General features: G+C 40.1%; 1 protein-coding gene and 3 long non-coding RNA genes across 5 annotated transcripts; all 4 read right to left on the bottom strand.

Annotated features, from left to right (window-relative positions):
• Positions 1 to 23,280: 23,280 nt before the first annotated feature.
• LOC131251423 (uncharacterized) lies at positions 23,281 to 24,782 on the bottom strand. Its single transcript, XR_009173850.1, has 3 exons — positions 24,641 to 24,782; positions 24,175 to 24,315; positions 23,281 to 23,444 (listed from the first exon to the last, which is right to left on the bottom strand). It is a non-coding gene; the product is annotated as an uncharacterized LOC131251423 (long non-coding RNA).
• Positions 24,783 to 26,317: 1,535 nt separating this feature from the next.
• LOC131251424 (uncharacterized) lies at positions 26,318 to 30,467 on the bottom strand. The gene is made up of 3 exons (XR_009173851.1): positions 30,345 to 30,467; positions 27,658 to 27,808; positions 26,318 to 26,818 (listed from the first exon to the last, which is right to left on the bottom strand). It is a non-coding gene; the product is annotated as an uncharacterized LOC131251424 (long non-coding RNA).
• Positions 30,468 to 31,241: 774 nt separating this feature from the next.
• LOC131251425 (uncharacterized) lies at positions 31,242 to 31,782 on the bottom strand. Its single transcript, XR_009173852.1, has 3 exons — positions 31,656 to 31,782; positions 31,430 to 31,516; positions 31,242 to 31,345 (listed from the first exon to the last, which is right to left on the bottom strand). It is a non-coding gene; the product is annotated as an uncharacterized LOC131251425 (long non-coding RNA).
• A 13,321-nt stretch (positions 31,783 to 45,103) lies between these two features.
• Positions 45,104 to 56,697, bottom strand: LOC131251422 (leucoanthocyanidin reductase-like). 2 transcript variants are annotated; one of them, XM_058252111.1, is made up of 5 exons: positions 56,433 to 56,696; positions 56,208 to 56,348; positions 53,265 to 53,502; positions 46,503 to 46,706; positions 45,104 to 45,676 (listed from the first exon to the last, which is right to left on the bottom strand). In XM_058252111.1, exons 1-5 carry the CDS (start codon positions 56,613 to 56,615, stop codon positions 45,240 to 45,242), a joined length of 1,203 nt encoding a protein of 400 aa, XP_058108094.1. In that variant the 5' UTR covers positions 56,616 to 56,696; the 3' UTR covers positions 45,104 to 45,239. The 2 variants fall into 2 exon arrangements, with proteins under 2 accessions (XP_058108094.1, XP_058108095.1); XM_058252112.1 differs by lacking the exon at positions 46,503 to 46,706 and having other exon boundaries at positions 56,433 to 56,697.
• Positions 56,698 to 72,089: the final 15,392 nt, after the last annotated feature.

The following is a 72,089-nucleotide window of genomic DNA, read 5'->3' as shown; positions in this document are numbered from 1 at the left end:
CTCAAGTCCGGACACATAGACTCGACCGGGATCGACCCAAATTTAGTGTCAATGCAACCGCAACGTCACCGCGGTTCCAACGCCGCATCTCGTGCGTTCATCCGAATTCTAGTTCATGAGATATGAGGCATACACCATGATGGACCATTTAGTATGATTGTGGGACCCACCTAGGGTGGTGTGCACGTTCCCCAAGGTGGCCAACTCTATTGCACATTTTTCCATAAAGGCTACCTAGCTAGCCTAGCTACCTACCCTACCTACCCTATAGCTCTAGACCCAAGGGCCTAACCTAGCAACTATGGGTTTTCTTCCCTAGCAAACCATCATTACACTCTCTATACCAAAAACCCATCTGGCCTTTTTATTTGCTAGGCCTTACAACCCATCATTTCCTTACACTTCCATCATTACTTCTTTATAACTCTCCTTTCTCTTCTTTCTCTTTTATTTCATTCCTCTCTTTCCCATTGCAAGAGGTTGGGACGTCCCATCATTTTCACCATTTTTTAGCCCCTTTTCTCCTGCATTTCTCCTCCATCTCACCTTTGAAATACCATCTTGACCATTGATCTTTGACCCTTGAACCTTGAGGAGCATAGTATTTGTAGAAGTTTGAAGATCTAAGTAGTGGGTGCTCCCCTAGGTTAAAAATATGATTTTCATTACTTAGATCATCTTCTTTTCTTCATGAAGGAGGTGTAGGACCCACCAATCAATGGTGGAGATCCTACACAATCCCATGGGCGTGGCCAACGGCCCACCATGTGCATGCATGATCCATGCATGAGGCCTTTCTCTATAAGCCCCATCATGGTAGTTTTCTTAGTATCATCGCATGATTGAGTCATCTGGACCTTAGAACCTTGGTGGGGGTGGCATCCCCACCATAGATTTTGATCCTAGGCCCATGCATGTTTAAGATCTATGATGTACTTGTAAATTATGCATGATGTATGGTTGTGATTGATCTTGAAGGGATCATAGTGGCAAAGCCCTTCCTATGGCCGGATTATCTTTCTCTCTCTTTTTCCCTTATTTATTCCCTGTTACGTGTGACCCATTTGGAGGGCCCGGGATGTCCAAAATATTTCAGCAAGGTGGGACGCCTATGCTGTCCATTCCCTGGATGTGGGTGTCCTACTTGCTGCCAAATTGATGCATGCAAGGTGTTGTGGCTTGAGATTTTGGTCTAGATATTTGTGGGGCCCACTAAGGTGGACCATGGAACCAAGTTTGTAAGGTAATCTCCTTTTTATTTGACTCATATACTCACATCATTTTATATATATGTTGCTGTCTAGAAATTTTCTGGACAGTTTCTGGTTGTTTTTGGACCAGATTTTGGGATTGATTGGGGGACCTTTCCTACCCATCAAATATACTTTTCTGGAATGTGGGAATCCTACCTAGATATCCCCCAAATTTCAGCCCTATCTGACCTTGATTGAGGTCCCAAAGGTGTGGCCCAAGTGGGGTGGACAGTCCAGATTTTTTTGGACTGTCCAGCAACATTACAGTTTGGAAAACTTAAAATATAAAATAGTTTTTGAATAGGTGAGCCACTTTGGTGGACCTTACCTTGTACTATACATATGTGGGGATGTTAAAATCATTTTTTTTTTCCAATTTTTAGAGACCTTGGGCCCACCCCATTGGGTACTCAAAACAGGGTCAGCCATAATTATTCACTAACTAGATTTTTGGATAGCCTGTTTTCTTTTAATTCATAAAAATGCTTTCCTATTTCAGAAATATCTAAAATTTTTCCAGAAGGTGGCCCACCTATGATAGGACCCACCTATAAATTTTTGGGCCCAACATACCTCTGTGTGATTTATGGCAAGGGTTAGACCAGCCCACCTGGCTGGACGCCCAATGCTGGGACGTCTAGCATGGGCTGGCCATCCACCCCTTTTTGTGGCCCACCATGATGTGTGTTTTCTTCCCCCTGGCCTTCCTTTGTGTGGCCTACTTATGTATGGTTCATCTGAGTATGGAGTACATGTGGTAGGGCCCGCCTCTTGCTAGCACATGGGCTGGGAGTCCAACCCATTGGGACGCCCAGGCCCATGTGGGGCACCCCTTGTGGACTACCTACTGGACTTTGGTCCAGCAGTGTGGCCCACTTAATTCTCAGTTTAATGTAATGTAATCCTATGTGGTGGGGCCATCTGACTTGATGACTGGACTACTTGGATTAATGTCCTAACCAAATGGATCTTCTTTTGGGCTCCAACAGGCCCATAAACCTGTTGGGTTAAAAATCCAGTAATATATTATTAAAATGCTTAGCCTTTGGGCTGATATTTTGAAGAATGGAGCCCACCACATTGTGGCTACTTAAAAGGAACAAATCACAAATCACCTAATTATTGGGCTTAATTAATGCATTTCTCAGCCCCACCATAGTTGGATGTTAATGGACCCATGTATGTAGCTAGTTGTTAGATTCTTTATGCCCATAAAGGGCTGGAACTCTCTTGATAGGCCCATTGGACCTTTGGGCCACTTTTTCATATTATTGTGTTCGGTTTATGGGCCGGATTACACAAGTGGTCGGGCCCTTGGTTGCCCAACAAATCAACTTTGTACTTGGGCCGGGTTGTAGGCCCAACTCACTTAGTCTAAACATGAAAATTGCCCATGGGGTTTGAGTAATGCGCTGCCCACTAGGCCCACCACAATATGTGGATTAATGACCCTTATGATTGGGCCCAAACCTTGCTTATGAGCCCACAATATTGCTTATAGGTTGGGTTATGTGTGTTGCTCACTAAACCCATGTATGGGAATGGGCCTTGGACCTTGATTCGCGATTGATTAGAGGTGGACCACTTCTTGGGGACCAGTTGTGGTTGGATGTCCACATTGGTTGCCCTAAGGTAGGCCCATGGGTTTCTATGGGTGGTTAAAGGCCCATCATAGACCCTTGCTAGGACCGTTCATCTATGTAGGCCCATGTTATTATTCTCCTTAGCCTTGTGGGCTACCTCAAACTATTGGGCTCCCACTAGAGGATGACTCCTTAGAGGATTGTCTAAGTACCTAGACTTAGTCCCTCCTTATAAAGAAGGTGTATGCTTTGATCGCCATATGGCGCACCTAGTTCATCCTCATAACCCATATGCATCATTGTGTAATTGGATTTGCATTGTGCGTGGTCATTGGGCAGATGTAGTAGAGGAATGGAGTTTCCCCTCCTGTGCACGTTGAGTGCTTGGAGCTGGTGCATGATTTTCATGAATCTGGCATCGCATCGCAAGGATATTATTACAGTTGCTTCATCAGGGCCGATTCCTCTACAGGTATATCATGGATGGTCATGTATGGATACTGGAAATGTTACTTGAGCATTGGGGTGCATATGATATCCCTGAGCGAAAGCCCCTAAACTTCCACGGTACTGAGGGAACGCCCCACCGCCGAAACCGAGTGGAAAACATGAGAGCACGAGAGCATTATACCATTAGGCCACGACTCCCACTGCAACGTGGTTAGTTGGGATGGGGTGTGGCCTTACCTACCTGAGAGAGAAAGCAATAGCTAGGTTGAGTCTGAATAGCTCATGAATGGGTCCGCTATCGTCGAGCCTCGTTAGTGATTGACTGTCCACGGGCGGGTAGTGAAGTCTTCTACGCTCGTTTGACTGTGCAGGTCTGTAAAGCGGTAGTCATCCTATAATGTACTTGACCCCGGTGGATTCCTTACTATGGAACTATACTTAATATGTGGATTGGATATAAGGACTGGCATTACTTCGAATTGCATTGGCATTGGCTCTATAAGCCTCATGTTGCATCGCCTTGGCATGGTATCCAGTACTCATGTATTACATTGCATAGCCTTAGTACGGCTTACTACATTCATAGCTTTGCCTCGATATGGCTAGTGGCATTGGTATCATTCATGTTCTCTTCTGCATTCTCCCTTATCTTCTTCTGAGTACCATCATTACACACCTTCACCGCCCTCTAAGCTTTCTATAAGCTTATGCATGATTGATGTGTACAAGAGATCCTAGGTCGGCACAGTAGCAGAGGAGCTGTGGATTGTATTAGCGCGAGCTGAGGATCCGTTGCAGACCTTTCCTTTCCCTTCTTTCTATATTATGTATTTTCTTTTGAGCCTCGTACCTGTAAAGTTTAAATTCTTCGTTGATTTTGTAGTGTGTTCCTTGGTTTATTTCTGAGATATACTTGCTATGATCTTGGTTATGCTCGATTTGGTTTAGATTTGAATGATGGAAATCCGCCTTGTAGGATCCTAGGATTGAAACCTGTCTCAGGGGCCGAGCATAGGGTACTATGGAAGCTGTTGCGGCCGGAACCGGCTATCAGGTTCCTTGTGAGTCCAATCACCGAGTCTGGGGCTTGACATAAAATACCTGAGATCCAACAGTGTGAGGAGAGCATTGCATTGGTTGAACTAGACTATTTAATTGATTATGAAAATCAACCATATGTTCTCCAGTGCTGGATAAAATGTTCTGGCACACGTTGATTTGCTTGTTCATCCTGTTAGCCATTTGTTGTTTGAATTCATTCATTGATTCTTTAACCTCAACAATTTCTCTCTTTCCTTCTCTAATTTCTATAATGTAAGGGGTTGAAGCAATAATAGTAGTTTTTGAATTATGACCCAACCCCCTAACATGGAAATATTTTACGCTTTCCTAAATTTCCACTAGTTCTTGTTCATTCCAATCCAAACACCCCCAATGGAAACTATAGGCTCATGAAGTGCAAAATGAAATCTGATGGGCTGTCCGAATTCAGTACTTAATTTTCAGGCTTCAGCCATAATTATCAAACAAGTTTTTTTTTTTTACTTCAGATTTCAGATTCAGGCTTCAAATAACAGTCTTTAGACTTCAGATCTAACAAACAGGGTCTAAAATTACCTACACAATGCTTACCACAACTAGAAGTGAAATAAAATCCAGGAGATGGAAAAGAAAAGAAATGAAAGCAAAAAAAAAAAAAACTATTCTCCAGTAACCCTAAGGGCTGGTTTGGATGGCAGTCCTAAAATGATTCTTTTAAATACAAGTTTCTATGTGAATGATAATTTTGAATATTAGTTTCTGAAAATTGATTTTATTTGAAATTGATATAGTTGTTCTTCTCTGAAACCATATGTATATGTAGCAAGGAAGGTTTCTAAAATCATATTGGGCACATTGTAGATGGACCATGCACATGGCATAGATTTGTGGCCATATATTTTGCGGCCATTTTTAAAATGGGGATAACTTTGCTACAAGTCCCATGTAGATGGCCATAGCATATTGTAATCCAAACCATTTAAGTCGCTAAACCAAATGTGGACAAAATAAAACCAAAAAATTACTACATTTAATTTTGTCCTTGGAATTGAGATTGCTCACTATCTTAATTTCAAGCACAGCTTTGATAGTCATCAATTAGACGGCTAGAATGTTCTGATCAGTGTGATTTTAGAGATGACCCATCCAATGTGCCCCACAATTTGAATGGTCTAGAATGTCAAACATGAGTGCCACATGCGAGGAGGATGAGTCACCAAACATTTGAAAATGGCAGTGCACTATCACAAGATCTAGCCCAAGATGTTTCAGTTTGAATAATCAAGCTTAGGTATGCCAAAGTGAAGGATATTTGACTATTGAAAAGAATCTCTCCCAATCATATTACGCATTCATCTATTTTCATGCATTTTAGGCCACCTGATTAGCGGACTAGCTTAAACTTTGGGTCAGACCATCTAGAAGGTGGGATGCAACTGACGGATGGGTTGGACCTTTGACACGTGCGATAGTAGCACGCGTATTGGTATGAACAAGCGCTGCCTTGTGACACGGGATTGTCACAACCGAATTAGCCAGAGAGAGCTGTGAAAGGGAGACAATTGCCTCTCTTTTTTTCAATTGTAAAAATACAGACAAACCAATCCATTGATGGGTTTGTTTTTCAGTAGTAAGAATACAGACAAACCAATCCATTGATGAGTGATTTCCATGGTGAGCATTCAATCCCTGCCGTTTCGTGTGGGTGCTATGGCCCACAAGTTTTAGATCTACCTCATTTTTTGGGTTGACGTCTAAATGTGGCCCATAGAGCTTACGCCAAGGTACTCCTAGGCAGGAAATCGAACTCCTAGAAAAAATCAAATCCACCTTAAAATTCGAAAAACCCTAAATCGGCATTGAGATTGAGAGAGAGAGAGAGAGAGAGAGAGAGAGAGAGAGAGAGACCTCAATGTTCCTGGATATTTAAGCCTTCAACCACAGATTTAGAGAGAGCGAGAGGGCGTGCGTGGGTAGGGCGGTCGGCAACAGGATCTTGGGTGGGTATAGAGAGAGAAAGTGGGAAGAGAGATCGAGCAAGGAAGAGAGAGAGGAGGGAGAGAGATCGACAGGAAGAGAGAGGAGTGAGAGATCTGTAGGAAGGGAGAGAGGAGAGAGGAGAGAGGAGAGAGTTGAGCGTATGAGAGGGGTTGAAACAGAGGCTGGTTAGGGCCGGCGCCCTAACCAGTCTGCCGGCCCTAACCAGTCTCAAAACTCAAAACGTTTGAGAGGGGGCTGGGTGACGTCAGCAAGTTCTGTGGGTCCTATCATGAGGTATGTATTATATCCAAACCGTCCATCCATATGGCCAGCTCGTCTTAAGGCTTGTGACAACAAATAAGACAGATCTAACTATCAAGTGGACCACACGATTAAAAACATGTGGGGGATTGAACGTCTACCATTGAAACCCTTTTGGGGGTCATAGAAGTTTTGGATCAATATGAAATTTGTTTTCCTCTTCATCCAGGTCTTTGTGACCTTATGAATAGATTGGATGGAAAATAAACATTATGGCGGGCCTTACAAATTTTTTAACGATGAAAATCATCACCCCTGCCGTTATTTGTGGCGTAGTCCATTTAATCTTTGGATATGATTCATTTTTTGGATAATTCTCTAAAATGATCTTGAAAAATGGATGAACGGTGTGGGTTGATCCCAAATTTTTAGTAAATCCAAAGCTCAAGTGGACCATGCCACACGAAATAATGTGAAATAATGATTTCCACCGTTGATACCTTCCTAGGGCCCACAGTAATGTTTATTCGCCATCCAACCTGTTCATAATATAAAAAAGATATGGATGAAGAGAAACATAAACATCAACTTGATCCAAAACTAAAATAACGGTGGACCCCACAGAGTTTTCTCTGTATGCTAAGGGTACTGAGTAACTCACCTAAATGTAGTGGAGAGGGGTTTCCTTAAAACATTCGTAATCATATATTGGGCCCACCTAAATGTGATTCACATATCCAGCCCACTCATTATGTGTGTCCCACTTGGATGAGGGATCAAACCAAGTTTCAGCCGCATCCAAAACTCATGTAGGCCCCACTAAGTGCTTTTATATTTTTTAGGATGTCTTCACATAGTTTTAGATGGAATGGCCCGTCTGAGTTTCGTGTACGGATGATTTTTGAGATATCTCATAACCTAAAGGGGACACATCAAATGCACAGTATTAATGTTCGACACACATCATGATGGGGCCCACAAAACTTACTAACATCAATTCTTAGGTTCTCACGAGGTTAGTTAGGTCGTAATTTTGACCAGAATATTTGGCCCATTTTACATGTCTAGTCGATTCACTCTATTTTACTGATCAATACCCTCAATTTGGCTAATTACACGCCTCGATCAGGCTTCATATGAGAAAGATATTGGGCATACAAGATTGATCAACAATTTGAGTGAAATTTGATTTAAACATCTGAAGTTATTTGCTCTTCAATCTGGACTGATTAGATTGTCCAAAAATGGTTAAAGGTTCAATTAGTGGATTTGCCTAATAATTTAGTAAAAAATGTTTTTTTCTTTCACAGGTAAATCTCAATTTCCATTTAAAAATCACATTTTTGTTTCAAAATGAATATTTTCTCTTAATTTTTCTTTGAAAACTTTTAACAAAATATCATTTTTATTATCAAATATTTCAAAAAAAAAAAAAAAAAACTACAAATTCTGAATATTTATTTTCAAAATCTCAAAAATTTTCTCAAAATTTATTCTCTCTTAAAAATTTCAAAACATTGATTTTTTTTCCTTCAAAAGCACCATTTAGTTTTCAACTTTTCAAATTTCTTTTTAAAAATGATATATATATATATATATATATATATATATATATATATATATATATATATATATATATATATATATATATATTCAAAATCTTAGTGTTTTTGGAATAACTTTTTCTTTTAATTTCAATTTTCAAACATTTTCAATATCACAAATTTTTTAACTTCTTTATTTTCCTTTTCAAAATGTCTATTTTTTGTTGAAGTATTGATTTTTTAATATCGTTTTATCTTAAAATTTTCAATTCTTTCAAACTTCTCCATTTTTTTCGAACATGTCAATTTTTATTGAACTTCTCAATAAGATTTTACTTTTCAAAATACAAACTCTCATTTTCTTTTTCAAAATTTTTTTATTTTTCAAAGTTGTTAAATTTTTCACAGTTTTTTAAAAAATATTTTTAATTTTCTTTTTTAGGATTTTTTTTTTTCAAGAAATCAATTTCTTTTTTTCAAAATTATCAACTTTATTCAATATTCTTTTTTTTCCCCAAAAAATAGATTTTTATTAAATCATGATTTTTCTTTTTCAAAATCTCAATTTTTCTCAAACATTGTTAAATTTTTTTAAACTTCTCGATATTCTTTTTCATGTGATATTACAAATCATTTAATTATTAGTTGTAAATAAAAAAAATATAATAATAATTTCCACTCATTTGATATAAAAACAAAATAAAAAATTCTTTGCATTCAATCAATTGTTAAAAAATACTCCTAGATACAAATATGTATAATTAAACCAATGAAATTCTATTAAAAAATAATTCTTAGACAACAAAAAAAATTAAAAAAAATAAAAACAAATTTCCACCATATTCTAAAAAAAAAAAAGAAAAAAAAAATGTTTCAACGCAAGTCCTTTTACGACAGACCATGCTCCATCGCAAAAGCAACTAAAAACCGTTACTCAGTGCTATTTTGGGCAGTAATTTGCAACTGATCATATTCCGTCGCAAAATCAAAATCTGCGACGGATTTACGACGGATTAAATCCGTCGCAAATTGGTCATAAATATGTCATAAATAAGAGTTTAGCGACAGATTTTGGTACGTGAAATTCCGTCTTTTAACGGATTTTAGAGAAAAATGGTATTGGCGACGGACATTTTCCATTAGTGACGGATTAAATCCATAGTTAACCTAAGCGGTTTTTGCGACGGACCAAATACGTCACAACAGCTGTCGCGAATTTGCCATTTCGTCATAGTGACTTTCGACTGCACGTCATCCGTCAAGTACATATGATGCTTGCTCTTGCCCCAGTGCTAGACTCTTAGGAGTTTCAACACCTGGTAAAGGGTTCGAGCACCCATAGGTGGTGAAATCCCACTAGGCTTGAGTGTGTGGTGGTGTGTGCGCATGTTAAAAAAAGAAAAAAAGGTACATACGATGCTTTTTTTATTGACAGAACATCATTATTGCATGGGGTCTGCATCTATGTTACATGGATGGTGATGAATTGCTTATAAGCCTTGATTATGGCCATGGTCCTCTTATAATAACCCTTGGTGTGGTTGAATGAAAAGCGTCATATGCATGTAAATGTGAAGCCCTTGGTAAAAGCAAATATTGCCCGCGTGAAATGACAATGTTTCCTTTTCATTGTCGGAGCTTTTTCATTGAGCCATATCATGGGTTATTTTCATTGAGCCATATCATGGGTTACAAGCAACTCGCATCCCATTCAAACATGACAAAGCACTGCATCTTTGGTGGGCCTTGTAGACTAACTCATTTTATTATGACATGATAGACAACGGTGAATCGTACTCACACTTATGGATGCATGTCTCATTCTATCTAACAATTTCTTTCCCAATACTCCATAAATATGCAACCATACACTCTGGCCTGTGCTCTTTAATACATCGGGCTCCACCTTGTCTTCTCTAAGGGTGTCAATGTTTCAAGTTCACCCAAATGGGCACCCGAACTCTGCTTGACTGGTCTAAGTGTGGGTTGGATAATTTTTTGAGCTCAATTAATAAATAGGTCGAGTGTGAAAATACCCCTAACCACCAATACCCAAGCCCCACCCAAACCCTATTATATATAAACAAATCCCCACCCAAACCCTATTATATATAAACAAATATAAAAATAATGAATAATATAGATTTCATGTATTAAAAAAGTGGACCATCTAGATTAAACTTACCAATTATCCATTTGGATATGGACATGTGGCCGGCCTAAGGTGTAAAACCACCGATGGTGCAAAGTACCTCCTTATTTAATCCGCGTGGAGTTTATGTATCAAATCCAAAGTCTCTGTAGAATTTACGTTCCAAATCAAGGTTCGTAATAAAATTTTATTTTTTAAGTTAAAGATATATATTTTCAAAAAAATAATAATCATAAATGGGTACCACTTTAGAGGGTATAAGTATGGGTATGCATTTCAGGCACACTGTGCAATGCAGGTATGGGTGTAGTATCTGTTGATGGATATGGTCATGGGTACCCCTATATCTAGGGCTGTAACGGGCTAGACCTGGGGTAGGTCTCGGCCCAGATTTTGAACTGTTTGAGGTTGGGCCGTCGCATGGCCTATTCGAATTTTAATTTTCAGGCCCAAGTCTGGCCCATTGACACCGGCTATACCTGGGCTGGACCTGGCCTATTGACACCCTTTTAGTCTTCTTGACTCATAGCTGGTGGGGCTTACATGTGAGTTGGATTTGGACATGGTAAATCTCCACTACCCTTGTACTTGCTTTTCTTGAGGTGAGTACACCGCTCTAATTGTCGGTAGCACAATCTCAAGGGACGAAAGTAGATTAGATCTTTCATATGTGTGCCTGGCTGCATGAGTAAGTGGTGACCAAAGAAGCAACACTCACACCTATGCAAACTACCTAACCGAACTATTTTACATTTCTCCAGATCAATTTATAGCATGAGCGCAAAAATGCATCAGATCCAAACCTCAGGGGGACCACACCACAGGAAGCCATGGTGATTGAACACCCACCATTAAAATTTCTTGGTTGCCACCGGGATGTTTATTTGCCATCCATCCCGTTGATAAGGTCACACAGCTATAGATGAAGGGACCACACAAATATCAGCTTGATCCAAAACTTTTATGGCCCGTAAAAAGTTTTTAATGGTCAATCACCACTGTTTCTTGTGGTGTAGTCCACCTGAGATTTGGATCTGTTGCATTTTTGGTATTATGTGCTAAAATGATCTAGTGAAACATATGGACGGCATGGATATAAGATACATACATCACGGTGGGCCCCACTATGAGGTCTTGGGAATCATGGGCCCCCTTAGACTGTCAATGTTTGTACCTCAAAATCCATATTAGGAAAAGAAAAATGATCACAACGCAACTTGTTATGTGAACTTGACATCCATTGGATTTTATTTTCTATTGATGTGTCACTAGTACATAACATCAAAGCCATGAAAAAGGTGGGCCACATCTTAAACACAACCTGGAAAATCCAGAATGGTAAACTAGAAAAACACCTCCATATATTGGAAGGTAGTTTAGATGGAAGCATAAACGACTCAAAAAAAGAACTAGCTAAAATCTCAGAATAAATAGAAAGAGGCTACTGAAAGCTTCTTAAGGCCCATGAAGAAGTTGATCAAGCACATGTTGCTGTGATGGCTACTCTCTCCACCATAGAATTTGGTGGGTTAATCCCATCATCCATCAGCTGATCCTTTGGCTGATCTTTGATCTTAACAATGCAACCATTAGGTGCATTGGTCCATTCATCGCATGGCAGATCTTTGATCTTAACAACATGATTTTTTGGAGTGTTGATCGCGTCATTGATTCTCTGATCGTGGATCTTAACAACATGATTGGTTGGTGCGTCGATCCCGTCATTGGTAATCTGATCTTGGATCTTAACAATGTAGTCATCGAAGCACTGGTCAATGGTTTGAAAAGGGATGTCTGGGTAGAGAGAGCTTGCTTCGATGTCGTTTGTGTTGTCCAAACAGTAATTGATTTGACAGCCCTTTATAAAAATGTCATGGGTGAACGCCGCTACAATGCTCTGCGGAATACAATTCTCTACAAACAAATGTATAAATGACTAATATTTAGAAATGAGTGGGAGATATACCTAAACCATGTAGTACTGTAAAAGGGTGCTGAGACCAACTAAAGTACTCCATGCATACTCTTAAAAACACTTCTTAAAGAAAACTGCACCACTTAGAATAGTATATGTAAAGTCTTGAGAGATTTTGGACATCACTCCCATCTCTGGTTGTAATAGGCTATTATGGTAGTAGCGGCAATCATGTGATAGATATGAGATGCATAGTGAAAAGGTTAAAATTTTCATGTATAAATGATAATGTCACTATTTCATTGTGCGTCCCATGTCTGTCAAGCGCACATTATAATTTTTTATTGGTGATAATACCATCACGTGGTATTATATCATTACCTGAAGAAAATTTAATCCATATGTATGGTTGTCAATGGATTATCCCCCAACAATTCAAAATTAAAATTTTGAATGTTGGGTTTGAATTGGCCCATCATGACTTGATTAAAATCCATGCTAAAGCCAAACCCAGGTTATCCATTGGAAATGCTGAGACAATTCCCACTAGAGGGTCCAAGAGGTAATCCATGCATGTGTACCAACATGACGCACTTGCCCTATATCAGAGCCATTCATCAGGTGGGCCACATTGTGAATGTTCTTGGCCTAAAAATCAACCTGTTCCGTTGTGTTCATCTGTCCAACCTTATCAATGGCCCAATATCACACCAGTGCTGCACTAACATGTGTTTAGGAATGCATGTGCAATCTCTCATGTGAATTGCTGTAGTATTTCTCTAAGAAAAAACTCAGGAGGTACTTAGAGGAGTCCCTGTGGACCTTGGGCTGATGCAAGTAGATCATCTTCGGTGACGGTGACTCGCGGGAGCATTCTTCGAATCTTTTTCTCCCAAATGGAGGCAAGCTTGTTAATGTTGTGCAAATTGGACGATGGACAGAAATGGATGTTTTTATTAAGCGTGCGATCGTCGCCAATTGCTTTCATGGTAAATTTTCCAATATCAGTTCCGGCGACAAAGTAAGCCGCGACACAAACACCATGACATGGATTATTTTCTATTTAGAAAAAAAATATATTTATTTTCTTTTATTTCACACTTATGCTGAAAAAATACGGCAATTTGAACATGGTTTTATTGGTCTGCTGGCTTGGACCGACTCAATTCGGTTGTGAGCCAAGTCACAACTATGTAGAGTCTAAGTCTGAATCAGATGAGTTGTGCGGGACTCATCAAATTATTAAAACCTTTATGTGAATCACACTAGATTTGTTTAAACAAAACAATATTTTTTTAAAAAAAAGAAAAAGGAAAAAGGAACTTTTGATCACTTAGGGCCCATTTGGATCGTAAGTTGCTTAAGATAAGCTACTTTTTCCACAAGTAGCTTATCTTAGTTTCTACTTATTAAGAAGATAAGTATGTTTGGCAAACAACATACTTATCAGCTTCCCTTTTTCGTCTCTCCTAATGTCTCTCTTCAACAACTAATGAAAAGTTGAAAAGCTAAAAAAATTAACTGAAGTGATTATGTAATTTTAAGTAAAAACGTTACTTGTAACTAATCATAAACCAAACTTATTTATCTGAAATAAGTCACTTACTACTGCTCTCAGTAGCAAAAGTAACTTATTTGGTGGTATCCAAATGGGCCCTTAGTTACACACACGATGGGTGATTTGCTTCTTGAGGCATTAAATATTCGTGCATCCATATCAATTCTAAAGTGTGGCATAAACGGAAGAAAAAAGATTCAACAGCTTCACTTGAGTGAAAAAAATAAAATAAAATGTTCATTTATTAGATGGTTACTACTTATTAAGCTAAGCTGAAGTGTTTAAGTTCATATAAGTAAAAAAAGTTATTTATAATTGATCTTAAACCAAACTTACTTATCTCAAATAAGTTATTTATTGTTGTAAGTAGAAAAAGTAACTTATTTGGTGGTATCCAATCAGCCCTTCGTGATAAGTGAGCAGCTGTCCAACTTAGCTCCAATCATGTGTTTATCAAGTAAATAAAACATTTTGAAGTCGACTATTATTTTGTTCACGAAAGGCTTATTGTGAGTCTCATTTCTCTTTCTCATATTTCTTCTTCGAAGGATCACTTAGTTGTTCTTAGCAAGGCGGTTATCTCTTCTCATTTTTGTGATATTGTATTTAAGTTGGGCATGTACATATTTATACTCCAGCTTGAAGGGAAGTGTTGAAGTAAGTTGAGTCTTTTGGCACCTGTTGTCATGCCTCAGTAGTAGACTATCTGGAGTTTCAACACGAGGTCACAAGTTCAAGCACCCCTTGTAGTACAAGTGCACGAGAGTGTGTGTGTGGGGGAGGGGTGAGTGTGTGTTAAAAAAAAAGTTGAGCCTCTTCAACTTTGGACTTTTGGTCCATTGAGCCACTTCATTAGGGTTTATTGGTCATAAATAGTTTGTGTGGGAGATAGCTCTCTCTAACTCTAAAATTTCTCCAATCATGGATCCTAACACTTTCATTAGTTCCATTAGCAGTCCTCTACAAAAAACACACGACCACAACCCACAAAAAAACTGTATAAAAACATAGAGCACGCTAAGAAAACATACATCCATGAAAAATCAGATATTGGATGAATATCTTCCATCTAGAAGTTTCATGATACGCCCCTCATCAGTAGTGGGCCCCATCAAGTCAGTTTTTAGGATCATCTAACCATCTGGGCGATCAGGACATCTATTCACACTCGGATGCATCAGGACACAATTTCTAGTTCCACGTGTAAGGACTACTTCCGTTCATGTTCACCGTGGAGTTGTGTATATGGTGGATGGTTTAAACATTTATGAAGGTTACAGCTAATTAGTAGATCAACCTAGCATTAGAACAAATCATCCTCATCATTTATGAATATAGTGGATGATTTTCTGCCATTCCACACTATTAAGGGCCACAAAAAGTGGTCCTTGATGGAGCGGTCCACCAAATTTATTGTACGTTTGTGCTTATTAAAACTCAAGTGCCCAGGTTCACTGATTTTGTGGAGTTATTTTCTCTATGAACCATACTGCATGTACCAATGTATGCGATCCAAGCCACTTATCTGGATCATCCAATGTTAATGGGCCCAAAATCAGGCTTTCGGCCTATTTGGTGCACTGCTATACGTGTACAAAAAAGATGCACTATAAAAAAAGATTGACCAATGGTTTGGATTCAAGCTGATGGAATGGTTCACGGAGTAAGAAGTCTCATTAGATTTGCTCTCCAGTCACCATAAAAGGTAAGGCCCAAGCTGTGAGCAGGATTTTCCATACTCTACTGATAAGATGGGATCCGTTTTGTGAATTCAACCAAGGATGGACATGAGTTGTGTGTAACCCTTGATTACACAGCCGGAGCCCATGTAACCCAAAGCTATGTAGGGTCCACTAGAGCTGGGCATGGGATGACTCAACTCCTCTGACTCGATCCAAACCAAGTGGGTGAGTCGATCCAAATCAAGTTGACTTCGTCCAATCCGAACTCAAACCAACTCGTTATTGACTCGACTCGATCTGAAACTCGACTCATACATGTATATTAAAAAAAAAAAAAAAAAACTCAGATTTGACGTTTCAGATCTGAGATGCCGTGCAGCTGATGGAGAGGCTGCAATTATGGCAAGTGAATCTAGATTTTGAGTTGTGATTTCAGCTAGTGGATACCCGCTACACCCAACCCGACTCAGTACTTGTGACCAGATCGGACTCAATCCGAATTAGTCCAAGGCATACCTGAACTCAAATCGGGTCAGGCATGCTGGACTCGGTAACGAGTCGGGTCGGCCTATTTCAAAACCGGATCGAGTCGGGTTAGCCCTAAGTTAGTCCGACTCGTCTTGATGCCCAGCTCTAGGGTCCACTAAGATGTTTGTGTGACATTCACTTTTTGCATACATTTTGATAGATAATTCAACATGTGAACCTAAAAATAAATTAGATCCAAAACTCAAGTTGGTCACACCAGAAGAAATGATGAGGACTAAACATCCACCTTAAAACCTCAATGGGGCCAACATAAGTTTTGGATGAGCATGATATTTGTATTTTCCCTTAATCATGGTGTGAATCACCTCATGAACTAGTTGGATGGCTTATTAAAGATCAGGGTGAGTATCGGTAAGGTTTTAATGGTCATCATCCCCATCCCCAGCCCCACTAGTTTGTGGAGTAGCTCACTTTGAATTTTGAGCCTGCCTTATTTTTGGGATCACACCCTAACATGATATTAGAAAATGAATCCAGCTTAATTTCACATAAATGTCATTGCACTACACCAAAATTGCCATTCTTCAGGAACGGCTTAAAACCGTTCCTGAATGAGGCGTCGTAGAAAAACAGGAATGGTTCAGAACCGTTTTAGGCACTTCCAAATTTCAGGGATGGTACTTTAGGAACGGTTTTAAACCGTTCCGTTTCCAACGGTCAGATTTGAAAAGCGATTTTAAACCCTGCTTTATTTATTTATTTATTTAAAACCTAGAGAAACTTCATTGATGGAGATCCAATGATAACATCTATTGTATTCTTTTGCTGAAGCACATACATCTAAACCTCGACAGTAAGATTATTTACAAAATATAGAAAAAGAAAAGAAAGCAATAAAGACCATCCCAACACCAAAACCAAAATTAAAAATTTAAATTTTTTTTTCCAAAAAATGCATTAAATTACAAAGTGAGGCCCAAGCATTCATCCCAACCCAATCAATCCTTTTTTGGAGATTTTGAAGCTTCCTCAAACTTCTTAGGCAAGAGAACAGAGTTTATGTTTGGCAAAACACCACCACTTGAAATTGTCACACCAGCCAGCAATTTCCCAAGCTGCTCATCATTTCTGACAGCCAAAAGAACACGCTTTGGAATGATGCGGGGCTTCTATTGTCTCTAGCAGCATTCCTAACCAGCTCCAAAACCTCAGCTACCAACTACTCAATAACAGTAGCCAAATAGACAGGAGATTCATGCAAGCTTGTGCCATCAGCCTGTAGTAGTTGAAAGATCATTAGATAAAATACAAAATCGCAGCTGCCGAAAAGTATTATTCTCATAGTACAAAAGGATTTATGCATACCGAGGCAGGTATGATGTTTCTGTCAACAATCTTCTAAGCATTGTAAGCATAAGATCTGGACATCTAAGTAAACATTAATCAGTGCATGCTAGAGATGCAAAGACATGACTCTTTCAGGTACGCCATAAGTTATGTATAGGAACGCTTACAGCCAGCTTGAAGATGCAACTAACAGGACATTTTTGTTTTTCAGCTGATGGCGAGAGACAATCATGCAATGCACCTCTAATCAAAGGGGTCAATTTGAGGATCATGCTTGCTTGCCATTGCCATCCCCGAGTAAAGGCATGTAGGACACATGACCTGCAACAAACGAAAACCAACAACATCATGAATTATGACAAAGCAATCCCAGCTGTGTAAAACATAATGAAGAAGAAACATGTGGACTGAATGTTAAAGATCAGTAGAATGAAGCAATGACCCAATATAAAACCTGTGCTTGAACAGCACTCCATACATCTAAAAATTGTCATGTTATGTTGGGTGCACATGTCAAAATCCACATTGGCAAACAATAAATGGACATTAGAACCAAAAAAATTTGATGTTTGCGGCATGTTGGATTTTGATGTTTGCCCGTTTGGGAACACAGGTTTCTGGGGGTGGGTGGTTGCATTAAAGACCATGGTGGAAATAGCTTGATAGAATTCTCTGCAGCAGCTGGAGTACAAGACTCCCAAATTTGCAGAGGCTGCTACACTTCTCCAAGTGACTAGATTAGTGATGTCATATTGGTACAACTATAAATCGCAAAGAAAAGATTGAGACTCAAATGGTTTTGATTCAATTTGAACCTCCAAAAAAAGACAAAAAGAAAGCTTAAGTATAGCAAGAAGAGCTTATAAAACAAACTGAATTCCATGATGGGTTTGATTTTATATGAACTTCTAAAAAGAAAGAGAGCTATGATGAAAGAAACAAAAAATATAAATATAAATATAAAAAGCATTCAGCTATGTATTTGTGCAATGGTAAGTTTGTTTTGGCGTCATTTAGCTATGTATTTGTCTTTGACATCTTGTTTCTGCTGATGTTTGGCAAGTCTTCATTTGTCTTAATCCTCTATATGATATTTCCTGGATCTTTGGTTTATCATAATGCCTGTTGTTTGTTGGTACAGGCTGGCAGGTCCACCAACTCAGATGAAGGCTGTTGAAGGTGGCTTTGTTGGAAGGGTATGCAATTTTTTCTTTTTTGGGTGGTGTGGGCTGGATCAATGGTAACCCTTGGATTGGAGGTCTTTTAGGGGGAAAAAGGACAGACACATGAACTTTGATGGATCTTATTTAATTCATTTTCCCTTCTATAAGAATCATCCTATAGAATGGTTAGGAGCATTTAATCAGTGTGATTTCCAATCATCCAAAGTAGAGTCACATGTTCTCAAATAAAGATACTTGCAACTTGTAGATGAAAATCTGTCACGCCCCAGACTCGATAACCGAACTCACAAGGAACCCGATCGCCGGTTCTGGCCGCAACAACCTCCTTAGTACCCCATTTTCGGCTCCTGAGGCAGGTTCCGATCCTGGGATCCTACAAGGAGGATTTTCATAATCATATAATCATTCCCAATGCGAGCATACCCAAGATCATAACAAGTATATCTGAGAATAACAAAGGCACACATCACAAAATCTATTATGAATTTGAACTTTTACAAGTTTTCATAAGGTCCAAAAGGACATACATAAGATAATAGAAGGAGAGAAAAGTTTGCAACATCGGAGTCCTCAAGCTTAACTCTAATCCAAGCTCTACCGTTATGACGCTTGCTTAGGGTCTCCTGCATTCATCAATCATGCATGAGCTTATAGAAGCTTAGAGGGTGCTGAAAGTGTGTGACAATAGTGCGCAGAAGAATAATAGGAGGTACAAGAAGGGAAACATGTTCAATGATAATATCACCAGCCTTACCAAGGCTTATCATGAATACGATGTAATGAGTACTGGCGCCTTACCAAGGCGATGCATAAGGGACTTATACAGCCGATGGGGGTGCGATGCAAAGTAATGCCAGTGCTCATAACCAATTCACATATCAAGTACATTTCCAATCATCAGGAAATCACCGGGGTCCAGTACACTGCTGAATGATTGCCGCTCTACAGACCCGCGCAGTCAAATGAGCGTAAGAGACCTCACTACCCTACCTGCGGACAGCCAATCACCAGCAAGGCCTAAAGGTAGTGGACCCATTTACGAGCTAGTCAGACTCAGCCTAGTAATGCATCTTTACATCAGGCAAGTAAGGCCACACCCCTACCCAACCGACTACACGACAGTGGGAGTCGCGGCCTAATAGTATAAGGCCCTTGTGCGCTCATATTTTCCACTCAGTCACGGCATTGCGGCAGATCCTTGGTACCATGGAAGTTTTGAGAATTTCACCCATGGGCATCCTATGCACCCGGTATGCTCAAGTAATATTTCCGGTGTCCCCTCATACGGCCATCCACGAACGTTCCTGTGGAGGCAAGGCCCTGGTGAAGCAAGGGCGGTATCATCATGAAATGCGATGCCAATGCATGAGTTACACATACAGATCATGCACAAGCTTCCGGTACTCAATGTGCACAAGGGGAGAAACTTCATCCCACTATGACTACTACACAATGCAATCAATTCACATAAATGATGCATATGGGTCATAATGATGTAAGTGCGCTACTTGTAGAATATATTTCTCCTTCATAAGGAGGGACAAGGTCTAGACACATAGACAGATACTCTAAGGATAAGTGAAGTCCTCTAGTGGGGTCCAATACTTTGGGATGACCTACAAGCTAAGAGAGTCATAAAGTCTTAAGGAGGAAATGGTCTTAACAAGGTCCAAGGTGGGCCTTCAACCACCTATGAGGACCCTATGGGCCTACTTTAGGGCCACCAAGGAGGACATCCAACTTCAACTAGGTCTCAAAAGGTAGCCCACTACGCATATAAAGTCCAAGGCCCAAGCAATCCATGGCCTGATGGGCCATGTACTAGGCCTAATATTTTAGTATCATGGTGGGCCCTTAAACAAGGTTTGGGCCCAACCATAAAGATCATGAGTCTACTCATTGTGGTGGGTCTAATGGGCAGCCCATTATTCTAACATATGGGTGATTCTTATATTTAGAACAAGTTGGGCCTCACATCTCGGCCCAAGTATGAGTTTATTTTAATGGGCAAGTAAGGGCCCAACTATTTGAATATTTTGGCCCATAAAACCCATCACAATGGCAAGATAAATATAGGCCCCAAGGGTCCAATGGGCCTATCAAAAGTTTCAAGACAATGGGCTTAGGAAAACCTAACAAATAACCAAGAAGACTAGCCCAATAAAAATCCAATTGGAATGGGCCTTAAGTATGCACTAATTAAGCTCAAAATCTAATTAAAAATAGGGCAAGATATGTGTAACAATATCCCTAAATTTAGTGGACCATGCTACCCCAAAACATCCATTTATGGGGAGCAACCATGGACCTATTACTGAAATTTTAGCCTACCCACAATCTGGCATTGCTGGAAATTCAAAAATTAATTAAATTATATGTTTATTTTAGTTCTTGGTGACCCATACATGTCACAGGGGGGTCCACCAAATGAAGGGAGTGGATTAAACACATAAATCAGATGGGCCATGCTGCTGGATTGGACGTCCAGCAACAGCTCAATGGGCTGGGCGTCCCATGTCTAGGCAGCTCTATGGGCCTGGGTACTTGGCCCAAAAACTCACCCAAATGGGCCCCAATTGGATGCTACTGAAGGGGAGGATGATCAAGTTCCCTATGGATCCCACATAGATGAACGGTGGGATATAAAATACACTAAGGTGGGCCCACAAGGTGGCCTGAATGGCCAACCAAGGCTAGACACCCCAGCCTGGGCGTCCCAGCCCGATGGGCCACTCCAGGCCACACCACAAACGGTACAGGGGCCCGTTGGACCTAAAATTTTGTAGATTGGTACTTACATGGGTGGGCCACACCTCCAAAAAATTTTACAATTTTTGGATAACTAAAAGTATTTTGATTAATTTAAAGAAAACAGACTATCTAGAAAATCTGTCTGACCTGGATGTCCTAACGTGGTGGGCCGGTGCAGCCCTTGCCATGGTGTGAACAGGGGTCCGTTGGCCCCAAAAATTGGTAGGTGGGTCTTACCATGGGTGAGCTCCATCTCCACAAAATTTTATAATTTTTGGATACTCAGAAGCATTTTATTTTAATTCAGGATTACAATCTGTCCAGAAAACTGGTTGTTGCTGGAATTCTGACTGTTCCCATGTTTGGGACCACATGGAATGGGCCTGGACACACCCAAACCCTTGGAAAATTGGGGAAGAAGGTGGCCCTACATCTGAACGACAAGTGGGGTCCACTGGGGTGGCCCACTTCTTCCAGAAAGTCAGGTGAATATAGTGTTTTCTGCCATACTGCATTGCTGAACTGTCCAGAAATTTCTGCACAGTTAGCCATCTTTGGCCCAACCCATGGGCCTCAATCATGGGAGGTAGGGTGTGGGCCCCATACCACATCAAAGTGGGGTCCACACACTACAAAAATCCTAAAGAAATTTAGAATAAAAAGGCCTGAAAATAGGTCTAAACAGTAGCTCAAAACACATGCTTCAACTGGGCCTGAAATCTAGATAGCAACATAGGTTGTCCATATTTCAGCCCATACAAATAAATCAAAGGATCCATAGCCCTGATTCCTCATGTGGGGTCCACCTTAATAAGTTCACAAAATTCTAAACCCATCAGAGCTCTCAAGCCTCCATGAAATCCATTTTAGAGGCCATCCAAACCATGCATGCATGATTGGGCCTGGACGTCCAATCAAGGTGGGCTTGGACATCCCATCTTGCTAAGGGCCTGGGATGTTGCTGACCTACTTTGGTGGGCCACACATCATCAGAGAATGTATAGAAGAAGATAAGGGAAAGGAGGGAGATAAGGAGCAAGATCGGCCATAGGTGGGAGGTCCAGCCACTAATGGACCACCCACACACAAATCCACACTATCACTATATCATACACTTACATGCAAGCCAAGATACATCAAAATAAGTTGCTGGATGGTAGGGATCCCTTCTCTACATGCATGAAAAGGCCTAGGTGGCCCATGAGATGCAAGAAATAAGAGGAGATTATCATGGTGGGTCCATGGAAAATGGCCCTCCATAGAATGGATTGCGAAGGATCTAAGCCATTGGCCTTCATCCTAGGAACCATATAAGGCCTCCACCATAGATTGGTGGGCCCTACATGCTTCCATGCATGTAGCAAAAGAGAAAGGAAGAAGGGAAGAAGAAGGAGAGATGAAGCTAAGAAGAGTACCCACCTCTTGGATTTTCAAGCTTCTACCATCACCATGAACCTCAAGCTTCAAGGGTCATGAATCAATGGCCAAGATGGGATTGCAATGGTGAGATTGAGAAGAAATAAGAAAGAAAAGGGGCTGGAATGGAGGGAAGATGGGCTAGAATAATGGAGGGAAGTTACTAGGGAAGAAGAGGAGAGAGAGAAATGAGAGGGAAAGAGAGGGAAAAAGGCTTTTAAGGGAAGTAATCATTACCTCTCTTACCTAGGGTAGAGAAAGTGATGATTGTAGTAGGGAGATACAAACAAGGTTGTAGGGTAGTAGCCTTTTAGAAATTTTAGCCTAGAGTGACATCATGTGCATGAGATAATGTGTAAACCATGGTGGGGTCCACCAATCATGCAATCAATGGCCCATATCGATTGATGCTCATAACTTGAGATGTACATATCGGATTAACGCACGGGACGTGGCGCTGGAACCGCGGCGCCAATACGGACAAGATGGCATGGGTCTCAAGCCGATCCAAGTCGGGTCAATGTGACCGAACTCGAGGAAGACCGCAAACGCTAACCGAAAGTCACGGGTCACCGGAATTCGACCGGTTGGACCGCAGGACCAAGATGAATGGAATGCATACTCACACGCACACATGCACACATAAGAAATCTCGGGTCGGGTCTTACAAAATCTTCCATGATTTCTAATCAAGAAAAAGCCTACAACAACATCTCAACAACGACTCAACATTATGGCCTCTCTAATAGTTTTCTGTCTTCAAATGAAGATATACTTCCACACCCATCTTCATTGCCTCCTTGAAAGAGGAAGCTCCTATGGGAAGGATCATGAACCCCTTATAAACAACAAATTGATTAGAATGCAATTAAGACAAAAGCGGTTTCAAATAAAAACAAGGCCCAATTGAAAGGACTAATCAACATCAAAAGGCAAAAGAAGATGAACTGTATTTGATACACTAGGCATATAGACATATCCAAACAGCTTTAGTGGGCCCTGCTTTATACGGTGTACAAACAAAAAAGAGTAATTCTTTGATATCATGGCAGGATGTGATGGTTCATATGCATGCACTTGAAGATTGTACATGTGGCTTACAGTTAATTAAAATTAAACAATACAAATCATGGGTCCCACCTTAGATGGGTCTAAACAAAATATTAGACTAATCCAATGATTATACCAAATATCCACTAAATTAAAGGTTAGGATCATTCAATCAATCTGATTGGGAGTTTGTCCAAAGTGGGCCTACTGATTTGGACGATTCAAATTGAATTATAAAATGGAAGGTTTAAATAAAAAAGGGGGTCAACGGTCAACAAACGTCTATCAGTGATTTTCCAACGGATCTCATCTTGTGGTTATGCCCCATCTGAAGTGTGGCCACGATTTAGAGCATTGATTTGGAATACGTGTAGATCAAGTGATAGTGGCCATGTGATTTTCCACGTGCTTCTTTATTACTATAAAAACACTCGACAAGTACCATTCATGATTTCTACCAAAATGAAAAGAAAGGAACAAAAATCAAAAACAAAAAACAAAGAGTTACTGGAGCTAACCTTTGGGTTTGTGACCAAGAGGTCATCCCCCATTATCTGTACTTTGTCTCCAATCTCAGAGGTTAACTTGGAGTAATGCTCCCAGTCACAATTCTGGTCATGTCTATCTTGCTCACATCAATGAGTATGCGAGGACAGAACCTATTTCACAATCAAACCATCATATTCAGAAAAGGGGTACAGCCACAGAATATTCTGCAACCCGAGCACCATGGTGCTTTGGTAAAAACAAAAGGAACTTCAAGAAACTTGAAACCAAAGTCTTACATTAACAAATAATCACTGCATAAATAGACAAACAAGAAGAAAGGCTCGCTCGGTTTCATCAAGCAAAAAGAATTTCCGAAGAACAATGGCCTCCCAAATCCAAAACTGGAAACTCAAGACTCTAAAAAGTTGAAACAGTCAACCTTCCCAGATAGAGAATATATCAACATCGGAACATAAAGAAGGAAAGAAAGCTTACAAAATCCTTGAAAATGCTTGACAGTTCTCTTGGAGAGTCCACTGATCTTTGACCAATGAACTGGGTAGCTTTAATAAACTCTCTAATGTTGGATAATGAGTCCATTATGTCCTTGTTTATTTAAGAATCATCAACATCATGTTGTCCACATTTATTAATGTGAAAAAGGAAGCGTGATACAACACAAACTCATTGTTAAGAAAAAAATATGACAAAGTCGCAAAAAAAAAGAAGAAGAAGAAGAAGAAGAAGAAGTAAACATGAGCAAGTACCTGTGAAAGTGTTGCATGATTATTCACAGGTAATCTTGCAACATATTGATGTACCAGTTAGATTCCAACTGGAAGGCAAGCAAATAGTAATGAAATATAATTATGGAATTAACTATTTAGTATTTATGAAAATGGCTTTCTTAGGTTAGCAATTAAAGTATTTTCACTAATTGTTGCTTTTGCATTTATGTTGAGGCATGTTAAAATCTGTCCTCTTTGTTGTGTTATCAGTGTAGTATTTTTCAAGTTTGTTATTTGTGGTATTACTACAATGTCAGTCTTTATTTTGGAATCAGATTTGGGATCAATATCATCATAGGCTTAACATTAGCATTCCCGTCGGAAAGGCATCTCCAATCCCACAATGGATGACCCATTGAACGATATGCAAATGAGGAAACAATTTACATTGTAAAGATGCCCATATAATACGAATTAACATTAGTACGACGGTTCAAGCAATCCATTGCTATGCCATGGAAAATGAGCATGGTTTGAATAATCGCATTTTGAATTGCCTTTACATGTCTTCAAAATTGTCGATTGGCAGACTGCACAGAGGATAATCAATGGATGTTGTTACATGGAAAGCAATTACCATGGGATATTGATCCATGTTTGGCAGAGCTGCTCTTGGAATTTCCTCTGAAAGATCCAGGCCATCCATCAGGTGGGCCGACCATTAGTGTTCCTCAACTAAACTCTCCCTAAAATCAACATAAAACACCCAAAATCATAACTCGAAATCTCATTTCCAGAGCTCTGGATGCAATTTCCATCCAAAACTCAACAAATTACCAAAATAAATTTGTAAAATCCAACAGGTTGAAGTACTACAATAACGAGATCAGAAATCATCGTAAATCGAAGCTCGAAAATGCATTTTTAGAGCTTCAAATACAAATTCTATCCCAAATCAACAAAATATAAAAACAAATGCGGAAAACCTACCGATCTAAAATTACATCTCAAAAAGTGATGGTGTAGATATCATGAACATATATGAATACAATACAATATAGAAAAATATTAAAAAAAGAAGAGAAGAAAATCGAAACCCTAGATCTAGAAAGCTTTGAGAAATGAAAAATGTCTGATTTAGAATCTTAGATCTTACATAGAGAGAGAGAGAGAGAGAGAGAGAGAGAGAGGGAGGGTACCTGTGTTGCTTTCTGGAAGAGAGAGAGAGAGAGAGAGATGAGTGTTTGGGTATGAACGATTTTGCATGAACCACTACCATTTTACAACCATGCTGATGCATGCCCATATATTCCATGAACCAAACTACACCCTGTTATAGAGACCACATCAATGCCACATCCGAATGAACAATGTCAGATTAAGAATTCTAACAGCTTGAAACTCTTCGCATGTCGTTTTGAAGAAAAGGGAACTTAATATTTAAAAAAAAAGAAGAAGAAGAAGAGAAGTAGCTAAAATGTTTCTTTAATATTGCAGTCAGGTAAAGCAAACAGGTCACCAAGCAACTGCACTGCTTTCAGCTGAACATCCAACTGATTTGTCTGCAGAAGTTGAAACTTGAACAGTAAGAACCAGTTTGTTGGACTAAAATGATCTTGCAAAGCAGTAGTGAAATGAATAAAGTTTTAAAATCTAACTATGAAAGAAAAATCATCTAAAATTTGCAGAGCAAATGATAGCAATGTATATTACAACTAGAATCACGTTGCAAGTTTCGCTAAAAGAAAAAGCAACTCCTAAAAGTTTTTTTTTTTTTTCATAAATTGCACAATTTGTCAATTTGAATTGGTAAAATATATGGTTTAGGATTAAGAATCATAGAATTACAAACTAGATGAGAAGAAACTTCCCTATGAACATGGATAGATCATGACTGTCCATTCTCTACAATCATGTGGAAGGATCTGAAACCATAAAAGAAGAACTGAATACGAGAATTAGTGAATTTAAATTCCTATATAAAACAAAAGAGTAAAATTCAAGAAATTTGTACACTATATACCTCAATTGCAGACACGTGTCTTGCACTTTGCAATCTCAAAGAGATTTGTATCAGTTTTTAGTCTGAAACTCACCCTGCAAGACGTATAGAAAGAAACAAAGTATGACATAATAACATCATTTGCAATAAACACCAACAGCGAAAACGTATGCTTGGTTTTTGGTTTTTGATACAGGAGTTTCTAGATTTCATGTATCAAGGCCATCAATAACAAATCATTAAGTGCATCAAAGAATAAACTAAATTGGAAATAAACATAGTTGAAATGAAAAGAATCTGCCTCCAACAAATGAACAAGATACTTGAAGGATGAGGGCGTTGTTTTGCTTGTATGTGCTTTTTCCTGAAGTCAGTCTGTGGCTGTGGATTTTATTTTATTTATTTTATTTTATATATTTTTTTAACACGCACACACACACCCACACACTCACGCCATAGTGGGATTTCACCACCTATGGATACTCGAACCCTTGACCGGGTGTTGAAACTCATGAGTCTACCACCGGAGCAAAAGGATATGTGGCTGTGGATTAAACTGCACCTTTTTGTTGACAGAATCTAGCTTGGGAAATCAAAGAATAAGAGTTATAATGCAGTTCATCATTACCAATTGTAATTTGAACTGAAGCTAATAACAGTTCTTAGCCATACTTGGTAAAAGTTGCTAAATAAAAATGTCAGAACAATCAGCTTCGATCAAACAGAGCAAGGCCTTTTGCGACATAATAAAAGTCCAGCTAGACACGTGTATAAAGAGCTACCTGATTGAGACATGAAATCTTTAACCCCACAGTAGAGACATCTAATACTTCTTGCTCAAACAAGTCATTTAATTTGTAAGCAACAGTGCCAAGATGATCAACAACATTAACGAGAGCTCTTATTGCATAATCTTTCAGGTTATCCAGTACCCTGATTAAGAAGTGTAATTTAGTTTTTCTTTTTTTCATTTATCAAAAAGATACAGAACCTGAAGAGTTAGTATAAGCCTCCACCAAGAGCATGTGCAGTATCCAACAATTATAATATATCCATGCTACTCATGTTACCAGAAACACAAAAAATAAAATAAAATTTAATCCTTCTCAACTGGCCATGGATTCATTCAGTTTCTTGTTTTACATTATTTTTCCAGAGATATTTTAAGAAATATTGCTTTCATGGACCAATAGCCTTTTAGTCTTTGATTGTCACAAAACTGTAAGACAAACAGAATCTTGTTGGCCATGGAAATCTAGTCAAACTGAGAACTTCCACACCTTGGCAATATTCAAATTAGGACTGCAAAGAAATTTTGAAACCTTCCAATTGAAGAGTTAGTGTCTTTTAAGTTCGATTAGACAAGTGTAGCCTTCCCAACCTTCTTGATTCATCTAGTACGTCGATTCTATCAACCATTTATAAGAAGAATGTCCCATAAAGTGCGACTAAGCGAAATTCATTCTTCTCCTTCTGTTTCAATTGATAGTGAGCGATGAAGGTGAGAATTGGAGTGCTGGGCAGCGCCAGCTTTTTTCAGGCTTTGCTCCATTCACTTCTCACTTGATATCCCTTGAAAGAAATGCAATCCAACCTCAAGGAAGAACTTTATAACTCAACTTGAGATCTGGGAATTACAAAAAGTGCGAGTTTCAAAAAGCCCTGAGGTTTGTATTTAATGTACTCTCAAATGGTAAAGAAAAACATAAATTCAATATCACAAATATATAATAAATACACATGTAATAGGATTTCTTTCATTCAGATGCTCTAAGTTCTTAAATCAATGCATTCCCAAATTACTTTCATTTTGTTCTAACAAAGCAAAAATTAGTTAATGGGTTGCCCCAATTTCCTTCAATCGGAGTAGATCTGTGTCAACTCGGCACATGTGTATGACATCCATGCCACGTATCAGGTGGAAAACAGTGTACATTATCCAACCAAAAGTTAGTCCAGAAAACCACTCAGGCCAGCCACAAATGATACATGCGTGTTTAGCAAACTTCCACAATCTCAGGTATGCTCATGGAAATTGAAGTCGTCATGCATTGAGGATATGATGTTCTGCTGATGACAGGAGAGTCACCTCAGCATAGAAAGATCATAAATAGATTTTCTTTGGTAATACACATCCAAGTGGAGAGTTTCCACGTGGTTTTCTTTTCTTTTCTTTTCTTTTTTTTTTCTTTTTTTTTTTTTTTTAAAGTTTGTCCAAGTATGCTAGATTTTCCAGCATGGATTTTCTTGGGCATGAGTCTGTTTCTATGGTAAGTATGCTTCTCTATGCATAAATATGGCAATGTTTATCGCTTAAAATGGGTTTTGAATGTGGTTGTGGGCTTACCCAATAGGTTTCTATTTGGGAATGGCTATAGTTATTGTTAAACATTAAGTTTTCATCAGCATGGGTGGAAAGCGGGCTTTGGACATGGACTATGTTGGATATGTCATATGTGTATTTGGACATGGTCACTTTCATGTCATATGTGGTTTTTTTTTTTTTTTTTTCCTTCATTTTTTCACGTATATTTACTGTATGGAGAGAAAATGGTATTAGTATTTCGGGACATTACTAGACATTTACATATACCAGGCGGAGTGCAATATATGGGTGAATAGTTACAATGGAACACGCCCTGCAAGACATGCTATGGTCTGTCACAACAACTGCCGAAATGCTTGGCTTTTAGCTTGTTTTTCAAAGCAATTTCACCTTGATGACCTAAGCCTGGCCCATATGTTTCAACGCAAGACAAGTACTTAATACCTGTTCAGACCATTGAGGAGCAACTATAGCATAGGACTGGTTTTAGTCAAAGTGCATAGATGGGTTTGGATGGACAACGGACTCAATCCAAATGAATTTAGTGGGCGTCCTTTTCTGGATATGTGTTGCATGATTTTGTCCTTTGATGGACTTGGGCTGGATTCAAGCTAGAACGGTAAGCAGCTTGCCTGGAGTTTCCTGCAACGCCTGTTACATGAAGATTTCAATGCAGGGTGTTTCCACTCCCACTGTTTCATGGGGTGTGGCCCGCTTGGTTGTTGGATATAACTCCTTTTTGGGCTGTCATCCTAACATGATCTGGTGAAACTCATGGACAGAGTGGATTTTACACTAACATAGAATTGTCAATATGTCAGGCAAAATATTATTTTTATAGGCCCGGCCCTAGGGAGACAACATTTCATAATTTAAAACCAAACTAGCCAAAAACCATTACAGTCCCAATCGAGTTGGATAAAAAGACGGTTAAAGATCCAAAATGACTTTATTGAACTCCAACCCACTCCTGTACCAATCAGCATGAAAGAAAAAAAAAAAAAAAAAAACGCTTCAAGGTAATACTCTCAGCAAACAGAGCTTCAACTAGGGTTCTATTACAGCTGATTTCATCATCCAAACAGATATTCAAAACAGAGATTCAAAACCAAAATGAACACAAAAATCAAAAGGAAACATTACCTCTTCAGATTGGCAACAGGTGGGAGCTCAACAACATTCTATTGCTATTGATGACCGGAGATGTGGCAGGGTTTCAACGGTTGGTGGATGCAGTGTTAGGATTGCAGATCGAGAGTCAGAGAGGGAGAGGGAGAGAGAGGGAGAGGGAGATCGCGTGAGAGAGAGAGAGAGAGAGAGAGAGAGAGAGAGAGAGAGAGAGAGAGAGATGAGGGTTTTATCGGATTTGGGAAACAACGCAAGGATCAAATGGGCTGTGACCCTAGACAGAGATATATCCAAGTGCTACCTAGGGTTATGTGGGGTCCACGGAGATGATCTTAATCAAATCCACTCCGTCCATATCTTTTCAAATATAATAATTAAATAGGATCTTAAAAATCAGGAAGATCCAAAACCTAAGTGGGACACACCAAAAAAGCAGTTCGAACAGCAACCTCAACCATTAAAAAGTTGATTGGAGTCAGAAATTTGAAAACGGTTCCAAATCGTGGCAAATTAGATATGGTTTAAAACCATTTTAAAACCAAATCCTTAGTTGTTCCAGATCCATGATTTTAGTGTAGTGTTGCTTGATGGTGCACTCTGTCCAACAATGACATGCGCTAATGAAAAATTCCCATGTACAAGTAGTTTTCATACAGGGGAGTCATTACACTATGCCAAAATCGTGAATTTGTGATGCACCAAAACCGTTGTAAAACTAAATAAACGACGGATTTTGTCCGTCACTTGGTCCGTAGCTGTTTTCCGGGTCGTAATTTTTTTTTGCGACGAATTATATCCGTCGTTAATCTGCAACGAATAAGGTCCATCGTAGATTACTGACAGATAAGATCCATCACTAAAATTCGAAACAACCCACGCGAATTATTCGTCATTAAAGATATTGGCGACAACTAAGAACCTAGGACAATTTAATCAAAAATGTAAAATCTGCCTGAACCTGGATTGTCAATCATCGGAGCCTTCCATTTTCCCTACTAGTTGGGGTTTTTAATTTGCTGTCAATGGATGAAATAGAAAATTCAAAATCATGGTACCTAAAACTCAATATTTATCTGGATTGGCATTACTAGTTCACAAACCTTTGGGTTCCATGGACCCTTGTATTCAGGATTTGGAATGGTTGGAGCTGTCCATTCACCATCTTCTTCATCATCTCAGTCTTCTGGCTGCAGCAAACCAATTCAAGTGAAACATACATGCAAGGAAGCAATTAAGCAAGTCATTCATAAACTGGTGTGCTTCTAGGGAATTGTATTTGTTAAGATTGGGTTGTATTATAACACATGAAAATTATAAATCAGCTACCTTTTTGGCATCAGCATTGGGTATCTCTTTGGGAATGTCATCGTACCCCTTGTCAAACAGAAAGAATCAGTAAGTCCCTTTGTAAAGGAATGTTTCCTGAAAGTTCAGTCAGTCCCTTTGTGAAGGAATGTTTAGAAGGAGAAGACTCAACATTACACATGCAAGAGTTTCAACAAGATATGTACGTCACTGAAAACACCCTATTCTGCAGTTTGAATGAGGATCAGTTTGGTTGGGGTTGACCCGAAACTAATGTTGTAGCCCTATTGAAATATGCCATTAAAAACTAATTAAAAATAACCATGGGTAAATCCGAACTTCAATATGGAAAAATAACCATGGTTAGCCTTTCACCGAAGATCTCCTTAAATGGAAAAAATCTTAAGCTGATCTACTGTGGAAATAGAAGATATATAAAGGTTCCTCGTTGTACTCAACCGAAAGAATGTACAATACCATTTGGGCCTGGGGTTCATTGCTCAGTTATCCAAATTGCACTATGCTTTCAGCCGAAAAAATCATGAAGTTGCTAATTGTTTTTTCCCTTCGTCCATGTTTGGGTGATCTTAAGAACATGTTGGATGACAAATAAACATCACTGTGGACGCTAGTAAGGTTTCAATATCATTATTGCAATTGTTTCTTATGGTGTAGTCCACTAGAGCTTTGGATATATGAGCTCAACCCTAGTATTATCTACTACATACTAGTAACATACAACCAATATTGGGGCAAGTTCATGTCCCCCTAAATAAGATATCCTCCATTGATAACATATATATATATATATATATATATTATAAGTTCTTTATTTTCATTTAAATTCGCAAATACATTCATCATCCATCCAACTATTAACAACATTTATAAAAAATAAAAAATATCCAACCAACTCTTTATAATAATTTTCAACTTAACCTACTGGGAACCATCATACACCGTAATATCTTACGGCAGAGCGGGTTATGAGGAGTTTGTAACGCCCCGAAAATTGATGGTCGAGCAAAGCTCAACTCTCGAGTTCCAACGTACCACTTATGCAACATAGATAATGATGATTAAATGTTGTCCATATCAGTGCGTTAAACATGAGTGGGATTACACTAAAACAGCATATCATACTCCAGAGTTAATGAATTTGGGCAAGCGGAAGACTAAGATAGATATGTAAAGTATATAAGAGTTTCTCAATCCCTAGAGTATGAGTATGTTACCAAGTTGAATGTAAACATGAATTGTTCCAAAATTTACAAAATATTAAAGTGTGAATATCCAACTAATCCATATTCCCGTAATCCCGATGACGCAAAAAGAGCCATAGAAGTGAAGAAAGTTTGGAGGAGGAGATGGGTTGGTAGGTTTTGGGGTTTATGAGACACAAAGATGGATTTGCGTGCTCAAATGAGAGGAAATAGGGAGATAGAAGGTGGTAAGTGATGGGTTTTGAGGAAAATGGTGGAGGTGGGTATGTATTGTAGAAGAAGAAGAAGATATGAGAATGGAAGGGAGATTTGAGAAGAAAAATCAGATTTTGGAGGGGTTAGACGGGTTTAGAAGCTAGGTGGGGGTGAAATGAAGCATTAGAGGGGAAATAGGGTGGTCCCACACGTGGGGGGGACCAACATGTGTGTGTGAGGGGCGGCGGGCCACCAGACCCGCGGGCCCGCTAGACATAGGTGCGGTGGCACCGCGGTCTGTTGGACCGTGGGCGATGGCGCCGCCCTGGGGGCGGTGGCTTCCCCCTCTCGGGGTGCCGAAAATATGCAGGGGACCCCCTGGGTCCCACCAATTTTCGTGGTTTGGGCCCCCTCGTCCGTTTGAGGCGGTTTTGGGTTCCATCTTACACATTCACGTTTTTCGGGTCATTTGAGTGTGGGACTTGCCAAATCATCGTCCAAACCCATCGATTAACGATCTTAAAAGGAGTTGGGACCATTTCACATGATCACAGACGTATACGGGTCACATTTCAACGGTCAGTTACGCCCGTCGGTGAAACTTGGGATCCTATGATCATTTCTACGTTTTATCGCCCCCACCTAAGTCAAAATGCGTTAATGAGCGTCGTGTTACCATAACCCAGGTCCAGTTTAATCCAAATCATGCTCTAATACCAACTTGGAACGCCCCGAAAATCGAGGGTCGAGCAAAGCTCAATTCCCGAGTTCCAATGCATCACTTATGCAACATAGATAATGATGATTAAATGTTGTCCATATCAGTGGGTTAAACATGAGTGAGATTACACTAAAACAGCATATCATACTCTAGAGTTAATGAATTTGGGCAAGCGGAAGACAAAGATAGATATGTAAAGTATATAAGAGTTTCTCAATCCCCAGCGTATGAGTATGTTACCAGGCTAAATGTAAACATGAATTGTTCCAAAATTTACAAAATATCAAAGTGTAAATATCCAACTAATCCATATTCCCGTAATCCCAGCGACACAACTCTAGGTCTACATAGACCCACCTGAGAGTTGCACGTAGAACTTGTCATCGAAGAAGTCCGGCTCCATCGCATAAACCTCGCCATAATCTGCATCTAAAAAAGAGTCTGGTTAGTGTTTTAAAACACTGTCCTAGAGTGGGAGTGAGTGATCAACTCAGTGGTACTATAAGGCAAAGGTTAACATGTTATCAATTCAGTCGAACAGTAATGATAAAGCAGTACAACAATCATATCCTAAGTACTCTTGTTAATGTAGGAATGGTATACTGTAATGATGCATGCCCTCGCCTGCAATCCCTCAGCGACCTCATCTCATGATCGCGCATGGCAAACTCCCTAAACGTGCGCTTCCTCGCTAAAGCACATGCAATGAGGTGCATGGTCGTGTTAGCCAAGTAATTTATTAGGCTTATTCATAAAGCAGATTCGAAAAGTTAAGGTACCTCCCTTTATATCACTTACCTAAACAATGATTCATCTAAGGTCGTCAATCCTAGTTAATCACATACGATAGGCAAGTTGTAGGGCATCACCCCTAATGAAAAGCAGTGGATAAGTAAGTTCACGAGTTTACATTCGAAGACACTACGGAGAGGCTCGTCACCTCATCGTAGGCCTAGTTTATACTCGAGGTCACTACGGGAAAGCTCATTACCTTAACATAGACTGATAGCTCGAATACAGTATCCCATACCACTGTATTCGGCTCACGAGTTTAGGTTGCTCATTGGTCACTATAGGGAGACTCGTCACCCCAGCGTAGGCCAACAGCTCTACCACGGTATCCCATACCACCATGCCCGCCTCATGAGTCTTAGCAGATCGTGATACCATGGTTGAAATGGGCTTTACTGTGGTAAGGGGTACCTTAGATTCAAGCAGTAGTGTCCATACATGGTAAACACATAATAGGCCAATCGGGTTACTTGACAAGTGCGATTGGTACGAGCGTACGTTAAAGTGATTGACATAGAGCGTGTAAGCACTCCATGTGGCCTAACCACTGTCGACAATCACCGTACGACTCAGATTCCTCGAATGTATCTAACGTGGCAAAACTAGTTCGGCCGCTCAAACGGGAACCGTTACCGATTGCCTAGACTACGAAGTAGTCCCAATCATACTCAAATGCAATAAGGAATCACATATGCTACTCATATCAGCATTTAACAAACAATACAAACATAAATCTCATTTAAGCATTTTATCAAACACATTAGACAAGTTGACATACATATGTATTTCATCCACAAATCATATAGTGACAATTTACAATACATGAAGAAAACTATTCATATGACTAAGGAAACTAAGAATCCTGTCTCAATACACTTAATAAGTACAATCCATCAACAAAATCTCATTCAGACATTTTAGCAAACACTTAGACTACACATTGCCAAATATATAGACTAGACTTGTTACAATATGAATTATAGCAATTCATTTCATAACATCGGTTATAAAGTATATAACATACATGTATTTAAGACTAGAACTTACTATAAGTACAAATCAGGATTTCACATTCATTCAAACATTTCAACAAACACATAGGATGCATTTTATATTTACATATTTCACACATGTGTAGTTTATTAAAAACGTCGTAACTCATATCATATGACAGCAATCAAGTCAGACACAAATTATTGCTAACATTGAAAGCCTTGAAAACCATAACCTAAACGTTCACCTTTCGTCAGTATGCCCGTTACGAACTTGGTTCGTACACTACGCCTCCGTCTACAGAACAATAGTTACTTGAATAACGAAATAGGTTAGCTATTTCACCGATTCCCCTATTTGGATTCCTAAAACGAGATTGGGGTTAGGATTCCTTACCCAAATCGAAGCTAGGATTGTTGGTGTAGCGATGGTGGGGTGGTGATTCGGTACGTGGAGTAGTGGGAGTGAATCCCAGCAACGATCCACATATCTCTCTCTCTTCTCCTCACTCTTTTCTCCTCTTTTCTCTCTTCTCTCTCCTAGGGTTAGAGAATTCGTATGGAATGAGAGAGGGGTGGTTTAAGGGCATTATATAGGCTCAGAACTGATGTTAATGGCCCTAGGGCCATTGTATACTTAGGTTATAGCCAAAGGGTGCCTATTTTTGATAAACAGGGCCCTTAGGAAGGTCCATTTCTCACCTAAGTCATGGAGTAAGTTCCCTGACCATGGATCTAAGCCAGGTTATGAGTTCGGTCCAATCGGATTTGTGGATCGTCCGTGGAGGACCTGTATCAGTTCAACGGTCATCGTCACTCGATCAGGGCCACAAGTATACTGACATGTGTAGGGAAATTTCCCTGATCCATGGGTAAAGTTTGGTCAGAAACTGACGGTCTGAAACCTTCAATTTCGCCCGCTAGCGAATGATCCAATTTACTTAAGTATGAGTTCATTTTCTAAAGGTATTCGTGTTTCTCACACACTTCGCTCCAGGCTCAAGTTGTGCGTTTCTGGATACTATTTGGCTCTATTCCCATGATGGTTGTCAAGCCCAATAAGGCGGTCATAACCTTATAGTTTCACGATAATCGGACTTTCAACGCGCGGTCCAGGTCCGATACGGAGTTTTAATGTGCTCCCGAGAGCAACTGGGTTTTGGGATTTCTCCTAGGTTCTAGAGTAATGTTGAGTTAGTGATTCTAATGGTTTTGGATCTTGCAGTTCGTATAGATAGTGATTCAAGATAATTCACTGATTAATTTAGTTTATTACTTAATTAGTTTTCGTCTAATTTCTAAAGGATTCGCTCATTAAAGATTTGTGCCTGAGGTGGTACTCGAGTCTTTGTACGGATTTTTTCGAGACATTACAGAGTTTCAAGTTGACCCTGACGACAGCATATAAATGAAGCGATAAAGATATAAATGATTCAAGATTAATTTAAGGTTTCGAGAACTTACATCTACCTCACTCTTATTGCTGCTTATGTACCTAATGTTCGGAAGATTGGGATCAAGCCACTATATAGTTCTTGATATTTAAATCAAAACATTTTACGCATAAGCAGAGAAAAAATCAAAACAAATCATAATAGAAATATGTGTACCTTATGTTACGCATAAGAAGATGAAAAGGTGAAATAAATCACAACATAAATCTGTGTAGATTAGTCAAGCAAAACTACTAAATAATTTAAGATAAATATTTAGTCAAATAATATCCAAAATAACCTTAAACACAATCCACATGTCTTGACCAAATTTAAAAAGTATGTTCTTGACTTAAGAAAAGTTTTAAGTAAACCTCTTTAATATTTATGTTTTCATCAGCACTCTAAGCCAAACGAGAACACCCACGTCGCAATCGGCCAACGTCTTGTCCCCAACATCATCGAACATATCCGCACTGGGAACTTCAACAACATATAATATTAGTTTGACGCAATCTTGAGGGATGCCTACATTATCTCTAATCAGCCGCCTACGTGCAACAACTTGACTACAAATATCTGTCAAACGAAAATTTTGTTCCACCCATGGAGGTGGAGGTGGAGCTGAATCTTCACGACGACTCGAGGTCTCGCCAGATCGAAAATGCACCTACAACAAATATTTTTTTTTTAATGGACAAAATAATGACTATACATTATTCTTTAATTGATAAAATACCTGAGATCCAGCAATGGTAGGAGAGCATTGCATTGGTTGAACTAGACTATTTAATTGATTCTGAAAATCAACCATACGCTCTCCAATGCTGGATAAAATGTTCTGGCACACGTTGATTTGCTCGTTCATCTTGTTTTCCATTTGTTGTTTGAACTCATTCATCGATGCTTTAACCTCAGCAATTTCGCTCTTTCCTTCTCTAATTTCATTAATGTAAGGGGTTGAAGCAATAATAGTAGTTTTTGAAATATGACCCAACCCCATAACATGGAAATATTTTATGCTTTCCTAAATTTCCACTAGTTCTCATTCATTCCAATCCAAACACCCCCAATGGAAACTATAGGCTCATGAAGTGCAAAATGAAATCTAATGGACTGTATGAATTTAGTACTTAATTTTCAGACTTCAACCATAATTATCAAACAAGTTTTTTGACTTTAGATTTCAGATTCGGGCTTCAGATTTCATATTCAGGCTTCAGATTTCAGTCTTTAGACTTCAGATCTAACAAACGAGGCCTAAAATTACCTGCACAATGCTTACCACAACTAGACGCGAAATAAAAACCAGGAGATGGAAAAGAAAAGAAATGAAAGTGAAAAAAAAAAAAAACTATTCTCCAGTAACCCTAAGGGCCGGTTTGGATGGCAGTCCTAAAATGATTCTTCTGAATACAAGTTTCTATGTGAATGATAATTTTGAATATCAGTTTCTGAAAATTGATTTTATCTGAAATTGATATAGTTGTTCTTCTCTGAAACCATATGTATATGTAACAAGGAAGGTTTCTAAAATCATATTGGGCACATTGTAGATGGACCATGCACATGGCATAGATTTGTGGCCATATATTTTGCGGCCATTTTAAAAATGGCGATAACTTTGCTACCAGTCCCATGTAGATGGCCATAGCCTGTTGTAATCCAGACCATTTAAGTCGCTAAACCAAATGTGGACAAAATAAAACCAAAAAATTACTGCAGAATTTCCATTTAATTTTGTCCTTGGAATTGAGATTGCTCACTAACGTAGTTTCAAGCACAGCTTTGATAGTCATCAATTAGATGGCTAGAATGTTCTGATCAGTGTGATTTTAGAGATGACCCATCCAATGTGCCCCACAATTTGAATGGTCTAGAAGGTCATACATGAGTGCCACATGCGAGGAGGATGAGTCACCAAACATTTGAAAATGGCGATGCACTATCACAAGATCTAGCCCAAGATGTTTCAGTTTGAATAATCAAGCTTAGGTATGCCAAAGTGAAGGATATTTGACTATTGAAAATAATCTCTCCTAATCATACTACGCATTCATCTATTTTCATGCATTTTAGGCCACCTGATTAGCAGACCAACTTAAACTTTGGGTCAGACCATCTACAAGGTGGGATGGAACTGACGGATGGGTTGGACCTTTGACACGTGTGATAGTAGCACACGTATTGTTATGTACAAGGGCTGCCTTGTGACACGGGATTGTCACAACTGAATTAGCCAGAGAGAGCTGTGAAAGGGAGATAGATGCCTTTGCTTCTTTTTTATTTTCAATAGTAAAAATACAGAAACCAATCCATTGATGGGTTTGTTTTTCAATAGTAAAAATACAGACAAACCAATCCATTGATGATTGATTTCCATGGTGAGCATTCAATCCCTGCCGTTTCCTATGGGTGCTATGGCCCACAAGTTTTAGATCTACCTCATTTTTTGGGCTGATGTGGCCCATAGAGCTTACGCCAAGGTACTCCTAGGCAGGAATCGAAGTCCCAGAAAAAATCGAATCCACCCTAAAATCCAAAAAACCCTAAATCGGCATTGAGAGAGAGAGAGAGAGAGAGAGAGAGAGAGAGAGAGAGAGAGAGAGAGATACCTCAACGTTCCTGGAGATTTAAGCCTTCAACCACATATTCAGAGACAGAAAGAGGGCGTGCGTGGGTAGGGTGGTCGGCAACAGGATCTTGGGTGGGGATAGACAGAGAGAGACAGTGGGAAGAGAGATAGAGAGAGGAGGGAGAGAGATCGACAGGAAGGGAGGGAGGAAGGAGAGATCTATAGGAAGGGAGAGAGGAGAGAGGAGAGCGTATGAGAGAGTGGTTGAAACAGAGACTGGTTAGGGCCGGCGCCCGAACTAGTCCTCAAAACTCAAAATGTTTGAGAGAGGGGGCTGGGTGACGTCAGCAAGTTTTGTGGGTCCTATCATGAGGTATGTTTTATATCCAAACCGTCCATCCATATGGCAAGTTCGTCATAAGGCTTGAGACAAAAATAAGACAGATCTAACTATCAAGTGGACCACACGATCAAAAGCATGTGGGGGATTAAATGTCTACCATTGAAACCCTTTTGGGGTCACAGAAGTTTTGGATCAATATGAAATTTGTTTTTCTTCTTCATCCAGGACTTTGTGACCTTATGAACAAATTGGATGGAAAATAAAAGTTATGGTGGGCCCTACAAATTTTTTACCGGTGAAAATCATCACCCCTGCTGGTATTTGTGGTGTGGTCCATTTAATCTTTGGATATGATTCTTTTTTTTTGGAGAATTCTCTAAAATGATCTCGAAAAATGGATGAACAGTGTGGGTTGATCCCAAATTTTCAGTAAATCCAAAACTCAAATGGACCATGCCACACGAAACAATGTGGAATAATGATTTCCACTGTTAATACCTTCCTTGGGCCCACAGTCATGTTGATTTGTCATCCAACCTGTTCATAATATCAAAAAGATATGGATGACAGCTTGATCCAAAACTTCTATGGCCTGCAAGAATTTTTCAATGGTAGAGGTTCAATCACACTATTTCCTGTGGTGTGGTCCACTTGAGCTTTGGATATGCTTCCTTTTTGTTCTTTAAACCTAAAATTATCTATTAACATAGATGAAGAGAGTGGATAAAATAAATAAATAACGGTGGACTCCACAGAGTTTACTCAATATGCTAAGGGTACTGAATAACTCACCTAAATGTAGTGGAGAGGGGTTTTCTTAAAACATTCATAATCATATATTGAGCCCACCTAAATGTGATTCACATATCCAGCCCACTCATTATGTGTGTCCCACTTGGATGAGGGGTCAAACCAAGTTTCAGCCGCATCTAAAACTCATGTGGGCCCCACCAAGTGCTTTTATATTTTTTAGGATGCCTTCACATAGTTTTAGATGGTATGGCTCACCTGAGTTTCGTATACAGATGATTTTTGAGATATCTCATAACCTAAAGGGGACACATCAAATTCACGATGTTAATGTTTGACACACATCATGATGGGGCCCACAAAACTTACTAACATCAATTCTTAGGTTCTCACAAAATTAGTAAGTTGGGTCACAATTTTGACCAAAATATTTGGCCCATTTTACATGTCCGGTCCATTCACTCTTTTTTACTGATCAATACCTTCAATTGGACTAGTTACTCGCCCCGATCAGGCTACATATGAGAAAGATATTGGGCATACAAGATTCATCAACAATTTGAGTGAAATTTGATTTAAACATATGAAGTTATTTACTCTTCAATTTGGACTGATTAGATTGTCCAAAAACGGTTAAAGGTTCAATTAGTGGATGTGCCTAATAATTTAGTAAAAAATGTTTTTTTTTCATAGATAAATCTCAATTTCCATTTAAAAATCACATTTTTTTCAAAATGTATATTTTTTTACTCTTAATTTTCTTTGAAAACTTTTAACGAAATATCATTTTTATTATCAAATATTTCAAAAAAAAATTAAAATACAAATTTTGAATTTTTATTTTCAAGATCTCAAAATTTTTCTCAAATTTTAATTTTTTTTCTCAAAAATTTCAAAATGCTGATTTTTTTTCCTTCAAAAGCACCATTTAGTTTTCAACTTTTCAATTTTCTTTTTTAAAATGATATATACATATTCAAAATCTCAGTGTTTTTATAAATAACCTTTTCTTTTAATTTCAATTTTTAAACATTTTCAATTATTTTTCAATATCAAAAATTTTCAATTTCTTTATTTTCCTTTTCAAAATGTCTGTTTTTTGTTAAAGTATCGATTTTTTAATATCATTTTATATTAAAAATTTCAATTCTATCGAACTTCTCCATTTTTTTAGAAGCATTTTTTTCGAACTTTAAAAAATCGATACTTTAACAAAACACAGACATTTTGAAAATCAATTTTTATCGAACTTTTAAAAGCAATTTTTATCGAACTTCTCAATTTGATTTTATTTTTCAAAATAAAAACTCTCATTTTCTTTTTCAAAATATTTTCATTTTTCTAAGTTGTCAAATTTTCCACATTTTTAAAAATCTTTTTAATTTTCTTTTTCAGGATATTATTTTTTTCTCAAAATTAAATTCTTTTTTACAAAATTATCAACTTTATTCAATATTCTTTTTTTTCCCAAAAAATAGATTTTTTATTAAATCACGATTTTTCTTTTTCAAAATCTCAAAATTTCTCAAACATTGTTAAAATTTTTAAACTTCTCAATATTCTTTTTCATGTGATATTACAAATCATTTAAATATTAGTTTTAAATAAAAAATATAATAATAATTTCCACTCATTTGATATAAAAACAAAATAAAAAATTCTTTGCATTCAATCAATTGTTAAAAAATAATCTTAGATACAAATATGTACAATTAAACCACTGAAATTTTATTAAAAAACGATTCTTAGACTATAAAAAAAAAAACAGAATTTTCCACCATATTCAAAAAAAAAAAAATGAAAAAAACAAATGTTTAAGGCAAAAGTCCTCTTACGACGGACCATGATCCATTGCAAAAGTAACTAAAAACCGTCGCTGACTGCTATTTTGGGCGATAAGTTGCAACTGATCATATTCCGCCACAAAATCAAAATCTGTGACGCATTAAATTTGTCACAAATTTACGACGGATCAAAATCTGTCGTAAATCTGTCGTAATTCAGATTTTAGCGACGGATTTCGGTTCGTCGTGAAATTTTGTGACTTCTGAACTACGAATTTTCTAGAAAAATGGTATTGGCGATGGACATTTTAGCGACGGATTAATTCCATCTTTAAAACAAGCAGTTTTTGCGACGGATAAAATCTGTCGCAACATCTGTCGCAAATTCACCATTTTGGCATAGTGACTCTGACTGTGCATGTCATCCGTCAAGTACATATAATGCTTGCTCTTGCTCCAGTGGTAGACTCTTAGGAGTTTCAACACTTGGTGAAGGGTTCGAGCACCCATAGTTGGTGAAATCCCATTTAGGCGTGAGTGTGTGGTGGTGTGTGCATGTTGAAAAAAAAAGAAAAAAGAAGAGGTACACTGCTTTCTTATTGATAGCACATCTTTATTGCACAGGGCCTGCATCTATGTTACATGGATGGCGTTGAATTGCTTATAAGCCTTGATTACGGCCATGGTCCTCTTATAATAACCCTTGGGTGTGGTTGAATGAAAAGCGTCGTATGCATGTAAATGTAAAGCCCTTGGTAAAAGCAAATATTGCCCACATGAAATGACAATGTTTCCTTTTCATTGTCGGTGCTTTTTCATTGAGCCATATCATGAGCCATATCATGGGTTACAAGCAACTCGCATCCCATGCAAACATGACAAAGCACCGCGTCTTTTGCGGGCCTTGTGCACAATAACTCATTTTATTATGACATGATAGACGACAGTGAATCGTACTCACACTTATGGATGCACGTCTCATTCTATCTAACAATATCTTTCCCAATACTTCATAAATATGCAACCATACACCCTGGCCGGTGCTCTTTAATACATCGGGCTCCACCTTGTCTTCTCTAAAGGTATCGATGTGTCAAGTTCAACCAAATGGGTACCGGAACTCTGCTTGACATTGGCCGAGTAAGGGTGTAGCTAAACCGGTCTAAGTGTGAGTAGGATAATTTTTTGAGCCCAAGTAATAAATAGGTCGAGTGTGAACACACCCCTACCTACCAATACCCAAGCCCCACCCAAACCCTATTATATATAAACAAATATATAAATAATGAATAATATAGATTTCATGTATTAAAAAAGTGGACCATCTAGATTAAACTTACCAATTATCCATTTGGACATGGACACGTGGCCCGCCTAAGGTGTAAAACCACCTATGGTACAAAGTGCATGCCTCCTCATTTAATCCGCGTGGAGTTTTATGTATCAAATCAAAAGTCTATGTGTAGAATTTACGTTCCAAATCAAGGTTCGTAATAAAATTTTATTTTTTAAGTTAAAGATATATGTTTTCAAAAAATAAAAATAAAATCATAAATGGGTACCACTTTAGAGGGTATAACTATTGGTATGCATTTCAGGCCCACTGTGCAATGCAGGTATGGGTGTAGTATCTGTTGATGGATATGGGCATGGGTACCCCTATATCTAGGGCTGTAACGGGCTAGGCTTGAGGTAGGTCTCGGCCCAGATTTTGAACTGTTTTGGGCTGGGCCGTCAGATGGCCTATTTGAGTTTTATTTTTCAGGCCTAAGTCCGGCCCATTGACACTGACCATACCCGGGCTGGACCTCGCCTATTGGCACCCTTTTAGTCTTCTTGACTCATGGCTGGTGGGGCCTACATGTGAGTTGGATTTGGACATGGTAAATCTCTACTACCCTTGTACTTGCTTTTCTTGAGGTGATTACACTGCCCTAATTGGCGGTAGCACAATCTCAAGGGATGAAAGTAGATTAGATCTTTCATACGTGTGCCTGGCTGCACGAGTAAGTGGTGACCAAAGAAGCAACACTCACACCTGTGTAAGCTACCTAACCGAACTATTTTACATTTCGCCAGATCAATTTATAGCATGAGCCCAAAAATGCATCAGATCCAAACCTCAGGTGGACCACACCACAGGAAGCCATGGTGATTGAACACCCACCATTAAAAACTTCTTGGTTGCCACCGGAATGTTTATTTGCCATCCATCCTGTTGATAAGGTCACACAACCATAGATGAAGGGACCACACAAATATCAGCTTGATCCAAAACTTTTATGGCCCGTAAAAAGTTTTTAATGGTCAATCACCAGTGTTTCTTGTGGTTTAGTCCACCTGAGATTTGGATCTGCTGCATTTTTGGCATTATGTGGTAAAATGACCTGGCGAAACATATGGACGGCATGGATATAAGATACATACATCACGGTGGGCCCCACAATGAGGTCCTGGGAATCATGGGCCCCCTTAGACTGTCAATGTTTGTACCTCAAAATCCATATTAGGAAAAGAAAAATGATCACAACGCAACTTGTTATGTGAACTTGACATCCATTGGATTTTATTTTCTACTGATGTATCAGTTGTACATAACATCAAAGCAATGAAAAAGGTGGGCCACATCATAAAGACAACCTGGAAAATCCAGAATGAACTAACTAGAAAAATACCTCCATATATTGGAAGGTAATTAAGATGGAAGCATAAACGACTCAAAAAAAGAACTAGCTAAAATCTTAGAATAAATAGAAAGAGGCTACTGAAAACTTCTTAAGGCCCATGAAGAAGTTGATCAAGCACATGTTGCTGTGATGGCTACTCTCTCAACCATAGAATTTGGTGGGTTAATCCCATCATCCATCAGCTGATCCTTTGGCTGATCTTTGATCTTAACAATGCAACCATTAGGTGCATTGGTCCCATCATCGGATGGCGGATCTTTGATCTTAACAACATGATTTTTTGGAGCGTTGATCGCGTCATTGATTCTCTGATCTTGGATCTTAACAACATGATTGGTTGGTGTGTTGATCCCGTCATTGGTAATCTGATCTTGGATCTTAACAATGTAGTCATCGAAGCACTGGTCTATGGTTTGAAAAGGGATGTCCGGGTAGAGAGAGCTTGCTTCAATGTCGTTTGTGTTGTCCAAGCAGTAATTGATTTGGCAGCCCTTTATAAAAATGTCGTGGGTGAACGCTGCTACAATGCTCCGCGGAATACAATTCTCTACAAACAAATGTATAAATGACTAATATTTAGAAATGAGTTGGAGATATACCTAAACAATGCAGTACTGTAATAGGGTGCTGAGACCAACTAAAGTACTCCATGCATACTCTTAAAAACACTTCTTAAAGAAAACTGCACCACTTAGGATAGTCTATGTAAAGTCTTGAGAGATTTTGGACACCACTCCCATCTCTGGTTGTAATAGGCTATTATGGTAGTAGCGGCAATCACGTGATAGATATGAGATGCATAGTGAAAAAGTTAAAATTTTCATGTATAAATGATAATTTTACTATTTTCATTGTGCGTCCCATGTCTATCAAGCATACATTATAATTTTTTTTATGGGTGATAATACCACCACGTGTTATTATATCATTACCTGAAGAAAGTTTAATCCATATGTATGGTTGTCAATGGATTAGGCCCCAACAATTCAAAATTAAAATTTTGAATGTTGGGTTTGAATTGGCCCATCATGACTAGATCAAAATCCATGCTAAAGCCAAACCCAGGTTATCCATTGGAAATGCTGAGACAATTCCCACCAGAGGGTCCAAGAGGTAATCCATGCACGTGTACCAACATGACGCACTTGCCCTATATCAGAGCCATTCATCAGGTGGGCCACATTGTGAATGTTCTTGGCCTAAATATCAGCCTGTTCCATTGTGTTCATCTGTCCAACCTTATCAATGGCCCAATATCACACCAGTGCTGCACTAACATGTGTTCAGGAATGCATGTGCAATCTCTCATGTGAATTGCTGTAGTATTTCTCTAAGAAAAAACTCAGGAGGTATTTAGAGGAGTCCCTGTGGACCTTGGGCTGATGCAAGTAGATCATCTTCGGTGACGGTGACTCGCGGGAGCGTTCTTCCAATCTTTTTCTCCCAAATGGAGGCAAGCTCGTTAATGTTGTGCAAATTGGACAACGGACGGAAATGGATGTTTTTATTAAGCGTGCGATCGTCGCCAATTGCTTTCATGGTAAATTTTCCAATATCAGTTCCGGCGACAAAGTAAGCTGCGACACAAACACCATGACATGGATTATTTTCTATTTAAAAAAAATATTTATTTTCTTTTATTTTACACTTATGCTGAAAAAATATGGCAATGTGAACATGGTTTTATTGGTCTGCTGGCTTGGACCGACTCAATTCGGTTGTGAGCCAAGTCACGTAGGGTCTAAGTCTGAATCAGATGAGTTGCGCGGGACTCATCAAATTATTAGAACCTTGATGTGAATCACACTAGATTTGTTTAAACAAAACAATAAAATAAAATAAAATAAAATAAAAAGAAAAGAAGGAAAAAGGAACTTTTGATCGCTTAGGGCCCATTTGGATCATAAGTTGCTTAAGATAAGCTACTTATTCCACAAGTAGCTTATTTTAGTTTCTACTTAAGATAAGTATCTTTGGCAAACAACATACTTATCAGCTTCTCTTTTTCATCTCTCCTAATGTCTCTCTTCAACGACTGATGTAAAGTCAAAAGCTAATGAAAAGTCAAAAAGCTAAAAAAATTTTTAACTAAAGTAATCATGTAATTTTAAGTAAAAAAGTTACTTATAACTAATCATAAACCAAACTTTTTTATCTGAAATAAGCCACTTATCTACTGCTGTCAGTAGAAAAAGTAACTTATTTGGTAGTATCCAAACTGGCCCTTAGTTACACACACGATGTTACACACACGATGGGTGATTTGCTTCTTGAGGCATTAAATATTCATGCCTTCATATCAATTCTACAGTGTGGCGTAGACGTGGCATAGACAGAATAAAAAAGATTCAATGGCTTCAATTGAGTGAAAAAAATAAAATAAAATGTTCATTTATTAGAAGGTTAGTCCAATGAAACCACAAGTCGTTGTGCCCTTCATTGGGTATTTGTCAATAGGTAGGCCATGGTTGCTTATTCTTCCACCGAAATTGAGTATGGCCTTATGGGTCAGGCTATGTGTGAGGTCATTTAGTTTCGGAGTCCTCTTTCCAATCTTGGTGTTAATATTCCTACTCTAGTCAATCTCTTTGGGGGTGTTTGGATCTAAAGTTACTTAAGATAAGCTACTTATGCCTAAGGTAGCTTATCTTGGTTTTTACTTATTAAGCTAAGCTGAAGTGTTTAAGTACATATAAGTAAAAAAGTTATTTATAATTGATCTTAAACCAAACTTACTTATCTCAAATTTGTTAAAATTAGTTACTAATCTATTATTGTAAGTAGAAAAAATAACTTATTTGGTGGTATCCAATCAGGCCCTTCGTGATAACTGGGTAGCCTCCAACTTAGCTGCAATCCTGTGTTTAACAAGTGAATAAAACATTTTGAAGTCGACTGGCATTTTGTTCACAAAAAAGCTTATTGTGAGTCTCATTTCTTTTTCTCATGTTTCTTCAAATTAACGATCACTTAGTTGATGTTCTTAGCAAGGCGGTTATCTCTTCTCATTTTTGTGATATTGTATTTAAGTCTGGCACATGAGATATTTATACTCCAGCTCGGAGGGAAATGTTGAAGGTAAGTTGAGTCTCTTGGCACCTCTTATTATGCCTCAGTAGTAGAATCTCTGGAGTTTCAACATGAGGTCACAACTTCGAGCACCCCTTGTAGTGCAAGTGTGCGAGAATGTGTGTAAAAAACAAAAAAAGAAGAAGTTGAGTCTCTTGAACTTTTGACTTTTGGTCCATTGGGCCACTTCATTAGGGTTTATTGGTCATGAATAGATTTTGTGGGAGATGGCTCTCTCTAACTCTAAAATTTCTCCAATCATGGATCCTAACAATTTCATTAGTTCCATCAGTAGCCTTCCATGAAAACATACAACCACAAGCCACACAAAACTATGTAACATTGGATAACTAAGAAAACATAGAGCATGCTAAAAAAACATACATCCACAATCCATGAAAAATCAGATATTGGATAAATATCTTCCATCTAGAAGGTTCATGGTGCGCCACTCATCAGTAGTGGGCCCCATCAGGTCAGTGTTTAGGTTCATCTAACCATCTGGGCGATCAGGACATGTATTCACGGTCGGATGCATCAGGACACATTATTTCTAGTTCCATGTGTAAGGACTACTACCGTTCATGTTCACCGTGGAGTTGTGAATATAGTGGATGGTTTAAAAATTTATGAAGGTTATAGGTAATTAGTAGATCAGCCTAGCATTAGAACAAATCATTCTCGTCATCTAAGCCTTATTCCAACTAATTGGAGTTAGCTAGATGAATCCTTTTCTGACATTCCACACTATTGAAGGCCAAAAAAGTGGTCCTTGATGGAGTGGTCCACCGAATTTTCAAACGTTTTGTGCTGATTAAAACTCAAGTGCCCAAGTTCACTGATTTTGTAGAGGCGCTTTCTCCATGAACCACACTTCCTGTACCAATGTAGGTGATCCAAGACATTTATCTGGTGCATCCAATGCTAATGGGCCTAAAATCAGGCTTTCAGCCTATAAGCCTATTTGGTGCACAGCTATACGTGTACCAAAAAGATGCACTATAAAAAAGATTGACCAATGGTTTGGATTCAAGCTGATGGCATGGTGTACGGAGTAAGAAGTCTCATCAGATCTGTTCTCCAATCACCATAAAAGGTAAGGCCCAAGCTATGTGCAGGATTTTCCGTACTCTACTGATAAGATGGGATCTTTTTTGAGATTTCAACCAAGGATGGACATGGATGTGTGTAACCCTTGATTACACAGCCGAAGCCCATGTAACCAGAGCTCTATAGGGTGCAGTAGAGCTGGGCATGGGACGACTCAACTCGTCCGACTTGTTTAGATCCGAATCGATCCGAACCAAGTGGGTGAGTCGATCCGAATCGAGTTGACTTCGTCCAATCTGAACTCAAACCAAGTCGAGTTCGAGTCACCCAATAACTCGACTCGACTCGACTCGACATGAAATCCAACTCGGTACTAACTCGACTCGATCTGAAACTCGACTCATACATGTATATTAAAAAAAACTCAGATATGATGTTTCGGGTATGAGATGTCGTATAGCTGATGGAGAGGCTGCAATTTTGGCAAGTGAATTTAGGTTTTGAGTTATGATTTCGGCCTGTGGATACTCGCTGCACCTGACCCTACTTAGTACTCCTGACCAGGTCGGACTCAGTCCAAATTAGTCTAGGCCAGACCTGAACTCGGATTGGGTCAAGCATGCTGGACTCAGTATCGAGTCGGGTTGAGTTCGTGTCAAGCCGATTTCAAAACCGGATCGAGTCGGGTTGGCCCTAAGTTAGTCCGACACGACTTGATGCCCAACTCTAAGGTCCACTAAGATGTTTGTGTGACATTCGCTTTGTCCATACATTTTGATAGATCATTCAAGATGTGAACCCAAAAATGAATTAGATCCAAAACTCAAGTGGGAAGAAATGATGGGGACTAAACACCCACCTTAAAACCTTAATGGGGCCAGCAGAAGTTTTGGAAGAGCATGATATTTGTCTTATCCCTTAATCATGGTGGGAATCACTCATGAACTAGTTTGATGGGTGAGACTCAGTACGGTTTCAATGGTTGTCATCCCCATCCCCACTAGTTTGTGTGGAGTGGCTCACTTTGAATTTTGAACCTGCCTTGTATATTTCTGGGATCACAACCTAACATGATATTAGAAAATTAATGAATCGAGTTTAATTTCACACAAATGTCATTGCTTGATGGTGCACTCTGTCCAACAATGATATGCGCTAATGAAAAATTCCCATGTATAGGCAGTAGATGTGAGGCCCACACCGAAAAGGATAAAATGAGGGAGTCATTACTTTTGACTGCGCATGTCATCCATCAGGCACATATGATGTTTTTTTATTAACAGCACATCATTATTGCACCGGATCTACATCTATGTAACATGGACGGAGGTGAATTGCTTATAAGCCTTGATTACGGCCGTGGTCCTCTTATAGCCCTTGGTGTGGTTGAATGAAAACTGTCATATGCATGTAAATGTGAAGCCCTTGGTAAAAGCAAATATTGCCCAAATGAAATGAAAATGTTTCCTTTTCATTGTGGGTGCTTTTTCATTGACCCATATCATGGGTTACAAGCAACTCTCATCCCATGCAAACATGACAAAGCACTGCGTCTTTGGTGGGCCTTGTGCACATTATGACATGATAGACAACGGTGATGACATGATAGACAACGGTGAATCGTACTCATACTTATGGATGCATGTCTCATTCTACCTAACAATTTCTTTCCCAATACGTCATAAATATGCAACCATACACTCTGGCCGGTGCTCTTTAATACATCGGGCTCCACCTTGTCTTCTCTAAGGATGTCAATGTGTCAAGTTCACCCAAATGGGTACCCGAACTCTGCTTGACATTGGCCGTGTATGGGTGTAGCTAAACCGGTCTAAGTGTGGGTTGGATAATTTTTTGAGCCCAATTAATAAATAGGTCGAGTGTGAACATACTTCTACCTACCAATACCCAAGCCCCACCCAAACCCTATCATATATAAACAAATATATAAATAATGACTAATATAGATTTCATGTATTAAAAAAGTGGACCATCTAGATCAAACTTACCAATTATCCATTTGGACATGGACATGTGGCCCACCTAAGGTGTAAAACCACCAGTGGTACAAAGTGCCTCCTTATTTAATCCACGTGGAGTTTATGTATCAAATCAAAAATCAAAACTCTATGTGTAGAATTTACGTTCCAAATCAAGATTCGTAATAAAATGGGGATTTATGTGATACACAGCTTGTGTATGACACTTGATACACAAGCGCACAGAAATTGAACATGTGGTATAAACATTATATGATATTAAATTGTGGAAATAACTATCATTGAGTAATAGTTCTAAAATCAGATTGGCTAAACAATCTTACCCTTCAATTTGTAGACTTTGTTGACATAAGATAATGGGATTTTATTTTTTATTTTTCACTTTTAAGCGTCCCAAAAATATTCACCAATCCAATAATCAAACAAGCTTAACTTTTGGTTTATTCTACATCTGATCTAAGGCCCAGTTTATATTTTAATTACTTGGACCCCAAATATACAATTTTCGGTTGATAGTTCTAGCATTTAACTTATATATATATATATATATATATATATATATATATATACACCATAAATTATTTTTTTTAAAGTTAAAGATATATATATTTTCCAAAAAAAAATAAAAATCATAAATGGGTACCACCTTAGAGGGTATAAGTATGGTTAGGGCTAGGCATTGAATCGAGTCAGATCGAGTTAGGGCTGACCCGACTCGATCCGTTTTTGAAATAGACCTGACCTGAACTCGACTCGACTCGACTCGGTACTGAGTCCAACATGCTTGAAACAATCCGAATTAGGTCTTGCTTGGACTAATCCAAACTGAGTCCGACCCAGTACAAAGTACCGAGTTGGTTTGAGTTGGCACCGATTCAGATTGAGAGATGAGGGAGGGAGGTACTGGAGGGGAGAGAAAGGATGATGGTGGTGAATTTGGTGGTGGTGGTGGGTGGTGGGTGGCTGCTGCGTGGCTGCTGAGCTTGGGAGAGAGAGAGAGAGGTGGTGATGGTGGTGGGTGGTTGCCGGACTTAGAAGAGGAGGATGAGGGAGGAAGAGAAAGTTTGGGATTGGATCGGGGTGGGTCAGGTTGGCGTATAGGGTTAGAAATATTTAAAATTTAGAGTCTTTTATTGTATATCTGAGAAAAGCGATTGACAACATGGATAAAACACTTACATCACAGTCCATAAAACACTTACATCATAGTGGGCCCCATAGAGCCCTGCCTGGGGGGAGCTTGAGTGGAAACCGATTGGCTACTCCCCTGCCACTAGCCCGATGGCTGGTGGTCGGTGCTTTGTGGGTCCCACGATGATTATATGTTTCATCCATGCCGTTCATCCATTTTTTCGGATCATTTTATGGCTTAATCCCAAAAATGAGAGGGATATAAATCTCAGGTGGACCACACCATAGGAAAACAATAGTAATTGGATATCCACCATTAAAATCCTCCTAAGGCCCACTGTACTGTTTATTTGACATCCAATCTGTTGATTAGGTCATACAGACCCAGATGAAGGGAGAAAAACAAATATCAGCTTGATCCAAAACTTTTATGGCCCAAAAAAGTTTTTAATGATCCACGTTCATTCAACTCTGTTTCCTGTAATGTGGTCCACTTGAGAGTGTTATATATTTAATTTTTGGTCTCATATCCTTAAATAATCTAGAAAAATAGATGGACGGCATGGATGAAACACATACATCATGGTAGGGCCCACGGAGCACCGACCACCAGCCATTTGGAGCAGCCAATCCGTTTCCTTGGAAATACTTCGATTTTTGACTCATCCGTTAAACTGAGCTGGAAAAACTGATGAATCGTATGGATAACGATAAATACATCACAATGGGGGCGTCGTGAGTTACTCAATACGCAATCCATGTCCCCCGCTACATTCCAATTCCAGTCAAAATCGGCAGTTCTCCTTTCATCATCGCACAAAATAGAAAGATTCCGCTATGATCTGGTTTCACAAAAGATCATGTCCCATCGATAGTAAGGCGTACCTTTGACGCTGCCATCACCGTAGATCTGGAACTGATCCAACGGTGGTAGTACCTCAGACGGGTGTGTGTTGTCGTGGTAAGGCCACGCAGCGATGGAATTGCAGCAGATGTATGTGTATGGGATGCCCGCAGCTTCAACGGCCCGTCGGACCTTACGCTTCTCGTTGTACATGGTGAGCCCTGGTTCAACTGGGTCCGCCCTGTCCACGTCATGTCCAAACTCCGAAGGCAAGAACCTCTGCAAACCCAAGGGTGATCAATTTTCATCTTAGGCTCTATTGACCGCACGATTAGAGGTCCCAAATAATGATCGGCGTAGATTGTGCGCGCAGAGTGCATATTGGGAGTCGATGCACACGTATGTCCCCAACAAGTGCGCAAGGAGATGGGGAGCAGATTAGGTGAGACCCCTAACTGTGGGACCCACTGTGATGTATGTGACTACATCCACGCCCTACATTCGTATTGAAAGTTCATTTTCGGGCATGATCCAGGAACTGAAGTAGTTCCAAATCCAGATGGGCTATGTTACAAGAAACAGGGGCGATTGACAATTAAAAACTTCTTGTGGGCTCGAAAGCTTTGGATCAAGATGATATTTGTGTGGTCTCTTCATTTATGTGTTTGTGACCTTATCAACAGGTTGGATGGAAAATAAACATTCCGTGTAGAATCCATGAAGTTTTTAATGGTGGGGATTCAATCGCAACTGTTTCATGTGGTGTGGTCCACCTAAGATTTGAGTCAGCTTGATTTTAAGTATCATGATCTAAAATGATCTTTCAAAATGGTTGGATAGTGTGGATTTAAGGTGCATACATAAATGTGAGCCACACAGTCAGGGGTCCCTCACCGCCGTGGATCCGGAGTCTCACCTAATCCGCTCCCACGGAGATATGTCTACGGGCTCTCGGTATGCACCGTGCGCAGTGAGGTTATGGTAATTCCAGGACGTTCAAATTGTGTGGGGTCCACCGTGATGTTTAAGTGCCATGCAAGCCGTCTATTAGTTCAGCCACTGCATGCTCAGCCTAGATCTAAAAATCCAGCCTGACCATAACTCAGGTGGGCTGCCGTGTTCTGTAAATGTCATCAATCAAGTCATCGGGTGCGGGCCCACCACGATAGAGAGACCCGACAAAACTCACGTGGGTCTAACCACTTGGATGCATAAGAGTGTATCCCCCGCGTGGACGGATTACTGCCCAGGCAGAGGCTTTGTGGGGGCACTCCGTGATGTATGGGTCCATCCATGTCTTGAGATCATTTTATAGTACAAGCCTAAAAATAAGGTAGAATCAAAGTTCAAGTAAACCACACCACAGCAAGCAGCAGTGATAGTGATACCCACCGTTGAAACATTTCCAGGGTCACCATGATGATCTAAAACTTCTATGGCTCTCAAGAAAATTTTTAATCGTGAGAGTTCAATCCCCACTGTATGATCCACTTGAGCCCTGGATCTGCCTATTTTGTTTCATATTCTAAAATCATCTTTAAAAATAGATGCACGGCGCAGGACCATCTGTCCGCGTAGGGGCAGGACGCCAGCCGCTTACACGTGGGCTCTGTATAAACATCATGGGTGGGCCCCCCAAAGCTCGAACGCATGGCATATTCATTATTTCAGAGACTACGAGGGAGACAAGGAAAATGATTGGCTACTCCCTGCCACTCGCCCAATGGTCGGTCCTCCGTGGGTAACATGATGTATGTGTTTCATCCATATCGTTAATCCATTTTTAAAGATCTTTGCCAAAAATGATGGGGATAAAATTCTTATATGGACCGCACCACAGGAAACCAATAGTGATTGGATATCCAACATTAAAATCATCCTAAGGGCCACTGTACTGTTTATTTGACATCAAATCTGTTTATTAGGTCATACAGACCTAGATGGAGGGAAAAAACAAAGATCAACTTGATCCAAAACTTTTATGACCCCAAAAAGTTTTTAATAATTGTGACTCATGCAACACTTTTTCCTGTAATGTAGTCCACTTCAGATTTTTATATGCCTCATTTTTTGTCTCCTAACCTAAAATGATCTATGAAATAGATGGAAGGAATGGATGAAGCACATACACCATGGTGGGCACACAGAGCACTAACCACCAGCCATTGGCTGGTGGCAGACTAGCAGGGGAGTAGCAAATCCGTTTCCGTGGGACAAGCACGCCAGTTGTACGAACTTGTACTAAATTGGCTGCGTCGCTGGCCTGCGCACAAGCTAGCGTTGCACAATGGTGTTTCCTACATCGGACGTAGATTGCGCTGTGAGTAAAGTCTTTATCACACCGTCCATCTGTTTAGCCCAAAAGTGAAGTATACGAAGCTGAAGTGTACCACACCGAAGGAAACAGATGTCCACCGTTGAAACCTTCCTAGGAGCTTTTATTTTTTCACACGCACGCAACCCCACATGTTCACGCCGTAGTGGGATTTTACCACCTATGGATACTCGAACCCATGACCGGGTATTGAAACTCTGAGAGTCTACCACCGGCGCAAGAGTAAAGATCCAAATCTTCCTAGGAGCTACAGTGATGCTTATTTGCCATCCTTATAAGCAGATTAGATGGATAATAAACGTTACGGTGGGCCCTACAAATGTTTTAACAGGGATAATCTTTTTCCTATTATTTATGGTGTGGTCCACTTAAACTTTGGGTATGAATTATTTTTGATATGATTCTCTAAAATGATATCAAAAAATGGATGAACAGCGGGATATAATAAATACATCATTCTATCATTATGGGGCCCTGTAAGTTTAATATACTTTGAACCGTTCGTACAACTAGGAGCTCGAGGAGCTGCAACTACCGTCTTCGCACGACACGTACCCACACCAGAATCCGCTTCCTCCAAAATGGGATTTTACGAAATCTAACTTTTGAAATGAGGGTTGGGGTCTGTGCCAACCGTGATTTTAATTACCTTAACATTGCCGACGGTCTTGATGGCCTCGATCAACGTCAGCTGGTCCAGAATGCTCGCGCCACCGACAGCGGATATGACCACTGCTATTTCAAGCTCCCTCATTTTCTTCACAATAAAATCCCGGTCGTCGATGGATCCCTGAAAGAACCCAATCAGGTCAATCTAACCAAACGAAAGAAATCCGACCATTGGTGCTAAAACTAAAACAAATCACATACGTACATGAACGATGATAGCGCCTTTTTCTTGGAGCGCTTTGATAGTCCTGGCCTTAGATGGGCTGGACGATGATGCCGGCCGCACAAGCACAAACGTGGCCCGTCCGCTGGCAACGCTAGCCTCGGCCACGAACCGTCCGATGAAGCCAGTGGCCCCAACAACGAGCGTGCGGTCGAATGTAGTCATGTTGACGATGTGTTGGAGGATTTTAGTTGATGTTCGTAGTGAGAAACTCCACGCGCTCTCACTCTGCCCCAAATATGCTGGGAGTCTTTACTTTTAAGTAGTTAGTCAGGATTTCATCTAACACTCGCACCAAACAGTCTCCCCATTTATTTAACTATGTATTTGCTGGGCCCACTGCTGTCGTACAAGTTTTAGGTGATCACCCGGTCATCACCGACCGGTCGTTGAGACTTTATAAACTTCACAACTCATGTCATGTGGATGGCCAAGATTTGTATGGCTCATTTAGATGGAAGCAGACGTGGTCCAAAGTCTGTGAGGCCCACCGTTATGTATGTGTTTTATCTTCTTCTCATCCATTTGTCCACCTCATTTTAGGGTATGAGCACAAAAATGATGAAGATCTTAAGCTCACATCAACCACACCACTGAAAACGGTGGGGATTCAATGCCTTAAAAGAAGTTGCTAACATTGGGTGTTCAATTCCCAATGTTTATTTATTATTATTATTATTTTATGGTGTTGTCCATTTAAGCTTTGTGTTTACACCTACTTTTGGCACTCCCACACGTACCATCGGAAAAATGATACTTAGATACACACGTGGCACAATTAGATTCATACTCATACTTCGAGAAGATTTGCGTCTGATCTTCCTTCGGCTTTAGGAATTCTGTTATTATTGCAGCCATATAGACTCTTATCGGGTTCTTTTAAGAAGACGAATCATTGAATGTTAGTAGACATGATTAACATGCCCATTAAATGAGAGACATGCCTTGCACGACCATAAAAGACCCGCTGGATGAGCCGTATCACATCTCATAACTAGATATGATTTCATCTGCGAAGTCGTCTAAGGCTTGTTTGGGAGCGTGGATTTGAAAACCCCTGGATTGGGAACCCCTAGGATTTAAAACCCCTTGGATTTGCAATCCTCCCCGTGTGTTTGGCACCCTAAAGTGTGAATCAACTTAAATCCAAAAGTACCTATGCATGATATATTTACAAGGGTTTGAATTTAATTACTAAATCAACTTTAATATCTCTAATTAGCGAGATATGTAATTTTTGACACAATAGTTGTGATATGCTAGTTGAAATATATGCTTTGCCTGAAAATGATGAAATTCCAAGTCTCAGATGGGCCGCAAGCACAAGATCATGTCTGAGTGACTAATCAACGATTTTTAATCATTGATTAACATGGTCAATGTTTGGATGGTGTTGGACAATGTTTGGACGGTGCTGAACATCATTAGTGGGCCATGTGCCCAATAGAATGATAGTATAGTGACACACATGTTATACCCGCAACTATTGAAATGATTTTAGGTGTAATCCAAATTCTCACTGTGGATTGCAAACCCCCTCAAGGAGGGGATTTGAAACCCCCTCAAATCCCCTCCAATCCCCTCCAATCCATGGTGCCAAATGACCCCTTACTACAGTCCCTTTAAAATAAGAGATTTCCCCAGAGATGCTCGGAGAACTACCAGTCATCTAGAGGATTTCGAAGATCTGCATATTAGGCCAATCTCTAAATGAACCCAGCCTAGGATTGGGCCACGATCGGGATGAGTAGAAATATCATATGTGTCGGGGTCTGCAACCATGACCCCATAAGATAAAAAATGGGGGAACAAGATCCAAACCTGGTCCAATAACATGTTAGTATCGGGTTTCAAATCCTACTCATGTAGGAGGCTGTTTGATTTACATCAGATCACCATAGTAAATGGTTGTGATTAAGCGAAAGATGGTCCCTTGATCAAACCAAGAGGGTCCTATAAGGGAGCATCTACATGTATGAGTGAAAATCTGAGACCCATGCTATGAGCATTTCAATGATCTTCCATGTTAAAAGCTTCCGAATCTAGGAAGGAAGAATTGTGTGTCTAGAAAGCCTGCATGAAGAATCTCGAAAGAACCAGAAGCCTAGCGATGGGCTTTCACCGCATCAAGAAAGTTATAAAAGTAACACTTGAAGAAGAGGTCGAGGCTCCAAGCTAAACACATCTATTTATATGTCTATTTTACATTCATGCCTAATTTACTTTTCTTAGCCTAGTTCACTATTGCCCAACCCACTATAATGCGTTTATCTTATGAGAAATTAAATATCTATAACCTTAAGTTGTTAGATCTCAATGTCCATCTGAGTTCCAATTCAGTTGTTCATACCTTGGTCATGTCCTATTGACCATCTGCCTCGATCGTCTATTCTGATAGGCACATCAGGTATTTATCTTCTTGCATCAATTAGATTATAAAGCACAACAGTTATAACATAGATGATACATTAGGGCCTGTTTGATTTTTATCGTTTCACCTGGAAATGGTAAATACCCTGGAAATGGGTGATTATTACTGTTTCACCTGTTTGAATATTCATGGGAATTTCATTTCTTGGAAACCGATTTAAAAGTAGTAGTGGCCATTTTAGGACCCATCTTGATGTATATGATATATCTGTTCCGCCCATCCATTTTATCACAACATTTTGAGATATGAGAAGAAAAATGAGTTAGATCCAACACTCAATTGGCCTATACCAAAAGAAACAATGGCCCCAGGAAGTTTTTAACGGTAAGTATTTAATTCACATTTTTCTATGGTGTAGTCCACTTGAGCTTTGGATATGCCTCATTTTTTGGCTTATATCATAAATTCATTTGACATAATGGATGAATGGTGTAGATCTATGATATGCATCATGGTGGGACCCACAAATATTTCACAATATTTGCCATTTTTACACCGAAAAAGTAAGCCGTCAAATCAATTATAGGAAAGAGTGCGGCAATTAAGGAAGGAAATATTCATTACCATTTGCGGGGCATTTCCCTGGGAATTGGAAAATCAAACACGCCCTTAATGAAATCGATTGTGTTTATGCTAGTCTTTATTTTATTACATGCAAATCTTCTACTCTAATTGAGGAATACTACGTTAAAACATTGTTGAAATAGAAAGTTCTTAAATTGACTGATTTTGCAATCACTGGTATAAGGCAAAAAGAACAGGCAAAAAGAACTCATTCATTACGGCTAACCCATTCTCTTGGTCAAATCGCCTAAGTATGTGTGCATCAAATCAATAAGTTGGTGGTCGAGAGAACTTTGGGTCCAGATCCAATCTCCAATCTATCCATCTCAGTGTAGTTATAACGTCTCAAAAAAATCTGTACAAAGACCCGACCACCACCTTAAGTAGAAATCGCTAAGGATCAAATTAGGTAGAAATTAGACGAAAATTAATTAAGTACTAAATTGAATTAATCGGCGAAGTAGCTCGAATCACTTTCTATATGAACTGCACGACCTAAAACTAGTAGAATCGCTAACTCTATATTACCTAAAAACCTAAGATCAATCTCAATACCCAGTTGCTCTCGGGAGCATCTTGAAACTCCATATCGGACCTGGACCGCGCGTCGAAAGTCCGATTACCACGAAACTATACGGTTATGACCGCCTTACTGGGCTTGACAACCATCTCGGAAATCAAGTCCAAATAGAATCTAGAAATGCACAACTTGAGCCCAGAGTGAAGTGTGTGAGAAACGCGAATATCTTCAAGAAATAGACTCAAACTTAAGTAAATTGGGTCATTCGCTTGCAGGCCAAATCTAAGGTTTCAGACCGTCAGATTCTGACCTAACTACACCCTCGGATCAGGGAAATTTCCCAACACATGTTAGTGTACTTGTGGCCCTGATCAAGTTACGATGGCCGTTGAACTGAAACTGGTCCTCCGCGGTCAATTTACAAACCTGATTGGACTGAAACTTTAACTTGACATAGATCCATTTTCAGAGAACTTTCTCCGGACCGTATGCAGGAAATGGACCTCCAGGTGAGCTCCGTTAGCCCAAAACAGACAACTTTTGGCTATAACCTAAGTATACCATGGCCCTGGGGCCATTGACATCAGTTCTGGGCCTATATAAGGGCCTTAACCCAACCCTCTCTCATTTCATACGAATTTCCTAACCCTAGGAGAGAGAAGAGAGAAAAGAGAAGGAAAGAGTGAGGAGAAGAGAGAGAGAGAGTAAGAGATAGTTGCCGGGATTCGTTCCCGCCACTCCACGTGTTGAATCACCTATTCCGTGTCACTATACCGGTAATTTTGACTCCACTTTTGGGTAAGGAATCCTAACCCTAATCTGTTTTAGGTATCTAGATAGGTAGATCGGTGAAATAGCTAACCCATTTCATGATTTAGGTAGTCGTTGTGCCGTAGACAAAGGCGTAGTGTTCGAATTGAGTTCGATACGAGTTTACCGATGGAAGGTGCGGACTATAAACGTTTAGGTTATGGTTTTTAAGGCTTTCAATGTCAGTAATGATTTATGACTGACTTGATTGCTATCACATATGCTTAGATGTGATGTTATCCGCGTATTACACACACACACACACACACACACACACACACACACACATATATATATATATATATATATATATATATATATATGAACTATGTTGAAATTAATGCATTTCATGTGTTTGTTGAAAAGTTTGTATAAATATAGAATTATGATTTGTGCTTGCCATGATTGTTGTTTGGGAATACATGATTGTTGTACATGTGGCAACTCCCTTGTGAAAGGATTTGTTATAATATATGTTATAACTAATTTATTACATGTATGTTTGATATGTGTAGTCTAAGTGTTTGATAAAATGCTTAAATGAGGAAATGCTTATTGAAATGTATTTAACGAGGGTGTTGAGATAGGATTCTCAATTACTTTATCTATAGCTACAGTTTCCTTTATGTAACCTCTCTTACTACTATGTGATTCATGGATGAAATGCCTATGTATAATAACATGTGCACTATGTATTTGTTGAAAGACTCAAATGAGATTTATGCTTAAATTGGTTGTCACATGCTACATGGACTGTCACATATGAATTCCTATTATGTTTGAGTACGATTGGGACTAATACGGAGTCCAGGCAATCGGTAATGGTTTACGATCAGTGACCGAACTAGTTTCGCCACGATAGATACGTTCGATGAATTTGAGTCATACGGTGATTATCAACAGTGGTTAGGCCACAAGGAGTGCGTGTGCGCTTCATGTCGATTGATTCAATATACGGTCGTACTAGTCGAGCTTGTCAAGTAACCCGATTGGCCTAATGCATGTTCACCATATATGGACGCTACTGTTTGAATCTAAGGTACCACTTACCATCGAAAAATCTGTTTAACCTTGGTACCACGATTTGCTAAGACTCATTAACCAAGCATGATGGTATGGGACACCGTGGTCGAGTTGTTGGCCTACGCTGGGGTGATGAGCCTGCCCGTAGTGTCTAGTGAGCAAACCAAACTTGTGAACTGAATACAGTAGTATGAGACACTATATTCGAGCTGTTGGCCTATGCTAAGGTGATGAGCCTTTCCCGTAGTGACCTCAAGTATAAAATAGGCATACGATCAAGTGATGAGCCCTTCGTAGTGACCTCGATGTGAATTAAGCCTGCGCTGAGGTGACGAGCCTCCTGCAGCAACCTATAGTGTAAACTCGTGAACTTGCCTATCGTATGTGATTAACTAGGATTGATGACCTTAGATGGATCATTTTTTGGGTAAATGATTTAAAAGGAGGTACCTTAGCTTTCTGAATTTGCTGTATGAATAGGTCTAATTAAGAACTTAACTAACACGACCAAGCACCGCATTGCATGTGCCTTTGGCGTGGGTGTTGAGTACAGTGGGAGTTTAGCATGCACGACTATGAGATGATGTCGCAGAGGGAGTGCAGGCGAGGGCATGCATCATTAATACATATCATCCTCGCATTAACTAGAGTACTTAAGAATGCTTGTTGTACTGCTTTATCATTACTGCTTGATTGAATTGATAACATGTTAACCTTTGCCTTATAGCTCCACTGAGTTAATCACTCACTCCCACTTTGGGACGGTATTTTAAAACACCAACTAGACTGTTGTAGTTTTAGATGATGGCGAGGCTTATGAGTTGGAGCTGGCCTTTTATGGCGGCGAGGAGGAGTTCTCCTACCTACAACTCTCTGGCGGGTCTATGTAGAAATAGAGTTGCGTCATCGGGGCTACAGGGATATGGATTAGATGCCATTACACTTTATCATTTTGTATATTTTGAAACTATACATGTAACTATTCAGCCTGGTGATATGATGTAACTACTCTGGGGTTTATATCTACTTACATACTTTATATATCTATCATAGTCTTCTGCTTGCTTAATTTAATCGCCTCTGGAGTATGATATATTGATTTGGTATAATCCCACTCATGTTTAATGCACAAATGTGGACAACATTTAATCATCATTATCTATGTTGCATAAGTGATGCGTTGGAACTCGAGAGTTGAGCATCTGCTCGACTCTCAATTTTCAGGGCGTTACAAGTTAGTATCAGAGCATGATTTAGATTAAACTGGACCTGGGTTATGGTAACACGACGAATTCTAATGTAATTTGACTTAGGAGGGGGGCGATAAAATGTAGAAACAAACGTACGATTCCAAGTTTCGCCGACGGGTGAAAATGACCATTGAAACCAGACCCGTATGCATTTGTGATCATGTGAGGTGATCCCAGTTCTTTTCTAGACCATCAATCGACGAGTTTAAATGATGATTTAACATATTCCACACTCAAATAACCCGAAAGGCTTGAATATACGTGAGATGGAACTCGAACCGCACCAAACGGGCTCGGGGGCCTAAACCACATAAAATAATGGGACTCGAGGTGGGTCCCACACATTTTCGGCACCTCGGGGGGATGTCATCGCCCCTAGGGCGATGCCATCGCCTTAGGTCCAGCGGACCGCGATGGCATTGCGCCTAGGGCGAGGCCTCATGGTCTGGTTCGGCTGGGCCGGCCATTGTACATGTATGTGGGGCCCACAAAATCGTGTGGGGGCCCTTATAACCCCCTCATTTGCTTCATTTCTCCCTTTTATACCCCTTCAAGCTTTCCAAACCTCTAAAAACCTCATTTTCTCTCTTAAATTCTCCCTCCAATCTCATCTTCCTCATTTTTATTGCACCCACCTCCACCATCCTTTCAAACCCATCTTCTACAACCGCCTACCTCCCTTAATCCCTCTCATTTGAGCACACCAAGCCATCTTTGTGTCTCATACACCTCCAAATCCACCAACCCATTTCATCTTTCAATCTCCCTTGACTTCATGGCTCTTTTTGAGCTTGTGGCCACAATCTTCTCCCTCTCTACACTTCTTTCCCTCATGGGAAAGAAGAGAGCTCCCACGGATGAAGTCGGGCCTAGCCGCCCTACCCGTTCAAGGAGGAAGAAAGGCACCGAGGCTAGCACAAGCGTCGATTGGGAGCTAAGGACAAAGCGGGATCTCAATCCCCAGCTTCCTCTCGAAAGAGCTCTACTGACAGATATGACACATGGAAGGTTTCAAGGTCGTAGGGTTCTATTTGAAGCACATGTGGATGAAAAACTATTTGGACTTTATCTGGTGATGGATCTCCTATTGGATGCCGAGTGGGGTCCCATATTTGAGGACAAGTCTTATGTGAATAAGAGCACTATCTGAGCCTTCTACGCCTATATACGAGAGCCATTGCTAGATCCTCTACAGTTCTCTATCCCCATGGGAAGGTGGGAAGCCATTGTTAATGTGAACTTGATAGCCTGAATCATGGGATGCCGCGTGAAGAGGTACATGTGAGTGAGAGAAATCTCAGGAGTGTGCGTGAAAGAGATCGCCGCACGTGATTTTTTTGTGGCCGACTAGTCCACTGGAGTTGAGGCAACTACCTCCTAGCATCCAAGATGACTCCTGACTTCCGCCTGCTCCACCACATATTCACGCATAATATGTATCCTAGATGGAGCAATCGCTCCAAATGCACGTGTTTGATGGTGGACTTCCTATGCCGAGCTGAGCAAGGAGACAAGCTGTGCCTACCTACGTATGTATTACTACAGATAGATCAGACCGCATGCTCTCTTAGGACAAACATTTCACTCCCATTCATCCGACTTATATGCAAGCTTTCTCGTGAATTCAGCTATAGACTTGGCTCAAAAAGGCTCGCGCCGATCCATTTCATCAACGACACTACTCTCAACAACATGAGTATTGGGCCACGACAACGTCAAGCCCGACTCGATGAGAGTGAGGATGAGATGGGAAGTGAAGAGGAAGAGAGTGATGAAGAAGGTGGAGATGAGATAGAGGAAGAAATGGAGGAAGAGGAAGAGCAGGAAGAGGAAGAAGAGGAGGCCCAAGACTTCGATGGGGGCTCTCCACCTGCTACACATGAGCCCCACCGTGATCGGGTTGCTATAGAAGCCCGCTTGGCTCAAATCGAGGAGGGCTAGGTCGCTCTACGACTGGAGGTCAGTGAGACCTGGGCTAAGCTTGAAGAGAGTCAGACCTTCATAAAATAGAAATTTAAGAAGGTATCTCGCACCTTGAATGCTATCTTGTGCTGTATGCAGGACAAGGGTGCACCTCCTCCATCAACAGATTCAGACGACTAGTCCTATGTTGTAGTCGTCTTTGGGTTTTCTTTGCTTTCTTGTTTCCTATGTTATGGCCTTGATAGGCTTAGTAGTAGGGTAGATTTGATGGTGTGTTTGGTGTTTAAAGCTTTGTTAGATTTAGCTCACATGCATCTTCGGTCATGGTCCATGTAAAACTATATCCCATGTATTATGACAATTTTGGTTTAATGAAATGCATGAAGCTCCTTTTATTATGAAATGTGTAGAATGCTTGAGAAATTAAGTGTTGTATGCTAAATCTCACATATGTTGCATCCTATGCTGTGTATAGGGAATGCCGCCTAAGGCCACATGGAGAACGACATGTCTTACACTTGGCGATTCGATTGATGGGGCACCTCCCCTAAGCGATAGCCATACGGACCCCAGTTTGGGCCCGAATCACGAGTCTTGCCGGATTCTCAGCCGGCCACTGGCCCCACAAATGGGCTGACACCTTTTGCACCACCAGTTCCGGAACAGAACCATGCGTCCACGTTGACGCCCCACATGCATTAGACTTCTCCTCCTGATAGGCTGGAGCAGATGATACTCTTTATGCAGCAGCAGCAGCAAATTTGGACCACTATTGCTGGGGCCCTTGCCCAGAATATGAATGTGGTTCTGCCTGCATCACCTATGCACCCTGCTGGGAATATGAGTACTAGCGGCCTATTTGAGCGATTTCAGTGCTTCCGGCCTCTCACATTTGCGGGTACTTACAGACTCGAGGAGGTCGAGTATTAGCTTGACCACATCTTTAAGATGCTGAAGCCACTGCACTGCACTGAGGCAGAGCAGGTCGAGTTGGTCACCTATATGTTCGAGAAGGAGACCAGTCTCTAGTGGGACAGCATCCTACGGATAGTTGCTGCTGGTTATGTATGGATATGGGAGGCTTTTGAGACATGCTTCCACGAGAAGTATTTCCCTCTCACCTACCGTAATGAGGAGGGAGAGTTCCTTCACCTCCAACAGGGAGGAATGACCGTGGCAGAGTACGAGAACCTATTCACGGAGCTGCACAGATATTCTCCTTTGATCCTATCAAACGAGTCGATGAAAATGCGGTGATTCTCTGAGGGTTTACGGCCTGAGATCCTCTTGAAGATGTGTTGTGCTAGCATGAACAACTATGCTGAGCTAGTGAGCATGTCCCTGCGAGCTGACCAGGATGGGAATAGGTTATCCTGTACACATGTACCTATGATTCCTAGGCCTCAGCCAGATTTACCGAGCAGGCCGTTCCTTAGCAAGAGGTCTCGTACAGATTCTCCTCCTCGGCTTACGACTCCATCGACACAGCCGAGGCAACGTGATGTATGGTGTACCTACTGTAAGAGGTCGGGCCATTTTGACACTTATTGTTTCACCAGGATGAGGGACAACAGCTTTATGCCCCCTCAGAAGATTAACCGTTAGATGCCACCAGCTATCTCGGCTCCACCTCTACATTTTGTGTCGCCTGCACAGCCTTCTTACAGGCCACCTGCACCTCGATTTAGGCCGCCTCAGCGACCTATGGCACCACAGCCGAACTGTTCTCAACAAGCTCTTGTGCACTCACTTTCAGCTAAGCATCCGAGACAGTAGTTACAGCACCGCTGGCTTTCAAAATCACGGCACATATCCAAGGTATACCAGTCTTCTTATTGGTGGACACCGGGTCCACTATTCTATAATATCATGCATAGTAGTTAAGCGACTAGTGTTGGAAACAGCTCCTATGAAGGGGGTGAGAATCCTTACCACCACAGGGACCTTTTCAGACGTTATCAAGATTTGTAAAGATTACTCGGTAGAATTAGGAAGCAGGACGGTACTCGTTGACCTAATTGTTGCCCCACTATACCATTATGACGTTATCCTTGGTATGGGTTGGCTCAATGAGATGAAGGCAGAGATCGATTGTGATACCAGAGTGGTGATAGCCTGTGCACCTGAGGGCACGGTCTTTTCTTTTCCAGTACATGTCAATTTGCCCTGCCGCATGAGTTGTTATGCTTCCTTATTGGAGAATGTTGGTGGTCTGATACTTGGGAACACACCTGTAGTCTGAGATTTTACGGATGTGTTCAGGATGATACTTGGATTACCTCCTCGACGCGAGATCGATTTCACCGTTGACTTGTGCCTGGTGCGACACCCATTTCACTACCGACATATCGCATGCCCCCCTGTGAAATGGAGGAACTGAGGAGACAGATCAATGATTTGCTGGATTCAGGTTTCATACGGCCTAGCGTATCTCCTTAGGGGGCACTCGTGCTGTTTGTGAAGAAGAAAGATGGATCACTGCGATTGTGTATTGATTATCACAGATTGAACCAAGTGAAGGTGAAGAACAAGTATCCTTTTCCCAGGATAGATGATCTGTTCGATCAGTTGAAAGGGGCATAATATTTTTTGAAAATCGATTTGCAGTCAGGATATCACCAGTTGCACGTCGGGGATGAGGACGTGCAGAAGACAGCGTTTAGAACCAGCTTTGGGCACTACGAGTTCCTTGTAATGTCATTTGGACTCACAAATGCATCGGCCGTGTTCATGGATTTGATGAACCGAGTGTTTCGGCCGTATCAGTACCGATTCGTCATCGTATTTATAGATTACATTCTGATATACTCTAAGAGTCAGGAGGATCACGAGGAACATCTACGAGCAGTCTTCGATACGCTCAGGAAGAATCAGTTGTTTGCCCAGTACAAGAAGTGTGACTTCTGGAAGGAAGAGCTCAAGTTCCTAGGACATGTGGTATCCAAGGAAGGAATAGCTATGGACCTTGCTAAGGTGACAGTAGTTCAGGACTAGGAGCAGCCCGGTTCAGTTATAGAAGAGAGGTGCTTTTTGGGACTTGCTGGCTACTATTTCCGATTCATTAGGGACTTTTCCAAGATAGCTAGGTCATTGTCTCAGCTTACTCGCAAGGACCTTAAGTTTGCCTGTAATGAGAAGGCGGAAGCAGCCTTTCAGAAACTAAAGGACAAGTTGACATCCGCACCCGTGGTAGTATTGCCAGAGCAAGGGGTCAAATGTACGATATACATTGACGCATCTCATGTTGGTTTGGATTGTGTTCTGATGCAGAAGGACATGGTTATTGCCTATGCATCGTGACAGTTGAGAAAACATAAGGAAAACTACCCTACACATGACCTGGAGTTAGCTGTCGTCATTTTTGCATTAAAGCTCTGGAGACATTACCTCTACGGAGAGGAGTTCAAGCTCTTTTGCCACCACAAGAGCCTCAAATACATATTCACGTAGAGGGACCTGAATATGAGGCAGCGATGATGGATGGAAACCTTGAAAGATTTCAAGTTTGAGGTTTCCTACCATCCCGGCAAGTCTAACCTTGTGGCAGATGCGTTGAGCTGCAAGAAGACGATAGCATTTCAGTTCCGCTAATAATAGACGAGTGGAACATGGTAGAATTTGTGCGAGACTTCGAGCAGAAGCTTACGGTAGAGGAGCCGTTCGTGAGTGTCGTACACGTTCATGTGCAGCCACTTATTGATGACAGGATTATTGTGGCTCTGGAAGACGATGAACTATTGGCAAAGATGAGAGAGCAGGTGAGCGACAGTGAAGACTCAGAATGGAGAGTTGGTATGGATGGGAGTTTACGTTATCATGGCCGCCTATGCGTCCCAAATCTTTATGACTTGAGAAGGGAAGTTCTCGAAGCTGCTCATAATTCGAAGATGGCGGTGCATCCTGGTAGTACGAAGATGTATCGAAACATGAAGCACCCATACTGGTGGGACAACATGAAGGCCCACATAGTAGATTATGTATCCCGTTGTCTCACGTGCCAGCAGGTCAAGGCTGAACACCGCCAACCTCCTGGACTGCTCCAGCTCATGCCCATAGCAGAATGGAAATGAGATTTCATTTTTATGGATTTAACCTCAGGGTTACCAAAGACAAGGAAGGGACATGACTCCGTTTGGGTGATTGTGGACCGACTGATGAAATCGGCTTACTTTCTCCCTATTAGAGTTTCAAACTCAGCAGATGATTTGGCCAGGCTGTACATCAAGGAGAAAGTACATCTGCATGGAGTGCCTATGGAGATCATGTCAGACCGAGACACGCGATTCACATTGATCTTCTGAACTCGTATCCAGGAAGCAATGGGTGTGAAGCTAAAGTTCAGTACCGCGTTCCATCCATAAATGGATGGGCAGATAGAACGGGTGAATCAAGTGTTAAAAGATATGATGTGAGCTTGTGTGCTTGATTTCAAGGACAGTTGGGATAACTGTCTTCCCTATACTGAGTTCGCTTATAACAACACCTTTTAGGCGAGTATTGGCATGGCCCCCTACGAAGCACTGTATGGGCGTCCGTGTAAAGCACCACATTGCTGGGCAGAGGTTAGTGAGAAGAGTTTGATTGACCCAGAGTTAGTACAGGCGACCTCATAGAAGATCGACATTATTAGGCGTCGACTGCTGACAGCACAGAGCAGATACAAGAGTTACGCCGATACGAGGCGGCGACCGCTAGACTTTAAGGTTGAGGACCACGTATTCCTGAAGGTTTCTCCAATGAAGGGAGTCCTCCAGTTTGGAAAGAAAGGGAAGCTCACATTGAGATTCATTGGCTCATTCATGATACTAGACCGAGTGGGTGTGGTAGCGTACCGCCTTGCTTTGCCCACACCACTTATATACGTGCACAACGTATTTTATGTATTGATGCTGAAGAAATATATTCCTGACCCTTCCCACATTATCAAATGGGAGCAGGTACAGTTGAGTGAGGTTGCTACTTATGTACTGCAACTGACGTATATCCTAGACAGGAAGGAATAGGTGCTGCGCAGTAAAGTTATCTAACTTGTGAAGGTACTGTGAACACTTCACACTGAGGAAGAGGCTACTTAGGAAACAGAAGCCGAGGTCTGTAAGAACTACCCTCAGATTCTCGAGGAGTATGAAAAGGTACTAATTTTGAGGATGAAATTTTTCTTTAAGGGGTGTAGATTGTAACGTCTCAGAAAAATCTGTACAAAGACTCGAGTACCACCTCAGGAAGAAATCGCTAAGGATCAAATTAGGTAGAAATTAGATGAAAATTAACTAAGTACTAAACTGAATTAATCTGTGAATTAGCTCGAATCACTTTCTATATGAACTGCAAGACCCGAAACTAGTAGAATCGCTAACTCTATATTACCTAAAAACCGAGGATCAATCTCAAAACCCAATTGCTCTCGGGAGCATCTTGAAACTCTGTATCGGACCTGGACCGTACGTCGAAAGTTCGATTACTACGAAACTATATGGTTATGACCTCCTTACTGGGCTTGACAACTATCTCGGAAATCAAGTCCAAATAGTATCCATAAACGCACAACTTGAGCCTGGAGCGAAGTGTGTGAGAAACGCGAATATCTTCACGAAATAGACTCAAACTTAAGTAAATTGGGCCGTTTGCTTGCAGGCCAAATCTAAGGTTTCAGACCATCAGATTCTGACCCAACTATACCCTCGGATCAGGGAAGTTTCCCAACACATGTCAGTGTACTTGTGGCTCTGATCGAGTGGCAATGGCCGTGGAACCGAAACTGGTCCACTGCGGTTGATCTACAAACCCAATCAGAACAAAACTTTAACCTAATATAGATCCATTGTCAAGGAACTTTCTTTGGACCATATGCAGGAAATAGACCTCCAGATGAGCTCCGTTGGCCTAAAAGAGATAACTTTTGGCTATAACCTAAGTATGCCATGGCCCTGGGGCCATTGACATCAGTTATAGGCCTATATAAGGGCCTTAACCCACCCCTCTCTCATTCTATACGAATTTCCTAACCTTAGGAGAGAGAAGAGAGAAAAGAGAAGGAAAGAGTGAAGAGAAGAGAGAGAGAGAGAGAGAGTGAGAGATAGTTGCCGGGATTCGTTCCCGCCACTCCACGTGTTGAATTACCTCTTCCATGTCACTATACCGACGATTTCGACTCCACTTTTGGGTAAGGAATCCTAACCATAATCTGTTTTAGGTAACCAGATAGGTAGATCGGTGAAATAGCTAACCTATTTCATAATTTAGGTAGCCGTTGTGCCGTAGACAAAGGCGTAGTGTTCGAACTGAGTTCGATACAAGTTTACCGATGGAAGGTGCGGACTATAAACGTTTAGGTTATGATTTTCAAGGCTTTTAATGTCAGTAATGATTTATGACTGACTTGATTGCTATCACATATGCTTAGATGTGATGTTTTCTGCGTATTACATATATATATGAACTATGTTGAAATTAATGCATTTCATGTGCTTGTTGAAAAGTTTGTATAAATAAGAAATTATGATTTGTGCTTGCCATGATTGTTGTTTGGGAATACATGATTGTTGTACGTGTGACAACTCCGTTGTAAAAGGATTTGCTATAATATACGTTATAACTAATTTATTGCATGTATGTTTGATGTGTGTAGTCTAAGTGTTTGATAAAATGCCTGAATAAGAAAATGCTTGTTGAAATATATTTAATGAGGGTGTTGAGATAGGATTCTCAATTACCTTATCTATAACTACAGTTTCCTTTATATAGCCTCTCTTACTACTATGTGATTCATGGATCAAATGCCTATGTATAATAACATGTGCACTATGTGTTTGTTGAAAGGCTCAAATGAGATTTATGTTTAAATTGGTTGTCACATGCTGCTTGGACTATCACATATGAATGCCTATTATGTTTGAGTACGATTGGGACTAATACGGAGTCTAGGCAATCGGTAATGGTTTACGATCAGTGGTTGAACTAGTTTCGCCACGACGGATACGTTCGATGAATCCGAGTCGTACAGTGATTATCGATAGTAGTTAGGCCACAAGGAGTGTGTGTGCGCTCCATGTCAATTGATTCAACGTACGCTCATATCAATCGAGCTTGTCATGTAACCCGATTGGCCTAATGTATGT

Source organism: Magnolia sinica, chromosome 7, assembly GCF_029962835.1.
Source record: "Magnolia sinica isolate HGM2019 chromosome 7, MsV1, whole genome shotgun sequence".
In the NCBI taxonomy this organism is placed as follows: domain Eukaryota; kingdom Viridiplantae; phylum Streptophyta; class Magnoliopsida; order Magnoliales; family Magnoliaceae; genus Magnolia; species Magnolia sinica.
The sequence above is the reverse complement of the archived record's forward strand: the minus strand, read 5'-3'. Positions and strand labels throughout refer to the sequence as shown.

Excerpts from the sequence above, each read along its gene's own strand:
- LOC131251422 (XM_058252111.1), bottom strand. The coding sequence starts at position 56,615 with ATGACTACATTCGACCGCACGCTCGTTGTTGGGGCCACTGGCTTCATC. Across the intron at positions 53,503-56,207 it reads AGACCGTCGGCAATGTTAAG|AGGTTCTTGCCTTCGGAGTT; the intron begins GTAATTAAAATC and ends TTGGGTTTGCAG. Across the intron at positions 46,707-53,264 it reads CGGTGATGGCAGCGTCAAAG|CTTACTTTGTCGCCGGAACT; the intron begins GTACGCCTTACT and ends TTTGTGTCGCAG.